General features: G+C 38.2%; 3 protein-coding genes and 1 long non-coding RNA gene across 10 annotated transcripts; 2 read left to right on the forward strand and 2 right to left on the reverse strand.

Moving 5' to 3' along the window:
- Window positions 1-25,309: 25,309 nt before the first annotated feature.
- LOC112197547 (UPF0481 protein At3g47200) lies at window positions 25,310-27,465 on the reverse strand. Its single transcript, XM_024338273.2, has 2 exons — window positions 27,203-27,465; window positions 25,310-27,047 (listed from the first exon to the last, which is right to left on the reverse strand). The coding sequence occupies exon 2, from the start codon at window positions 27,002-27,004 to the stop codon at window positions 25,508-25,510; it is 1,497 nt and encodes a 498-aa protein (XP_024194041.1). The 5' UTR covers window positions 27,005-27,047; window positions 27,203-27,465; the 3' UTR covers window positions 25,310-25,507.
- Window positions 27,466-48,376: 20,911 nt separating this feature from the next.
- Window positions 48,377-50,863, forward strand: LOC112196074. 5 transcript variants are annotated; one of them, XR_005809027.1, is made up of 6 exons: window positions 48,377-48,864; window positions 48,934-49,028; window positions 49,462-49,598; window positions 49,996-50,043; window positions 50,146-50,184; window positions 50,306-50,863. It is a non-coding gene; the product is annotated as an uncharacterized LOC112196074 (long non-coding RNA). The 5 variants fall into 5 exon arrangements; XR_002934914.2 differs by having other exon boundaries at window positions 48,934-49,008; XR_005809026.1 differs by having other exon boundaries at window positions 48,377-48,812; window positions 48,934-49,008.
- Window positions 50,864-52,467: 1,604 nt separating this feature from the next.
- Window positions 52,468-54,576, reverse strand: LOC112198265. 3 transcript variants are annotated; one of them, XM_040518595.1, is made up of 6 exons: window positions 54,392-54,571; window positions 53,876-54,138; window positions 53,514-53,617; window positions 53,169-53,257; window positions 53,026-53,064; window positions 52,468-52,906 (listed from the first exon to the last, which is right to left on the reverse strand). In XM_040518595.1, exons 1-4 carry the CDS (start codon window positions 54,491-54,493, stop codon window positions 53,232-53,234), a joined length of 495 nt encoding a protein of 164 aa, XP_040374529.1. In that variant the 5' UTR covers window positions 54,494-54,571; the 3' UTR covers window positions 52,468-52,906; window positions 53,026-53,064; window positions 53,169-53,231. The 3 variants fall into 3 exon arrangements, with proteins under 3 accessions (XP_040374529.1, XP_040374530.1, XP_024195122.1); XM_040518596.1 differs by lacking the exon at window positions 53,026-53,064 and having other exon boundaries at window positions 53,498-53,617; window positions 54,392-54,576; XM_024339354.2 differs by lacking the exon at window positions 53,026-53,064 and having other exon boundaries at window positions 52,533-52,906; window positions 54,392-54,551.
- Window positions 54,577-57,324: 2,748 nt separating this feature from the next.
- LOC112198424 (UPF0481 protein At3g47200) lies at window positions 57,325-59,221 on the forward strand. The gene is made up of 2 exons (XM_024339548.2): window positions 57,325-57,352; window positions 57,502-59,221. The coding sequence occupies exon 2, from the start codon at window positions 57,545-57,547 to the stop codon at window positions 59,039-59,041; it is 1,497 nt and encodes a 498-aa protein (XP_024195316.1). The 5' UTR covers window positions 57,325-57,352; window positions 57,502-57,544; the 3' UTR covers window positions 59,042-59,221.
- Window positions 59,222-72,089: the final 12,868 nt, after the last annotated feature.

A 72,089-nucleotide genomic window follows, 5' to 3' on the forward strand; every position in this document is an offset into this window, starting at 1 on the left:
CAGTTAGAGTAAACCTTTTGGTAAGGGTTTTCGCTTGACTTCCCAATGGCTACGTTCACGAAGAGACACTATTGCTGTCCCACTGGGCGTGCCCAAATGTTTTGCTCCAAAACCAGTTATCGTGCAAACTGTCTCTTTTGAGCATGTGCGCAAGCGTGCCAGCACCGTGGGGTGCAGTTGTCGGGGGAGTCCCTTGACTTGACTTCTTCTTCAAGCATTTATGGACGAGGAGAGCACCTACCTCGCCACAAGGTTCTTCTCTAGCCTTCCGAGAAAGGACTTCTTGCCTTACGGATAAGGACTATGGATATGATCTCTTCGCGTCACCGAATCGATACTCAACGTTGTAGGCTGAGCAGAGCAATCACTGGGAAGTTTGGAGAAAGCACGGGTTTTGCTAAAGCGTGACCTTAGCTTCGCTGGGTTGCGAGGGCGTTACCCTTGCTTCGCTGGTAGTATCGGTGGCAATAGTACTGGCAGTCGGCTCGCGAGGAGACTAGGACTGGAAACACGGTCGCCGGGTTGATCTGGTGATGCTGACAGACGGCTCTTAGAGAGACTAGGACTGGCGTGCGGTCACCGGGTTTCAACGAGGTTGAAGGTTTGCTCTGGGGAGGCTTTGTAATCGCTGGGATTGATTGATTCGAGAGAGAGCCCTTTTTCTTGTCCTTGAAACCTAGTATTTATAACTAGGGTTTCGACTGTTCCTTGCCATAGAAGGATTATTGATTGAAGTTTCCTATTCAATCTCTGCTACTTGACTCCAACAAGGTTTCGTTTTCCTTATGGATTACGGAATGGGCGAAGCTGTAACCCAAACCCAAGCAGGCTTATTTTTGGGCCGCAGGTATCGGCCTGCTATGCTAAACCCACTAAAGGATCTTGCCAAAAATACTTTTGGGCTCAAACACTATCAAATTGCAGTTTGTTACTTTAAAGGAGCAGCTAGCTGATCTTTTTACCAAGGGACTTTGCTGTCCACAACGTCAAGGCTTCTGTGCCAGCTTAATGCATGTATCCAAACATGAAGCTGTGGAGGGATGTTAAGACGACATATCATGCTGATCATGCTGCTCCAGCTTACGACTTCTCAAGCCTTAATATGTTATAATTTGTTAGCTAATTAGGGTGTAAGTTTGTTAATTAGCTTACTAATTAGCATGGTTAGTTACTCAGTGCCCTACAGCTGCCAGCCACGTGTTTGGTTTCTGCTGAATATACCTCATTCTCGATGTCTTCCTATGGCTCTCTCAGACTAGCATCATGGATGATCCCAACCTACGTCGCTAAAGCCACTCTCTTGAATAAAGTAATTTGTTCTCTCCGATATCAATTTAGGGCTTTTGAGTTTTATGAAATTTGGGATTTTTAATTCTGTTTCTCATCCACCCACCGCAACTTTGATTTTGCAAAAAAAAATATCTTCTTTCTCGTCTAATTCAAGTAAGATTATCCAAAGGTTTCTTTGATTCTGTTGTTTTCTTACTCTTCAACTTGAAAAACAAGTGGGCTGAATGTTGATTTAGGTGTTCGATTTTGGTTCAATTTTTTTGGCTTTCACTTTGATTTAGGTCTTGGGACATCTGTGTTTACAGGTTGTTGTTGGGTTGCCTAAAATAAGGATCCGGATCCTCTCCTAACCTAACAATCTACCTAAGCTACCTAAGCTTTGAACTACATAATAACACGTATAAAAGTAACATCTAATGGTCCACAATAGTCCACGAAGTGATTGACATCAAAAACCAATACACAGGACCCTGCCCCTCCACCGATACAGTCTCTCTCTCTCTCTCTCTCTCTCTCTCTCTCTCTCTCTCTCTCTCTCTCTCTCTCTCTCTCTCTCTCTCTCTCTCTCTCTCTCTCTCTCTCTCTCTCTCTCTCTCTCTCTCTCTCTCTCTCTCTCTCTCTCTCTCTCTCTCTCCCTCCCTCCCTCCCTTCCTTCCTCCCTCTTCTATTCTTCAATCTCCGGAGCTCTCTATTAGACCAATTCTAACTTTATTTTACTTCCACTCTGTTCCACTTCGGTTCAATTTTTTCTAGTCTTTGTTAAGTTCTTGACTCGACCTTGTGGGTTTTGGTGGTTGATAAATTTTTTTTCTGGGATTGGTTGGGATTCAATTGATGGGATAACACTGGGAATGCTGATCATCAATTGAATTGGTGTTGTTCCAAACATGGCCAAAACCCAGACTGATCATCAATTCCACAGAACATCTTGTTCAAGCTTTCTTCTTTGACCATGCGGTCAATCTTTTGATAGAATTAGAGTTACTCAGGCTTTGGTGATGGGTTTTGATGAAAGATTTGTTGTATTCCCTCCCAAAGGCCTTATAGTAGTAGCAGTAGAGGTAGGAAAGAGGAATCAAGGCTTGTAAATGCAATTGATGGAAAGAGGGATCAAGGCTTGTAAACACAGTCGGCCTTGTAATGATTGGATTTTGATGAGAGGAATCAGAGGGTAGAGAGATCTGATACCATGCTATCAAACCCAGAAGAAACACAATTGATGGTATACCAGTTCACTCACGTAACTCAACACCCTTAACAAATACTCTCAAGTGGGTTTCAATGAATTTTAATGGGAGCTCTTGATTTTTCTGAAAATTTCAATGGATTTTAGAGAAGAGGCAGTGGTGATTGTGTTTGAGATTCCATTTTGAAATTGTGGTAATTGACTTCGTTGAGATGGCATGTAATATTCATACTCAAACATAAACCCATGTCCTCTACTTAAGAGTGCACAGAGGCGATAGAAGTAATACATGAGATTTTGGGTCTGGTGTTTAGGAAAAGAAGAATAGAGAGAAGAAAGAAGAACGAAAGTGAAAGAGAAGTACAGAGAGAAGAAACAAGTTTAGCTAAAGACAAAATCAAACTCAAAAAATATGATAAAAAAATCATGTGTTTGTTGCATACCGTTGGATCTTGTTATCGCCACGTGGCGTTACCTCCTTCAAAGCTTAGGTAGCTTAGGTAGATTGTTAGGTTAGGAGAGGATCCGGATCCCTAAAATAAACCGGCACTCTCTTTCTCACCTTTATCAGGTATAATCTTTAAAGTTTGTAATTTTCTAGGTTATATTTCATTTACATCTGAGTTACTGAAGGAATTTTGTATGAATTTGACCTGGGGTTTTCTATTTGGAATCGATTGCAAACTAATTAAGCTTGAATAGCCGGTTTAGATAGTGTCCGTATGTTATTTCTGATATTGACATCAGATTAATGGATGACACATTATTTGGAAATCTCACTACAATGAGGGAGCTTAAATCATTTACATTTTTTTCTGGAACAGGTTTATGCATTTAGGTCTTCTTTTTTATCTTGTATGTTTCGGTAAGTATTTTCTCATTCATGGGTAGTAACTGAGATATTTACTTCATTTAATTATAGATTGTAGAATCTTTATGGGATTGGCTCTCTAGTGATGGGAACCGGGCTTTATATGTATAAAGGAGGTGTTAGGAAGAAGTAACTTGAACAAGCAGTATTTATCTCTAGTTGCTAAGTTGAGACTAATTTGTTCCAGTACTTGCTTCTGTTTTTGGTGTTTGAACTATAGGAAGGAATTAAAAATTAGTAGTTACATTGTAAAATTAAAACTAAAACTTCTAGATTTATGAACTCCATTTGGCTAAAAACAGTTGTTGCTCTACGTTGAAGTTGATCAATCAGGAGCTGTCAAGTTGATAGCTGGAAATTGGAATCAGTAATTGATCTTTGAAACAAAGGCAAGTACTGAGGTTTCTTTTTACTCATCACCTTAATTTGCTTTATTTACTATGTTACTTGCAATTTATGTTATCTTATTGCCTAATTTACATTTTTGATTTATATATTTATTGTTTTTTAAACTGCTGCAACCCCTCATCTTATATTCCATCTTTCTCCATGAGACTCTGTGGCTCTCCTTATGTAAGTTGATGTTCTATTTTCTCTATTATAAGTTTAACTGGATTCAGCTCTGCTCTTTTTAGCTGGACAGTAGCTCGTTCTGTTTGCTGATTTTGGTGTGTTAAAAATGCATGTTTAAATGTCGTTTAGTATCCTGTGGTAACATATATGTTTCTTTTCGTTATCAGCCTTATCTTCACGACAAATAAAAACAAGTGATAAGAATGTTGCACTCTTGGAGGCTGGGAAAAACTATTCACTCAGTAAAATAACAGTTAATTGAGATCTTTCATCATCTTTGTCTACTTATTTGGTGTACCATATAAAGCTAATATTTCAAATTAGGATTTGTATTACAATACGTTTTTATGTGCCTCCTTGGTATGTTGATATGTATTAGTGTGGATATTTTGCCGGGGATTTTTGGCAGGAAAATTATGAACACCCAGCTTACATCTTGAACAAGCACAAGGATGAGCAGAGAGAGAGTCCAGAGTTTTTTTTGAGAGTCCAGAGTTGTTTTAAGTTTTTTGAAGTATAATTTTGTAATTTGGAAGTATTTTGGTAGCCAGTATTACTGTATTTTTACATGGTATAAAATCATAAAATCATTTATTGAATGAAGTATTGTTTAAAAGGGGCCCCACCAACAAATTATTTTTTTTTTTGGTCAGAGAACCAAATTTGCCACGGACAAGATTAATAAAATAATTGAAAAATAAACAATGCAGACTGTTCATTGTCATAAGAGATAATGAAGATGGCGAGATATTGGGTTGACTGGAAGCAACCTGAAGTGTGACGGATAGATTTGGCAGTGGCCCATTGGGCCAAAACCAATTTGGAGTCGGTACAATTAGAGTCGGACATGTTTTTTGTGGCTAAAGGCCTATAGCCACAGAATCAATCCCAAATAGACTCGGGTACGTTTACTTACTTAGAATGGGAGGGAATGATTATGAGGTAAAAATATTTCTGCGTTTATTAACACATAAAAGAATTTGAATGATTTTGGATAAAAGTATTCATACGTTTACTAACACATGAAGGAATTAGAATTGATATAGGTCTCACATTCTTATCATGAATCAATTCCTGAATACTCAAGAATTTTCCATTTCAAATAAGTAAATGTGTCATCAATAGGCACAAAAAAGTGGTGGTGGCCATAGGCCAAATAACTAATAACATTTGTAAAAATAAGTTGGAAGTCTATTAATTATATGAGGAGGTCTAAATGCCAAAATGCCAAATTTTAAAGATGAGAATAGAATCTCCCTTTCCGTTTTCTTTTGATTGATCAATGAGCAATAAGTTTGAATAAAAGAATGGCAATACAAAGTATACAATACACCCAGTATAGTAAGACCCTATGTTTGGCAACTCACCCTCTCACAGACTGGCAAGTCGGCAAAGTTACTACTGTTTCTACAACTTGTCAGGAGGGTAACTCTTGGGTCTATTTGTTATTGTGAAATGTGTTTTGACCACCCTCGGGCAGTTGTGAAAAATATGCATTTACAATTTTACAGGAGTGTTCTATCAGTACTTGATGCTCGTGTTGTTCATGTTGTCATTGCAATATTGAAATTTACAGATGGACATAAACAAAACTACAAAAGCTTTATATAGATCAATCCATTTTCATATCTTTGGGACGACTAACAAACAAATGAGTACGGACGACGTTCAGCCAAATGAATGGTTGGTCTTTCCCTCACTTTACAAGTTTTTCTTTCAAAGAGAGAAAAAGCAATAGAATTCATTTTCAGTGCATTATCAAAATCAAACAAGAGAAAATTATAGTTCTTATTAAGATGCAAGTAGAGGTACAATGATTTACCCAAAAAGAAAAGAAAAAGTAGAGGTACGTACAATGACACATACATCGAAACAATACCGTCATCCTAATAAAAATGACATATATAAGAGGTACATTCAAATTTCTCAAAAACAACGACAGCTACACACAAAGAAAGTGAGAAACGCATGCAATTGTGAATAACTAGCTAGCTAGTCAACTTCACTTATGCCAGTTAACGCGAATGTTGTTTGCCGAGCTCCACGAGGTGAGAAACAAAGCGATAATAGCTATCCCAAAAGCCAAAGCTCTCCAGGGGTTAGAAAACTTTACAATCTTGAGTAAAGCCAACCATGTATAGTTGTATACCGTTTCAATCTGTAACGATCATTCAATTTTTGCACAGCTCAACATAGTAGAACTTGTTGTGCGGGATATATATCCTTGTAAAGGTTTTGACAACCATCTTCATCACTCATCATCCAGTTACCTATTACTTTTTCCTAGCAAAGTAATTCCATATCTTCCCTTGAAGAGATGAGGTTATCCATAAAGATGGCATAAGATGTTATCTAGCTCGTTTGAATAACCATGGTGGCATTGTTCAATTGCAATGAGGTTCCTGAATAATGTTTCCGATGACATTCCAACATTTAGTTGTGGAATCTCAAGAATCCCATTGCAGAACCACCCACCATTTAAACCAAGCAACTGGGCTAGAACATGTATCCCAAAAGAAATTTCTGGGTAAAAAATCAATCTTTTGAGTAGTTTTTTTAGAAATAGGGAAACAAGACATTAAATGATTAGGCATTCCAGATATAGTGGAATTTATAAGAATGAGTTTGCCGGATCTAGAAAGAAGGGAGGATTTACAGCCAGATAATCGTTTATGAATTTTATTCAATAGTTCCATGGTATTATCTTTATCTGATCAACGAATGATATTTTGTATTCCGAGATATTCACCGAGGGAACATTTGTGAGAAATATGCAAAATATTGGCAATATGCTCTTTTCTATGTCTAGGGACTGAAGCAGAAAAATAAATAGTAGATTTGTGATTATCTTTTGGCCAGAAGCTATTTGAAAATTATGACGAAGATCTCGGATAGTAGAAGGAGCTGTATCCGAAGCTTGAGTAAAGACCAAACAATCGTCTGTAAAATAAAGATTAGAAATTCTAATGCCTCTAGGAGAGGATAACAAACCAATATGAGAAGAGTGTTTTTCTGTTAGATGATTCAAATGTCTAATAAATGGTTCAATACAGATCAAGAATAGATCACCAGATGGAGTCCCAACAGGGCTACCATAGGAATCCATCGGAGTATCTGGGGAAATTGATTCTCTTCTTTTTGTTTGTATTTGGTCTCTACTGAATATCATTTTCTATTGAACAGATGTTACATTTCAATTGTTTTTAACCTTGCCTTAGAGGGTACTATTAAGCAACTAGAGAATGAAAATGGTTGAGTTATACAGAAAGAGGTACTTGTTAGATCATAATTTACATATCTATGCATTTTCTGTTGTAGAGAATTGGATAATTATATTGTATTCATCTCACCATGAGGTTTATATAGGGTTACATCATGTATACAAAAGGCAATACATAATAGCTATATACTAATCAATCGCACATTACAAGTATGTCAATCGCATACATTACGAGTCTGTCAATCGCATACATTAAGCAATACCTATTGCATGAATAGTCATTATCATTTACAACACTCCCCCTTGGATATTCCATGTCAATAGTGTTGCCTCTGCTATGCGCTTCTAAGTTGCCTCATCAAAAAAACCTTGCCAAGTAATAAAAACCCTGTGGGAAAAAAAACCTTGGTCGAAGGAGAAAAAGAGAACAACACGCGTGAATGTGGAGTAGTCAACATCCTTCCACACTCCCTCTTGTGCCTCTCAAACTCAGTGATGACATTTTGATCGTTGCCTCACTAAAAACCTTGCCAGGTAACAAAAATCCTGTGGGACAAAAATAACTCTGGTCGAAAGGCAAAAATAGCACAACACGTCCTTCACTCTTCGAGATCGAATATGTAGACATCATACCTCCCCTTGATGTCAAGGTCTCCCCCTGATTTCTACAATTATGGGAGTTCGGATAACTTTCTTAATCCGATGCTCTTCACATGTTTCTCGAAGGTGGATTTAGGTAACGACTTGGTAAACAAGTCCGCTACATTATCCTCTGAACGGATTTGATTCACTTCAATATTTAGAAGTGTTTGTTGTTGCTGATTGTAAAAGAACTTAGGTGATATATGCTTGGTGTTGTCGCCCTTGATGAAACCTAACTTCATTTGCTCAATACAAGCTGCATTATCTTCATAAATGCATGTAGGTTCATCTGTGATAGACTTCAAACCACAAGTTCCTCGAATGTGTCTAACTACAGACCTTAGCCATATGCATTCTCGCACAGCTTCATGTAGAGCGATAATCTCTGCATGATTTGAGGAAGTAGCAACAAGGGTCTACTTTGTAGACCTCCAAGATATCACAGTGCTTCTGATGGTAAAGACATAACCCGTTTGGGAGAGACCTTTGTGAGGGTCAGAGAGATACCTTGCATCAGCAAAACTCATCAAGACATCGTTTCATTTGATGGAAGGGAGGAGGAGCACGGAAAGAGGCATTTTTCCTTGTGGAGTCCCATCCCACACTTCCGTTATTTCTTTTCTCTCTGTAGGGATAGAACAAGCCCATATCAATAGTACCTCTCAAGTATCGAAAGATTGTCTTTATGCCAATCCAATGGCAGCGTGTTGGCGCAGAACTGTGTCGAGCTAATAAGTTCACTGCGAATGAGATGTCCGGTCTTGTGCATTGAGCTAAGTACAATAATGCGCCTATTGCATTAAGATAGGGCACTTCAGCCTCTAATAAGTCTTCGTCCTCATCCCTTGGAGGAAGCAGATATTTTTCAGGCTCAAGACTACGACCGATCATGGGAGTACTCACAGACTTTGCTTTATCTTCATTAAAGCGCCTTAATAATTTTTGAGTATATGCTGACTGATGAATCATAATCCCATCACTACGGTGCTCGAATTCTAGTCCGAGGTAAAACCGTGTTTTCCCAAGATCTTTCATCTCAAATTTGGATTTCAAGTACTTAGCAGTTTCCTTTAACTCATCTAGAGTTCCAATTAGGTTCATGTCATCGACATAAACTGCTACAATTGCAAATCCGAAACTTGTCCTCTTTATAAACACGCATGGGCATATTTCATTGTTGACATATCCCTTCCCAATCAAGCAGTCACTTAGATGGTTATACCACATCCGTCCGGATTGTTTCAATCTATATAGTGAGCGTCTTAATCTTATTGAAAACGCGCTCCGTGGTTTAGAGCCACTTGACTTGGGTAATTGAAGTCCATCTGGAACCTTCATATATATCTCTGAATCTATATCCCCATAGAGATATGCTGTAACCACATCCATAAGCTGCATGTCAAGTTTTTCAGAAACTACCAAACTGACAAGGTAGCGGAACGTTATAACATCCATTACGGGAGAATATGTCTCCTCGTAGTCGATTCCAGGGCGTTGTGAGAACCTTGCACCACAAGGTGGGCTTTGTATCTAACAACCTCATTTTTCTCATTACGCTTTCTAACAAAGACCCATTTATGGTCAACAGGCTTTATACTTGGGGGTGTCAGCGTTATAGGCCCAAATACCTATCTCTTTGTTAGTGAATCAAATTCAACCTGGATCTCATCTTTCCATTTAGGCCAGTCTGCTCTTCGTTGACATTCCTCAAACGAGCGAGGTTTGGTATCATCGTGTTCTATAATTCCTTGAGCAATAGAATATGCAAACACATCATCAAGGATAATAGAATCTCGATTCAACGTCTCATGTACACTAGTGTAATTCATGGAGATCTCCCTATTCCCTGGAATTGGTTCTAACATTGGAGCGTCCCTTAATGATGTCTCTTAGACATGACCATAATCCGGAATATCTTCATGAGACGGGTTATTTATGTCGATGATTAATGGATCTTTCTGTGCCAAACTCGCTTTCTTTCTCGGGCGAGAATCCATCGAACCTTTGGGCCTTCCACATTTGCTTACTGGGAGCCCGGCCTGAGCCACATTGCCATCACTATTAGTGGTGGAGGTGCCATGCCCAATACCCCTAGAGGTGGCGCCATGTCCATGATTTTTAGGGACATCAATCCTTGCAGGCACATTTGCAGCAAGTATATGTGATCTTATCACTTTAGCGCTATCAGAAAACGCATCAGGCATAGAGTCTACTACCTTCTGAAGATTGAGAATTCTCCGCACTTCAATTTCGAACTGTACGGTTAGGGGATCAAGATGAGACAAAGTGGGGACAGACAACGACAATTCCTGTCGTTCCTATTGAACATTATTGTTCGTATCTCCCCCTAACGACGGGAAGACTGTCTCATCAAAGTGACAATCTACAAATCTAGTGGTAAATAGATAGCCTGTCAAGGGTTCTAAGTAGCAGATAATGGTTGGAGAGTCATATCCAACATAAATGCCTAATCGTCTTTGAGGACCCATTTTGGTACGCTGTGGCGGCGCAATTGACACATAAACTGTACACCCAAATATGCGTAAGTGTGAGACATCAGGCTCATATCCAGTAACCATCTGGGACGCAGAAAAGGGTTGAGTGGCAGTAGGCCTCAGACGAATGAGCACAGCTGCATGTAATATTGCATAGCCCAAAGCAGAAACAGGGAGATTGGTACGCATAACCAATGATCTAGCGACCATTTGAAGTCTTTTAATGGCAGCTTCTGCAAGACCATTTTGGGTGTGAACATGAGGAACAGGGTGTTCAACCTCAATCCCAATGGACATGCAATAGTCATCAAACGTTTTTGATGTAAACTCTCCAACATTGTCAAGACGAATTGACTTAATGGGATGATCAGGGTGGTGAGCCCTTAACTTAATGATTTGTGCTAGGAGTTTAGCAAATGCAGCATTTATTGTGGACAATAGCATGACATGTGACCATCATGTCGATGCATCAACCAACACCATAAAATATCTAAATGGTCCGCAAGTTGGTTGAATAGGTCCACAAATATCACCTTGGATTCTTTGTAAGAGTGGAATATTTTCTTTAGTGTCTTTTGCATAGGATGGTCTCGATCCTAATTTTGCTAAAAATCATGCTTTGCAAAACAGAAGATGAGCTTTAGAAGCAACCAGGTAAGTATCCCGTTGAGCCACAAAGTCACAATTGACTTTAGAAGTAGAAAAAGGAACCAAGGAGGTATTGGTGGCATCAATACCACTTTTAGGCCGCAGGGGGTAGGCGGCGCCGGCCTTACCTTGGATCGAATTTTGGTTCTGACTTCTTTTCGTTTTGAAAAATGGATGTCCGTGTGAAGTCTTTAATATACGGATCATCATATCACGACCTGGGTGTCCCAAACGGTCACGCCAAAGCCTATATATGTCAGAATCGCATAAGTCATCTCTCATGACATGGTTGGATTCAATAATTTGAATAGTGGTGGCATACAACCCACTAGATTGGCACATAAGTTTCTCTGATACTCATTTATGTCCGTAGTCATTAGAGGTGATGCAAAGGAACTCTTGTCCATTCTCACAATGTGTTTCCACAAGAAAATCATTGGCTCTTATATCTTTAAAACTCAATAGGGTCCTTCCAGTAGGAGTATATAAAGCTTTAGTGACATTAATACTTGTGCCATTTGGCATCATAAATTGAGCTGGTCCTCGATCATGAATCAATTGTGATGGTCCAGCCATCGTAGTCACAGAAGATCGACTAGGCGTCATCCATAGAAATAGTTGCCTATGTCGCAATATAGTATGTGTTGTGCCACTATCAACAAGACATTCCAACTCTCCAGGAAACATACTAAAAAATAATAAAGTTCGGAATTAAAACATGTCCATGACATTGAATAATAATACGAAACTTTATTAATAAAGATAGCCAATGATTACATCAAAGGTCCCAAAAAGTCCAAGAATCTCTTTTGGATTAGACCAAACAATAATGTTTCAATACGGTCACAAGTTTATCCTTACGGACGCTCTTAGTCCGAGCATTATGAACACTCTTAGTTCGTTAAGCGTGAAACCCCACAATTTCGCTTTATTAAATAATCGAACCCATGTTCATATATTGAAAATCCTTCAGAAAATAAAGGAATTTAAAATAAAAGAAAGCAGGAACTTTAATCTTTAAAACTTACTTGTTGAAATTCGGAGCAGATTCGCTTCTGAACAGCTCCCACTTCGAATGGTGTATAGATCATAAAATGACTCCAATAGAGCTGAAATTTGGAGGTCAGATAGAAGAGGAAAAGACAAACAACTTTGATGAAAGAAGGATTTTGATCTGAGGTCCCGATCAAGACGTTTCAGGGAGTGAAAGCAGGCTTATCTGCACAGGAACAAACGTGCTGCTGTGCTGCAGGGGCAGCAGGCGTGCGACGATGCTACAAGGGTAGTAGAAGGCACATGGGAGACAAGGGCTAGGAGCTTACGGCAGTTTTTGGTGAAAGAAATTTAGGGTGTTGGGGTTTTTTTTTTCTGGCTAGGGCTTGGGTTAGAGTATCGTGCTGATAACGTGTTGTAGAGAATTGGATAATTGTATTGTATTCATTTCACCATGAGGTTTATATAGGGTTACATGATGTATACAAAAGGTAATAAATAATAGCTATACTAATCAATCGCACATTACAAGTATGTCAATCGCATACATTACGAGTCTGTCAATTGCATACATTAAGCAATACCTATTGCATGAATAGTCATTATCATTTACAACATTTCCTTAAATATTGAATTTAACTTATTTTTGAGTCTATTTTAGGTTTATCTAGAAATATTGCAAGAGAAAAGGAAACATCCATTTTGGATTTTGAAGTGGAGAATTAGAGCTATGAAGAATGACGATCAAATGTGGAGCAAAAAGTAAAATTCTAAATTCTAGCGAACCACCACTTTGGCGGCATAAATGGCGACCAACCACTACTTATTGTGGTGCCATGTATTATCCAGCCATATTCATGGAGGAGCAAGCAAGAAGAGTAACATTACACCCATTTTATTACATCCATTCACCATCATTTTATCCTAACCAAATCTCAATTTTTTGATTCCAAATCAACTTCATCCATTTTCCTTCTTTCACACTATCCCTATTCTCTAAGTGCCCCAAAAGTCCATCCTTAGCATACAAAATCTGCCATGTTTTGTAGGGTTTAATCACCATGTTTTACCCATTATTATATAATCATACATCATCATTTCCTTACTTTTTTCCTTAGTTTTGGGACTTAAACCCACTCTAACACTCCACCTCCTTGCCCCTTTCATTTTCTCCAAAAAAACTTAGCTTCTTCCTTTGCCTTTCTTCACCATTTCACACCTCTCTCTCCATCTATTTAAGTACCTCTTCTCACAAGGAAGAACAACACCACCCATACCACCTCATTACATTTTATTTACCTCTATCTCCACCATAAAAACCTCCATCTCCACCTTCCAAAATCCAAACCCATAATACTCATATTATCCATACTACTCTATCTTCGTCCATCACCACCACCATTTCTTATCCTCTACCTCCATTAACACCACCACTACTGCATCATTTCTGCACTCTCTTTTCTATCATCATTTTCTCCATCTACTCCACTATTCACACAGTACATAATACAAGTTTCACTATCTTTTATTATCAAATCTTTAAGAGCAAGAAGGAGAGAGAATCACCACCAAGACGTGAGCTTGGGGATCATCCGACATACCACTAAGCCAGCTCTATCCTTTTTACTCTAGATTATATTTTGGTGTTTAATTTAATTATGAAGTCAATATATGTAATTATGAGTGAATAGTACTTTGTAGGGGTTAAGGTTTAGGGTTAGGGTTACATTTGAAGGTATTTGTGATTTTCATCTTCATATACTAATTCAAGAAGTGAATGCATTCATTCAAACTTAACTACTTTGAATGTGTTGTGCTTGTCATCTCATGAAAAAATATTTAGGGAGTAGTTAACATTGAGCATTGATAGCATGATAGCATCCTCTGTGTGTATATGAAGGTTGTGAGTTAAAATCACCTAGATCTAGGATTGACTTGTTTGCATGATTATCTAAGGGCTAAATACAGATTACTACCCTATAGTTTGGGTCTAAAATCAATTCAGTCCATGTACTTCTAATTTCATCAAAAACACCCCTGCACTTTCAATTTTGATCTAATAGGTCCAATTTATTAGTTTTCCGACAATTGAGTTATTTAACTTGTTAATGTGGCTCATATATGACCTATGTTTTATGATGTGATGTCCGCAGGCCACCTCTAGTCAATTTACGAGTGAGTCCTCCTATTAAAAATAAATAATTTTTCAACAAATAATCCAACTACCACTTGAACCCATAACAAAATATTAACGAATTGGACCTATTAGATCAAAATTGAAAAAGTGCAGGGGTGTTTTTGATGAAATTAGTAGTCCATGGAATAAATTGATTTTGGACCTAAACCACAGGGTAATAACCAGTATTTAGCCCATTATCTAAACTCAAAACTTTGTGCATCTAGGAATAATGAATTGAGACTTAATCGGTAATAGGATTTGTCCTTAGGTAGTTTATTCTAGACTTATCTGGTTGGAATTAATAACATTAAATGAGCTTAAACCTTTGTAGTCTTATCCGCATGCAAAGAGGATAATTGGAAAATTAGAATAGCATCACTTGTAGTTGAACTTTAATACTCGCAATGGAGGTTAATGGTAGACAATCCAACCCCTAACTTCATCTATTATATTACTAATTTAGTTTAGAGTAGTTTAGTTTACATTTGATCATTTATTTTAATTTGGTTCACCACTCTATCCAACAAATAATTTCACTACCACCACAATGCACATACTCACCATGAGCCTGCTAGATTTCCTTGTGAATTTAAGTTTGTGATTATACATTTGCATATTCTAGCTCTTCTTAGGTTAACATCCTAGCTAGTGAAAGGAATCCAATCATCATGGGTTTGACAACTTTTTTTAAATCCCTATACTATTACTTGTACCCGTTATACTTCAGGATGACAGTTTAGCTAACTATACTCTGCACGTGTTGCTTTGAACTTTAAGTACTTGAATATTGAGACACAGTATTCATTATCTATTGCTCACCTCGTTGTAATCCTCCTTGAAGGATTCTATCTTGTTGAAATCCTCCTCCAAAGGTTTTTACCTTGTTGAGATCTTCCTCAATGGATACTGATCTGTTCTCGAGGGGATTTACCTAATCAAGATCTTCCACGGTTCCATTATCCCTAATCTCAACGAGATATATTCAGCTTGACGAGATATTCATTTCTTGACAACATATACTCTCCACGATAAGATATCCTCTCCTCGACCATATACCTTCTTATTGCATTTTTAAAAACTGTTCTCACAATTTTCACCCACACTTCTGTTACTTGATTAGGTGTCACCAATGCCCACAAGTTAATTGTTGGCATGAAAACTATAGACAACCCCATGCTGCCACATTTCTCTGCAAACAGAAAGAAAAAGTTACTCACAATAGTGAAATTGAAAAATGTAGGTACAAATTTTGACCAACTTGGTGTATTGGCATTCCCATACAAAACGGTGAAGTATTTTCCAAGCTGATCCAAGAGAATCTCATGTAAATGCATCCATGCATACATGGTAGATTAGTGGTTGGTCTAGGAAAGTATATTTGGGGTTAAATATTCTTTATTTAAAGATATTTTTCTGTTTGCCAAATTGTGTAATTGATTTCCTAACTATTTTAGGAATTGATGTCTTTAATTGTTTATCTTTAACACAAAAGATTGTTTCCTTGTAGAGGTGTTATTAGGGTAGAAATTTGTTTGTTTGTGTGTTGGGACAGCACCTATTCATATATATTGAAAAAGAGAGAAGGTCATAGGTTTAGAAAAGCAAGAATCAGTTTGGAGGTCTTGTATGCTTGAGATTGATTTTGTCACAAGAGTCAAAGGCACTTGTTCCATGCTTAAGTGTCTTGGTCGTGTTTTTCATATGCATAAATTCTCTTGAGATGAGTAGAGAAGCTGTGAAGAAAGGAGAGCGATATTTGGTGATCGTTCAAGTGAAGAAGGAGTTCGAGACGGAAGACAAACTTTGGATTAGTTTTTGTCTAATCATTGTAGCCGAGCTAGTGCTATTCAAGTTTGTAAAGAACATATCCTTCATCATAAGTTAATTCTTATTTTGGGTTCTCAAGAGTAAGAGCTCCGCAGTGTTTTTAATCTCATGTTTGAGGTTTTCACTGCGTAACCAAAAATCTGGTTTTCTGTTTGTTATTTTTGGTTTCTGCCCAGTATGGATTGATACGTGCCTTGCAATCCCCATTTTCCAGAAAACACATTTTGTCCTTGTATTTTCAAAAAACTTGTGAAATCTCTATGCAATTGTATTTGAGAGAGAGAGAGAGGCATGGAAAGAGATGGCCACCAACTGAAGACTTTTTTATTGTTTTTGTTTAGCTTAATTGGGAAGAAATCTTTTGTCCCCATTTTTGCTGTCTGCTTCCATGTCTCCAACTAAATTGTTGACATGTGTCTTCCACATCATCCAGCTTAACAATTGCTTAACGAAGTTAAAGAAAATAATAACAAAAAAAAAAAAACCAAATTCAATCCTTGTAAAAGAAAAAGGAAAATAAGGCAAATCCACCTCCAGATCTGCAACTGCAAATCAATTGAGTTGAAGGCTTCTATTCTTTAAATGATAGGATTTGGAAAGGAATGCCGCTCGTCGATGAGCTGAAGCAGAGGAAATCATCTATCTCTCCTAGAAAAGAAAAAACAACAAATATTTTTTCTTTCTTTCTTTTCACAATCCCTTCTGCTATGCATCTACTCATCACAAATCCTCCTTTGAACAAAAGTTCATATCCGGATATAAATTGAATAATACATATTAAGATCCATAAATCCCATTACCCATATCAGAATAAAGCAAGTTTATCCAATTAAGAATCAAGATTCAAATGCTTTTATATAAACAGAACCAAAAGGAGAAAATTTGACTAAAGGAAAAACCAGAATGCAAAAAGAGGCCTTCTTATGGGTATTACAAGCTACGATGTTTGGCATATCAGCTGAGTAGCTATCCACTTACCGCCGCAACCTGCCATGGCCTCTTCATCAAGTTTCTCAATGGAGAGAGTGAAACTCAAAAAATATGTTCTTTTTGTTTTGTTTTTTAACAAAAAGATAAAATACATGATAAATGTTAATGGGGTTAATGCATGTTAACATAATTGACAGGTGTCAAATTTTGATTGAAGGACAGGGAAGGAGACAGGGTTTTGGGGACAGAAGATCTCCTTCCAGCTTAATTGTATCAAAGGTAAAATAGGATTGTGTTTAAGGAAAACTGAAATTGAGAGAGAATTGAGTCGTACTTACATTGATAATAGGAGTCTCTGTATATAGAGGATTACAAGACATAGAATCAGAGTTGTACAAGGGAAGATAATCGTACAATTAATCGGATATCTATGAATATCTCTGAGAATATCTCTAACTCATAACCCTATTACAACTAGGTCAAGTAACCTAGAGTTTGGACCAGACACATATTCTGGATTTACTTGAACACTCCCCCTTGTGTCGCTTAAACGTGGCGCTCCTCTCGTTGCCTCATTAAAAACCTTGCCGAGTAACAAAAACCCTGTGGGACAAAAATAACCTCGGTCAAAGGGGAAAAAGAGCACAACACACCCTTCACGTTTCGAGACCATACATGTAAACATCTCCCCCTGATGTCTGCATCTCCCTCTAATGACTACGTTCATGGGAGTTCGGATAACTTCCGTAAACGATGCTACCAACATGTTTCTCGAAAGTGAAATTTAGGCAATGACTTAGTGAGCAAGTCTGCCACACTGTCCTTAGATTGAACTTAGTTCACTTTGATCTTGAGTCTGCTGTTGCTGATTATCCTTGGTGTTGTCTCTTTTGATGTAGCCTTACTTCATTTGTTTAAAACAAACAGCATTATCCTCGATGCTTGTAGGCTCATCTGTGGTAGACTTCAAACCACAATTGTTCGAACATGCATAATTATGGATCCAATCGATTTACATTCAGAAACCTTTTTGTGAAGAGTAATAATCTCTGCATGATTCGAAGAGGTAACGATTAAGGTCTGTTTTGTAGACCTCCAAGATATCGCGGTCTTTACCCATGGTGAACACTTAACCAGTTTAGGAAGACTTTTGTGTGGGTCAGAGAGATACCCAACATTAGCAAAACCTTGGATAGAGGACGCAGGCCAGTGTTGGTGGCTTTCCTGGTGTATGATACCCATCATCTCTCTGTAGGGATAGAACAAGCCCTTATCGATCATACATCTCAAGTACCGAAAGATATCTTTTTCACCAATCCAATGGCGTCGTGTTGGTGCAGAGCTATACCTTAGCTAACAAGTTCATTGCAAATGAGATGTCCGGTCTTGTGCATTTAGCTAAGTACAATAATGCGCCTATTGTACTTAAGGCACTCTTGCCCCTAGCACATCTTCATCATCATCCTTTGGACGAAGAGGATCCTTTTTGGGATCAAGACTATGGACGATCATGGGGGTGCTTGAAGGTTTGACATTGTCAAAATGACTAAGCATCTATCAACACGATGCTCAAGTTCCAAACTGAGATATAATCGTGTTCTCCCAAAATCCTTCATCTCAAAATCGGATTTCAAGTGTTCAGCGGTTTCCCTTAACTCTTTAAGACCTTCCAATGAAGATCATGTCCAACATGAACCGTGATGGAATCTTAAACTTGTTATAGAAACGCGTGGGCATATCCCTTCCTAATCAAGTAGTCACTTTAGTGAGCGTTTCAACCTCTTTGTAAAACGCAATCTGCAGTCTAAGGCCACTTGACTTGGGTAAATGAAATTCACCATGAACCTTCATGTATATTCTGTATATGGATCCCCATATAGATACGTAGTGACCACATTCATAAGCTGCATGTTCAGTTATTCGAAAACTACCAAACTGACAGGGTAGTGGAGTGGAATGACATCCATTACGAGAGAATATGTCTCGTCGTAGTCGATTTCAGGGCGTTTTGTGAGAAGCCTTGTGCCATAAGGCGAGATTGCCATCTCTTTTTCTCATCATGCTTTCTAACAAAGACCCATTAGTCAATAGGTTTTATGTTAGGAGGTGTTGGCATCACTGGCTCAAAAACCTTCCTCTTCGTTAGAGAATCTAACTTAACATGGATCGCATCTTTCCATTTAGGCTAAATTTCTCTGCGTTAGCATTCATTCATCAATGAAGCGTGGTTCGACATCATCAGACTCAACAAACTCATGCGCGACTGCATCATCAATTATGAATTTATTCCGAAAAAACCTGCTAGTGGAGGAAGACCTCCTAAGGATAAGAGACATAGGGCTAAAGAGAGAGCCAAAAAAGGATCCTTTGTGTATAATCCTGCATAATCTCGAATGTTATCAGTTCCGGTACGTAGACCAAATGATACAATGCAAGCAAAAGTTCCTAGATTCATGGAGATATAGAACAGCATATAAGTTATCATGCTTGCATATCCACCATTTGAGTCTCCAACAATTATTCCAATAATTACATATCCAATTTGACCTATGGACGAATACGCAAGCGTACGTTTCATGCTTGTTTGAGTAATAGCAATGAGATTCCCCAATATCATGCTAAGAATAGCTAGGATTTCCAGAAGAAGATGCCATTCGTTTGATGAGAAATAAAAAGGAATATCGACAATTCGACTATCCCACGTCTCATGTACACTAGTGTTATTTTCAAAGAGCTCTATATTATCAGGAATAGGTTCTGACTTTGAGGTGTCCCCCAACGATAACCATAACCCGGAAGATTCTCATGAGACGGATTTTGAGTCTTAATGATCAAAGGATAGGAATGTGCCAAAGTATCCTTCGAATCCACAGACCTCCCACGCATCCTAGCTGGGGCCAAGGCCTATAATGCCAGAGTACCACTTTCTTTTGCGTTGGCGCCATGCCTACCTCCATGTAGGGTGGCACTACGTCCTATTGTAGGCATGTTTGCAGTAGATTAGTATGATCTCGTCACTTTATTGGGGATCGAGATGAGACATAGTGGGGACAGGCCATGACAATTCCTGTCGTTCCGGCTGAACATCCGTGTTCTTATCTCCCTCTAACGACGGGAAGACTATCTCATCAAAGTGACAACCTTCAAATCTAGCAGTAAGGAGATCGCCTTGCAAGGGCATTAAGTAGTGGACGATTGTTGGAGTCTCAAATCCAACGTAGTTTCGCATTCGTCTATAAGGTGCTGTGGCGGCGCAATTGACACATAAATGGCACACTCAAAGATGCGTAAGTATGATACTTGTACCAGTCACTAGCTCAATACAGAGGTAGATTGAGTGGCAATGGGTCGTAAATGAATTAGCATAGCTGCATGCGATATTGCATCACCCCAAGCGGGTATTAGGAGATTGGTGTCCATTATTTCACGAGACCATTGGGTGTGTTCATGGGAATATGATGTCTAACATCAATCCCAATGCAATAGCTATCGAAAGTCTTCGATGTAAACTCTCTAGCATTGTCAATTCCAATTGACTAAATAGGATGATTTGGGGAGTGAGCCCATTGTTATATGGTATGTGCTAGGAGTGTAGTATAAGCAGCATTTACAAGTGGACAATGGCACAACATGTGATCAGAGTGTTTGCTTTTCAACCAACATCATGAGATATTTAAACGTCCGCAAGTTGGTTAAACTAGTTCACAAAATCCCTACGGATTCTATGTAAGAATAGAATGAGTATTTTGCATAGGACGGTCTCAGTCCTAACTTTCCTAAGGAACAGGCTTTGTAAAATGAACGAGAGGCTTTAGAAGCAACTAATAAGGATTTTGGTTGGGCCTGAGCGTCTGAAGCACTATTTGAAGCAAAGTTAGTGATTGCAGCATCACCCAGGGTGCCATCATCATGATGGACGCCATCCATGGCGTCATGGATTGGGACTGTGCTAGCCCTAGGCTGGTGGTGGATGGCAGCGGTCACACTTAGTCTAGAAATCAACTTTTAATTCATGCTTCATTTCATTCTAGAGAAAGGATGTCTATGTGAAGTCTTTAGTAGATGGATCATCATATCATGACTAGGATGACCTATCTTGTCGTGACAAAGCCAATATGTGTCTAAATCCAAAAGATCTTCTCTCATAATTTTATTGGATTTAATAGCTCGAATAGTGATATAAAGTCCACTAGAGAGACACATAAACTTCTCTAAGATGCGCCTTTGTTCATAATCGTTAGAGGCATTGCAAAGGAACTCATTTCCGTTCTCTTCATGCATTTTCGCATGGAATCCGTTGGCTATTCATAGGTGCAATTTGCCCTAGAAGCGTAGAGAGTTTATGTGACAGTAATCAAGGTGCCATTTGACAAGGGGAACTTGGGCAATTCAATGTCCTTGAATTAATATTGATGGCCCAGCCATCGTAGTCACAAAGTAATATGCTCATAATCAAAATGAAGTTATAATGAAAAGAACTCGAAATTTTATTCATAAGCCAACGGAGTACATCATTGTCTCTTAACCATTAGGAGAATCTAATCCAAATGCTAGCTACTGCAAAATAATGGTAATCGTTTGACTTCTTTGGGTAACTCCAAAATAAATATGACCAGGTGAGTAGAGAGATGTCGGTGGAGCAAAGCTCGCTTAAGTACCACTTATCTCAAAACTTTCCTAGACATCATACTCACTTTGGATGAACCTATGTAAAGAAAAACTAAACCAATGGCATTTACTACAAAGTATATGGAAATTTCCAATTATATCTCTTGGAAAAATAAAGACTTAAACAGAATTGACAATCTATTAATTCCAGCAAGATTTGTAGTCTTCAACCCTCCACTCTAGATCATCTTTTTGATCTTCTTGTTCCACATAGTGAGCTTCTCTTGCTTCACAATATGCTTTGTAGGCGGTGACAATTTTTTCACGAGCTCTACAAATGTGTGCCCAATGACCGGACACTCCACATCGGGAACATACATCTCTTTGCTCAGACTCCATTGATTGAGGCGCTTTGAAAGTGTCATAAGGATGGCTCTTAGTGTTGGTGGCGCCACCAACATAGCCAGAGGCGTTGCCTCCCTCTTTCTTTCCACATTGACCTCTTCAGTTCCGTGTTCGCCTATTTTGGAGGTTACCTTCCTTAGTAGAGCGATTATATAGACCAGAACGTCTAGAAGTATCCCTCAAAATAGGGTTTCGCTCTTGGAACCCTCTTTTAGGGGCACAACTATAATTGGATTCAGGAATATGCTTTGTTTCCACTGATCTTGAATTATAGTTCTTCACAAGGATGTTACCATGCTTTCAGTGACATTCATAGCTCTAATGAACTCATGAAACCTTGTGATCCATCCTGCAGTAACATTGATTCGATAGTTATTAGCAACCATCAATGCAGAGACGAGGAAGGTAGAGAGAGTCTTCTCAATCAACATCGCATCTGTGATCTCTTTACCACAGAATTCCATTAAGGATTTAATGCGAAGTGCTTTCGAGTTGTAGTCAAGAACTGACTTGAAATCACAGAAGCGGAGGCTATGCCATCTCACTTCTAGGTCAGGAAGCAGGGAGCCACGGATGTTGCTAAATCTTTCTTCGAGTGAGACCCACAGCCTTCTGGGCTCTTCTTTATTCATACACTCATACTGGAGCGAATCATCCATATGACGAGTCATTAGGATGATGACTTTTGCCTTATTTGCCTCTAAGGCTGCTCTATTTACTTCCAAAGCTTGAGCTTGCTCAACAGTTAGCACGTCCTGGCTAGGCTTGAGAATCGTATCCAGGATTCCATCGGCCTTGAAATGCTGGCGGACATCATGAACCCACCTATAATATCCAGAGCCAGTTGGTCCCAATGGAGCAAAGTCCAATTTGTTCAGGTTACTCATCTTGAAAGAGAATAAGAAAAAGGGTTAGTTTTAGAGAGGAAAAAGCTACCACGAAAACATATAAAATTTCTCAACGTAGTCGCTTCCAAGAAATTAGGAATTTCTGAGCATAATCGCTTCCAAGAAATTTAATTCCAAGAGGTATTGGATTAGATCGAAACAATGACGTAAGTGGTCGATCATAAATTATCTACAAACTCTAAGTTTAGAGATCTCAACAGGCTCCAAGCTTGGAATGAGCACGAACCCCCACAGTTCGGCTTAATTAGGTCTCCCTATGATGAAGAAAGGGGGGGGTAGAAGAAGGGAGTTTGCAAGTCCTCGAGAAAAAGAAGAGAAAAATAATAAAATCTTCAAAAATGGGAACCTTTGGTAAAACATACCTCTTAGGATTGCAGAGAGTATTTGATCCTCGTTGTAGGATTGTAGACGAGCTTCAGTCCTAGGCGAACAGACTTGTAGGATTGTAGACGAGCTTCAGTCCTAGGCAAACAGACTTGTAGGATTGTAGACAAACTTCAGTCCTAGTGTAGGCAAACCGATTTGTAGGATTGCAACGTGGTTTCGATCCTTGTTATAGGATTGCAGACTGCTATCAATCCTAGTTGCTGAAACTGACATACGAAAGGCGCGCAGGGCTGCTGCTGGCAGGTTGCTCGCTGGGCAGGCGCGGTGTGCTGCTTGCTGGCTTGCGATGTTGGGTTGCAGAGATGTGCTATTGACCCTAAGCTAGGATTGCAACTAGTTTGCAATCCTGGTCGAAGCCGGTGCTAGGTGGATGCGGTGTTGCAGGGGCATGCGAGTAGCGGCAGAGGCTTGCAGCAGGAGTAGGTGCACGGGCGCGTAGGAGAGGTGCACAGCGAATGGCAGCAAACGGGAAGAAGGATTTTTTGGGTTTTTGGCTTCTAGAAACTAGGGTTAAAGATCGTGTTGATAACGTGTTTAAGGAAACTTAAAATTGGGAGAGAATTGAGTCATACTTTCATTGATAATAAGGGCCTCTTTATATAGAGGATTACAAGACATAGAATCAGAGTTGTACAAGGGAAGATAATCGTACAATTAATCGGATATCTATGAATATCTCCGAAAATATCTCTAACTCATAACTCTATTACAACTAGGTCAAGTAACCTAGAGTTTGAGCCAGAAACATATTCTGTATTTACTTGAACAAATTGTGAATTGTTCAAAAATTGAAGGAGATCTAACTACCAATTTTAGAGATATTAATAGATAAAAAAAAAAAAAAAGAGACTTTTATTAGTTTTAGTTTTATTAGATGACGGGCATCATAGAAAAATTAAGGAGGCGTAATTAATATATTTGTTGTTTGTAAAATTAAATTAGAGATCTATTATATAGATAGGTCCAAATGTCAATTTTAAAAGTATAAATAAAAACTTCCTTTTAGTTCTCTTTAAATGGATCAGTGAGTTATGAGTATGGATGAAAGAATGGCAATACAAAGTATGCAATACACACAGTATAGTAAAATCTTGAGTTTGGCAAGTCACCACTCTCTCCCTCTTTGGCAATTTTATTTTTTTGGCAGGTCGGCAATATTTTCTTTGGCAGGTTGGCAAGTCGGCAAAGTTGTTACAGTTTTAACAACTTGGGAGGAGAGTACCTCTTGGGTCTATTTGTTATTGTGAAACGTGTTTGACCACCCTGGGGCAGTTGTAAAAGTAGAAGAAAAATATGCGTGTACATGATTGTTCGATCAGTACTTGATGTCGTGTTGTTCATGTTGTCATTGCAATATTGAAATTGATAGATGGACCTAAACAAAAGCTTTATATAGTGTTAGATATTTAAATATTTGTTTATTAAATATTTAATTTTATTTGAATGGAAATTTGCTGCACTAATATCTTGTAACTGTTCAGAAGCTGCCTACAAGATATCTGTTAAAGGAGTCTTAATGAACCAAGACAGTATTTTATTTGAAACAATGCAACTGATACCATTAAATCAGTAAACACGTTCGTTCACAAATAGAAATCTGACTCTCATAAAACAAACTTCAATTCCTTCATTCTGATAATCCATTCTTGAAATCTTTTGCATCAAAGTTTATTCGAAAATATTCAACCATATAAGACTATAAGAGAGAGTGCTGCACAATTTATGCTCGTTTGTTTTCTAGATAGTAGTGTTTCTTTCAGAAAATATCTAATCGTTGAATTTCTGAGAAGCGCTTGTCAATTACCAATTACCCTTCAACCACCAAGTGAGGCAATTTCGCTTTAAGGAAATAAAACAAAGTTCTAGTCCCGATCATTGTCATCAAAGATTTTGCTTAACTTTCTGTTATTTCCTTATACATGTTTGGTTGATATATGAGATTATAAATACAGTAATTTCTTCTATAATTTTTGTAACATATATATCAATCCATTTTCATATCTTCGGGACGACTAATAGCCAACTAAGTAGGGACGACGTTCAGCCAAAGGAATGTTTGGTCCTTCCCTCACTTCATTAAAGTTTTTCTTTTTATCAAAGAGAGAGAAAGCAATAGCATTCATTTTCAGTGCATTATCAGAATCAAACAAGAGAAAATTATAATTCTAAATAAGCTGCAATAAGTACAGGTACAACGACATATATATCGAAATATACCGTCAACGTAATTAAGATGACATATGTAAGAGGTACATTCAAATATCTCAAAAACAACCACAGCCAGAGACAAAGAAAGTGAGAAATGCAGGCAATTGTGAATAACTAGCTAGCTAGCTAGTAAAACTTCACTTATGCATGTTAACCCGAATGTTGAGTGTCTGGCTGCAGGCGGTGAGAATCAAAATGAAGATACCTATCCCGAAAGCTAAAATTCTCCAGGGATTAGAAAATTTTTCACTCTTGAGTAAAGCCAACCATGTATGCCATCTCGACCTGTAACGATCATTCACTTTTTCGCACAGCTCAACATAGTAGAACTTATTGTGCGGGATGTCCTTGTAAAGGTTGCTGAAGAACTTACAACCATCTTCATCACTCATCCAGTTACCAATTACTTTTTCCTTGCAAAGTAATTCCATATCTTCCTTCGAAGATATGAGGTTATCCATAAAGATGGCATAAGATGTTATCTCGTTTGAATAACCATGGTAGCATTGCTCAATTGCAATAAGGTTCCTGAATAATGTTTCCGATGACATTCCAACGTTTAGCTGTGGAATCTCAAGAATCCCATTCCTGAACCACCCACCCTCTTTGAATTGGATGTCCATTATGCTATCCTTTTCGATGCTTTTGAATTTAATGTTTGCCTTTGAGAGAGCGGTTGCGGTACGAATTTGATGTTGATCTGGGTCTTCATGAACAGCTTTATTGTCTCTCTTGTCTTTGTTCCCAGTGTGCACTTGATGTTCTTGAGGGTTGGATGTACCTTCTTTACCAGCTGCTTTATGCCCTGTCTCTTTTATGTTAGTTAATGGAATAACTATGGAAGCTCTTACCAGATCAAGTATGTGCAGAACATCAGCATCACAATGACACTCGTTTTCATGGAGATGCGTTTTATAGGTTGAGCAACTATGTTTCAGTGATGGTAGTATGCTAAGCGCTTTCAGGATTATAATAGAGAGGGAAGCTTCACCAGAGTACACATCACGGGAAGCTTCACCAGGGTATATATCAAGGGTAAGGCCATACAAACTGTGGATTACAAACCAAGGTAGTTGATTCTCTAGGAGCAAAATGTCATGGCATAGGAAATGAAACATACAATCCATGTTGAACACAGGGTCATCAAAGGCCCTATGTTTCGGATCATCACACTTCCGAAACAGTTGAATTAGGAAGCAACCGTCAACTATCATCATCTCGATGAAGTCTTTGGAAGAAATATGATCAAGTGGTTCTGCATAAAAATTGCGGGCTCGTTCCTCAAAGCCACCTTCATTTTTCTGATCTGAGAGCTCAGTAACTTTTGTGGTCAACTCTTCCAAAGTAATCTTCATACCTGTGAGAATTTCATTCAAATAGCTCTTCTTCACTCGTTCCGTCAGTTGGAAATCTTCCTCGCCTTTGCCTTCGTTGCCTCCCTTGCCTCCTTTACCTTCCTCCTTGCCTTGCTTTTCTCGATAATGATGAAAAGGTCCCATTGAAACAACCTCAGGTGTATATGCTTCTGGGTTTCGTCTCCGGAGCACGTTAGGAACCCTGAAGATGCTTTTCTTGCATTTCTTGCCAATATGGATAACTGTATGATCTTTAGCACTCTTATAATTTGCAGACATGAGTGTTATATATGATAAATCCCCAACTAATCAGTTTGAACTCCTGAAAAGGTTGAAACAAGTTGCAATTAATGGAGCATATAATCAAATTACCAAGAAATGAAAATCAAATGAATAAAATACAAACTGCGTGTAATGAGTATAGATACACCATACCTAGCTAGCAATGAGAAAACAAAACATTACTATAAAATGTACCTGGCTGAGGGAGGGTTGAGAGAAAACTTTGCAGTAGATCAAGAGTGGGAAGGGGAATCAATAGAAATTGATCGAGTTTGGTTTAATTTGGATTAGTATGGTTTTTGCAGCAAACCAGTTCCTTTTATAACAGGATGGATGGATCTAAAAATTCTACACTGATGAGCAAAAGTTGTTCCAAGTATTTGTCGTTTAGGTAGGCACTGAATAATTGAAAGTAAAGTTGATCAATACTTGCAATTGGAAGAGGACCGCGAAAATCGTGACTCAAAAGTCCACCTCGTTGGTAACCCAATGAGAATGAGAATAGAGGGAATTTTTCCGCTGTATGAGTATCGTTGTGTTTACCGACACATAAAGGCATCAAAATGAGTGTGGTCCCACTCTCTTGTGAGTTTTTTTTTTTTTTGGTAATGTGAGGGTCTCACTGCCATGACCTCTACTGCAACAAAACTAGACATATCTAAATTGGAGCGAAAAACACCAACCTTTATAGTCCCGAAATAAGCCACCATAACCTGCTTTCCCCAAGTCATTTTCCATGCTCCATCTGTGTTTATCTTGATCCAACCCATTAACGGAGGCTGCCAATTTACTTCAATAATCAATAATGCGAGGAGTCTTCCGTTGCCTACAATGGGCACCAAACCTCTTCAAAATACATAGGTCATGAGTGGTATTATGCATGTGACTAGTGACGATGTAACTAGAAGAACATATGTGATGACCTGAAATCAGCCTACATGCTTTCCCCACATCAATATTTTCACTGTCAAACTTGACTTTGTTCCTTGACTGCCATATAAACCAGAGTGTAAATAAAGCATGCAAGCCACAATTCTTTCAATTGTGGACTTTGACGAGCATCTAACCTACTTTGCATGACATTCAATAATGAACCATGAAGCATGCGCAATTCACATTTGTGCACAACATAAATTGTCAAATATATAGCACCTATAAATGAGCATTGAAATAACAAATGGTCCAATGACTCACTGTTAGTGCGACAAAGTACACAACTAGATAGAGTGCCAGTAGAAAGGCCAAAAAAATCGATAAAATCAGCGAAATATCGCCGAAATTATCATTTTTTTTTAACCTCCGATATTATCATTTTTTTTAACCTCCGATATTATCTCCACATACCATACTTATTTCATCCGAAATATCGAGATATATTGGACATTACAGGAAATATCGCAATTTAATGAAATTTCCACGAGTTGCTCTAATAAAAAAATTCTCAAAAATTGTAAGACAGTGGTTTCGAACCTCTCCCATCTCTGACACAAAGCCAGCACCAAGAGTTGTAAATTGTTAATTCAACTATCAATTTATAAGTTTTTCATTCACTTGACTTCACTCCAATATTTTTCAACTTACCTTTTGAAATTCTAACTCTATAATTATAAAAATTTTCAACATATTCATGTCACTCTTTCTATTTCTACTTCCTCACTCACATTCCTTTACCTCAAGTATCTATCATTTTTTTAATTTTCGAATACAAAATTAGGTGCTCAAGGTTACTAAGTATTTGCTTTTTATAATTTATTTTCATAATTAATAAAAAATATTTAGGATTTATTAAATCAAATTCAATAATTATTGTTTGTCAAATGTATACCTATTCACCCTTAATCACTACAAGTCATTATGAAATGAAGCTTGTACGTTCAATATATTCCCTATCAAATAGAGTAGATAATATAATTGAATAAACATTTCCTAAAGTTTTATTTTAAACTTCCACTTTTTTGTCCAAATTTCTTTCAATTTTCTCGATATTTCTATTTTTTGGACAGTCGATATTTCATCGATCTTCAAAATTTAATTTTAGTCTTTGATATGTATAGCCTTCATTACATCACTGAAATATGTGCGTAGTGGTCTTTAGCAACCCTATATTCATAGATTAATTTTCGGGGGCATTTGGGTGAGTGGTCATTACTCTTTGCACACAGAAATAAAAGTCTGTGTGAGAATTTTATATGGGACCCAGTCATATTTCAGATTCTCATGTGCTTTTTACATCAAATCAAAATCAGCGTGAATGCTGAAATAGTAATATAATATATTTCGATATTTTTTTTGGGTAATATTTTGAATTGGGAAAAACTCACAAACAGTACCTGAACTACGGGCCACTAATAACTTTCATACCTCAACTTCAAAAAATATCATTTTGGTACCTGGACTTTTCACCTCGACTCAAGATTCATACCTGGGAACAGTAAAACCGTTAACGGGGTTAACTTTTCAATGGTATAGTCGTCCTTTCATGTCCTCCCGCTAACCACCACAAAACCATCTCTTTTCTCCTTCACACAACCCTTCTCTATAATCCCTCCTCTCTCCTTCCTACACCCTCCTCCTCTCTCAGCCCTCCGATCATCCCCCTTTCCCCACCACCATCCCTAATAACGTCATCAGCGTCAAGGTATCGATGCTGCCGACAGGGAAGGCCGGTCTGGAGGATCTCTGTTGTCTATTCAAGAGACCAAGGCTGCGCATTTTTCCGGACTCCACCATACCCATCTCATCTGTGGGCCCACACTGGTGGAGTTTCTCATTTCTCAGAAGACCCGGATCTCTAGGTTCGATTTCTTCTTCAACAAAGCAGCTTCCGGGTACTCTGGATTGGAGTTAACGACGCTGCTCAGACCTGCCATAGCTTCCGGCAATGCGAACTTGATCTCGATCTTGATTGACGCCAAATTGCATGGAGACCTCAATCTTTGGCATCTTATCCGACCTACAGACTTTGGGAGCTAGGGCATCTTTGCTTGGAGGAGCTAGTCGACCCTCTCTGATTTCATGATTGGGTTTTGTTAATTATGCAAATTCATGATTGGGATTCTATGATTGCATATGTGTTTGATCCATTTTATGATGAATCTCAGAGCTAGAAGGAAAGGAAGGCAACTCGCCGATGAGCTAGAGGGAAGGAAAATCTTCTATCCCAGAAAGAAAAAATTACAAAAATGAATTGGGGTTGCTTGTCTAGAGGAGGCTATAGATTTTAGGGAGGCTGTCTGGGGGTTTATACTGTTGCTGTGTTGATGTACAGGTTTCATGGGTTGAGTTGCTTGAAAAGTCGAAAGGATAATGGGGCACTTTAGCCAAGAGGAATTTGGGTTTTTTTTATGCCCATGAGGATATTGCATAAGTGTCTGATGCAAGTTGTGAGTACATTGAGGTGTTGGATTTTTCTTCTGCTATGAGTTTCTGGTGTTGCAAATAGTTTGAAAATTGGGGAAGAACTAATACAAATAATGAAATAGAAACATACCCAAGAATCTAAATGAATTTTGGAACAACCATTAAAGCAAACGAATTGATGCTCATTTTCACTGAGGTATGAAGAAGAAGATGAAAAATCTGGAATTGCAAAGAGACAAGAGAGAGGTTTGGAGAAAATGAACAGTGAAAGGACAACTATACCCTTGAAAAGTTAACCCTGTTAATGGTTTTACTATTTCCAGGTATGAATCTTGGGTCGGGGTGAAAAGTCCAGGTACCAAAATGATATTTTTTAAAGTTGAAGTACGAAAGTTATTAGTGGCTCGTAGTTCAGGTACTGTTTGTGAGTTTTTCCCTTTTGAATTTACTGATTATTAGAAATTACAATTAATGGGTTATACTAATAATTAATAACTTTCTATCTTGTTTTAGTTTAATTATAATGGCCACATCACGTCTTCCATCTGTGCAAGAACATTGATCTTTGCAGCAAACATCATCCCAAAAATGCTCCACAAGATTTAACCAAACCTGAGAAAAAGATCATTATACAGAATAATTTAATTCAAAGTAGGTTAAACATGACTGACGAAATAATAATTTTTTGTTAAAATGAAAAACATAAATTTTAATCCAAGCTCCCCCTTTACCTGAGATCAAAAGCCAGCACAAAGATCATAAGCAACTAATACATCGCTCAAAGCCGAGGGTAGAGAAACTGATAGTGCCACATAAGTGATTTAAGAATTGGGAACGATCTGAAATTTGAGATATATAACAGAGATCCCAGACTGAGATCTCATAATCAAATATTGTGTGGTAGTTAATAGAGAGAAAGCAACATGAACAAATATTTCTTATTAAGAAGAAAGAGAAGTATCGCTTTCTTTCTGAATTTGTTTTCAAGAGAAAAAAGTTGAACCCAAGTTTCAGATTTCTAAGAGGAGCCATGGCGATCAACTCACCAATGATTAGATCTCTGAGTTCAAGGAAGCCTTCAGCCTCTTCGACAAGGACGGCAATGTTTGTATCACAATAAGGAGCTTGGAACTAGGACATAATCAATGAAGTGGATGACCATCGATCTTCCTGAATTCTTAAACCTCTGAGGAGGAGTTGAACGAGGCTTTTAGATTTTTTTGACAAGGATAAGAATCTTATCCGCCGGTTGTTGAGAGAAAATTGCACACAGTGAGCGTAAATGTCACCCAACATAATTTCACTCGTATTCATTTAGTGAATAGAGTTTTAATTATTTCGGGTTCGACCCATTCAAGACAGAATGTGTCTCTTAATTACAATCCCTTGTTACAGGGAAACACCCTTTGATTCCATTTATGAAGACACCAATTGTGGATGTGTGTGTGTTTGTTTGTTTTTGCGGCTGCACCCAGATATTTGGATGGGTTGCCTACGTACCCTTGGAGAGGGATCAAGCCACTCGTAGTTCAAGAATTCCAATGAGTGAATGACTCATCGGAGAGTATTGCTTTTGGAATGTGAATAGTATTTGGACTAATTTGGTGTAAGTGAACCAGGGATTCGATGTGTTTTGGATTTGTTTGGAAAGGCTGTGACGTTTTCTGGTGTTTGGCGGAATTTGACTGATGAGGTCAGGGATTCAAATTGGATGAACCAGGGAGTCATGGATTTTATTTGGAAAGGCTGTGACGTTTCTTGGTGTTTGGCAGAATTTGACTGATGAGGTCAGGGATTCGGATTGGATGAACAAGGGAGTCAGAGATTTTGTTTGGACTTGCGGTTGCATCTAGTGGGTCACTAGATTACCTACATACCCTATAAAGGGATCAAACCGTTGTAGTTCTTGGGTTTGTATTTCTGGTGTTGGAAGAATTTGACTGGAGTCAATGATTCAATTTAGGACTGGCTGAATTTTGACTGGTGGAGTCAGGGATTCTGTTTGGACTTGTGGTTGCATCTAGTGGGTGTTGCTAGATTGCCTACGTACCCATTGTGGGATCAAGCCGACCGTAATTCATAAAGAATTTGTATTTCTGAGAATTTTTGGGGTCGACGGATGTACATATATATATATATATATATATATATTTGAATCCGTCGGATGTATTTCTCTGTAGACGTCGAAATTTAATTTGGGCACCCGATGTGTTGAATTCTTGTACTGGGCCGTATGAATAGGCTTTATGTTGTCAACAAACAAACTTCATCGGACCCGAACATCGGAGTAAACTGTTTGGCAATGGGCCTCAACATTTGTGGATGGGCGAATTTAGCAAGCCTATAGGTTGGAGAGCCGTTAATTTAATATTCACACCAGTTTGAGCCCAATTTAGTCTTGCACAAGTGTGAAACTCCCAGCCCAATGAAGGCAGCCCAGTCCATAAACAAAAAGAAAAACTTGAGACTCGACAAGATTGAGAGTTTGGCGTGATCATCAGAGCCTGATTTAGAAGTCGAGTCGGAGATGGACATCAGCTATTGTAGTCCAAGACGAAGAAGAAGCTGTACCGCGGAGGCTTGTATAAATGGATTGGATCCTGTACCCCATTCTTGCATTCTGTCTCTTGCGTCTGCGATTAGGTAACAGCTTCAATCTCCATATTTTCCCTTGTTAGCTCCAATTTATTATTCGCACATTGACTGACCTTAGTCAATCTTACCCAGATCTGCTGCTGCGGTTGATTGGTCGTGTGCAGGAACGAAAGGCAGGTGCAACTCTTCTTCTGGTGATAGACTGGTACGACTCTTCTATGCACCCATAATCAATTGCTTCATTTCTGATTATCAATCGCCAGGGTTTAGTTGAAATTTAAAGCTAGAGCATCTTCTTTCTTTTAATTTTTCTTTTGACTGAGAGACGAGCACGTAGCATCATGTTTCTTGGGCTGTGATTTGTATTCAACACCGATCTGCAGCACACTTGCTTGATTACATATATTTGAAAGCTTTGACAAACTCTCATTCAATTATCAAAATTATTTGTCATTATCTGCAGGTCTTGACCACTTTTCCACAATCAACACTTAGGCTTATTTATTTGTTCACCACCGCTTGACCTTGCTGCCATAGAAATTTGATATACTCTGCTTCTCTTTTGACATGGCATGTCTCTGCATGTTTGAATAATCAAACCTGGGCCTTTGTCTTTTCTTGTTCATCACCACCGTTTGCTATATATAATTATGCAATACATGTTTAAAGCAAATTCATGTTTAAAGCCTTTTGCTTTATTGCTGCATGTTCAAGTTTGTCAATTGTCATCATCTTTCTGACCATAGCAGCTGGTCATAATTAAACTGCCACATATCTTGCTTTGATTGCCACCCTTGTGCACCACCGCTTCAAATGCGCGCAAAAGCCACTCACCCATTTTAGCTTGTCCTTTTGTCAATTAAAATCATTAATTCTAAGAACAAATAGATGAATTTGATTATGACTTTGCCTTTCAACTAACAATTGACACGAAAGCTTCTGCATATGTAGGGTCAATTGAGTCTACACCGCCAAGCTCCAGAGATCAATTTCAGTGTGGTAAGTACTGCAAAAACCAGCAGTCCTGCTAACTCACTTCCTTTATTTCTCTTCCTTTGTCTGCGACTCTGCCTTCTAACTTTCTTCTTTTATTTATTTTTTGTATGCAGGTTACAGAGGCGAAACATTAAGGGTGAGGCTTTGTATTTCTTTGCTTGGCATTTTGGATTGGTGGTTTAAGCTTTGTATTTCTTTTTGGAAGTGGTGGTGGAAAAGTTTTTATACGGTGGAAGGAGAAAAGCAAGGCAGCAAGGGAACTTTTTATGTGATGGTGCTACGTTTGGAGGAAGAGAATGTACTGCATAGGTTGTGATATCGGAACTCGGCCGTTCATGAACGATCCTATGTTCCAATATTTAAAACCCCAGCAGCCATGTGGCATTAAGACGTCAGCCGTTCATGAACGACCATGTTAGTCTTAATTCAAGGGAAGATTGCTCGGCCGTTCTTGAACGACCATGGTTGTTTCAAAAGGGTGTTGGTTGTTCATGAACAGCCCCCTTTTGCTTGAAGAAAACCTATTAATTCCCTGCCGAAGCAAGCAAGAGCAGCATGGTGCAGTGTATACCTGAACTACTCCTTCTAGCTGCTTTGATTTCGCTCTCTGTTTTGGCAGAGTCTTGGCCTCTTGTTTGCTGAATATTTCTCTCTTCTCGCCGTGTGTCTCTCCTTCTATGTTATCTCCGGTGTTGCTGCCTATATATTGTAGTCATTGGATAGGTGTCACCGGATAGATAACTACTTGTATTTTGTATTTGAAATTGAGTAACAAGTCTATCCTTATCACTTGTTATCTTCATGTATATCTGAACTAGCCAATCTGTTAAACAACAGAACCTATCCTTGACGTCTATCCTTATCACTTGGTCAAAGATATGTGACAAAGCTTATCTGCATGTATTTCTTTTTTCTTTGCCACGGCAGCTGTATATATGTAGCAACCAATTTTCAAATTTTTATTATTATTTTTTTTTTTACGTCTCAACACCGGTGAGTGAGGAAGTGTGATATTAGTCGATGCAATATTTTCATACGGACATCAATAAATCAATCTTTTCACACACATGTCGCTTAATATTTTCATACAGATATCAGTAAATTAAATATTTTCACACAGATATCGATCAATGTTCATACAAATAACAGTCACACAGATCGCCCACTATTCACTATTTTTTAGTGTTATTTTCACCCTCTGAGTCACCGGCACAATTTCCAAACTGACCTGGGTCACCAAAATCACTTTTTGAGTCACTTTCGTGACCTGCAAACTGACCCAGTGACCCAGGTCAAACTGTGCCAGTGACCCAGAGGGTGAAAATAAACACTAAAAAGCAATGAATAGTGGGTGACCCAACGGATGAACTTGCTCTTATAGTCTTATACAGATATCTGCAAATATAATTTATTTCCCAATTGATCATTATTGAAATCAAAATTTGTTAATTTATATACAAACTTCTGTATATATAGTTGTTGTCATGGATATCCGTGTAGGTTAAGAAATACTAATTTAACATCTTACGGTGGGTTCTCTTTAATCACACATTACATACAATTATAATAAATATTCTTGTGATCCCAATCTAGCACATTACATAGAGTTGAACATGGAGAAGTTGGGTGATAGGAAGGTTAAACAGAGTTGTCCAGAGAGTATGAAAATAGTACATATCTTTATTCAGTATTGGCTGTCTAGAGTAATCGATAAGGAGAAAATAATTACTTTTCGACGTGAGTATCGAATGATTACTAGCAATCCTTACGAGCAATTAATGGGAAGCATCACATTTTGAAGCACGATCCTTTGTGGATAGTAGACGGAGCGTATCGAGGTTATGAAGAAGTTGGTAATGAATATAGTTCTGAATGACGATTACTTTGATACAGTAAATTTTTGAGGATTTGGGTGTTAGTAATTTGAGGATTTGAACACTTTCTATTTCAGACTAATTAATCGTATTATTTGAAGTACTTCGGTGACTGCAATTGAATATGGATTCGATTCAAGGATTGAATGATTATTAGCAGTCCTAAAAGCAGAAAGATACGGATTTCTAAATGCGAGTTGCAATGTTATAAACTTTGAGCAGCATCTAAAGTAAAGCTTGGATTCCGGGTAAGGTCTCTCAGGGAACCTTTTCTATTTAAAATGTTAAATAGCATTATAATGGAAATCGGTGAATTGTGTGTCATTGCTTGAATTAACTCTCGGATGTTATCACTCTGTATAGTCGATTAGTTACTTGTTAAAATGTTATCGCTTTCTCTAAAAGCATGTGCTGGTTATCAAATTACGAGTTTTGGTATTCAAATTGGCATACATAATGCATAGAGAGGAATTAAGAGTATGTATTTGAAAGTGGTGTATTTGGAAATATGTGAGAGTTCGATGTTGAGATCGAAATGAGATTGAAAAGAAATGAATCTTTTTGTGTAGTTGAGTTTGACGTCATGAGGTGTTCAGGATCTATGTTCAGCCCACAAGTGCACATTGAGGGAAAGTATGCCTTTTCAACCACGAGTGTTGACAAAAAGATCTCATCGGGTTTCCGGTCTAAACATCATGAGCAAACAAGATGACTAACAAAAGGGATATGTGGATTAAGTTCTTATTGGTTGTAATAGGTTGTTAGATCATATGTTTGAAACATCTAGGGCCACCCTCGGGAGGTAAAATGCACGGTATGGGACGTGTAGGCTCTCTTGTTTATAATATATGGACTATCGGGTACTTAAGTGAAGTTCATAATTTGACATACATGCATAATTTATTATTGTTAATAAGGAATTGGTTGATAACTTGTTTGTGTAATGTAGTTAAGAATAACCTAAAGAGGTTTGGCCTTACTAAGTGAAACTCACTTCTATAGATTTTACTTTGTTCAGGGCGTTTGGCACTTTTATCGAGAAGACTAAGTGAGATGTTACTTCTGTTTGTGAGAATTGAAAAGGATTACAGAAGACAAGAGTGAGTTAGATTCGAGAGCAAGATGTAATTTCTCTTTAATTGAGTTTTGTTATTTCAAATGTTACATTTTGACGATTTCTGAAAATGTATTTGGTATTGTTTTTATTTTGGTTATACTTTTCTATCGTTGACACTTCGAATTAGGTGTTAGGTACCAAATCTCACCTCCAACTAGTTCGGGGCGTCACAACTTTATTGTACGAGATTCGAATTTTTAGATATTGATCAGAGAGTGTTAATAATGAGACTATTAGTTATTTATTTTCATGTTGTGAATTTGAGTTTGGTTGTTATCCTTAGAGGATTGGAGAATGTCAAAAGAGGATTGGGAAATGTTAAATCGACGAGAATCTTGAATTACAGGTATTAAGGTTCCTAAATTGCAAAAGTAGGGTTTAGGGGAAATTATAAGTGAATTGGCTTTATTAATTTTTAAAGTATTTATCGATTTTAAATTTTTTTCCTTTTATTATTTATTCGCTGCCAACCTGTACAATACATAGTGAGCCCTTGAGTGAGCAAGATCCCAACAGGCAGCGGGCATAGTTGTGAAGCTTGCCAGTGAGTGGACATTTGATTTTAATTAAATTATGTATGCAGCACTGATTTTCGAGCACGAATTTATTTCGAGATTTAATATATTTGAATCATTATGATTTTATCGTTTATCGAAAAATTGAGTTTTTCAGCATGACATGATTAGGAGGCATTTGTATATGTTGTGTTGTTGCATGCATGCATTACCTGGTCGGCAATACCCTACATGTAATAGTTTGGTCAGCAGTACTCTCCTGAAAATATACTGGTCGGTAGTAGCCTCTAGAATATAAATTTCGGTCGGCAGTACCCTCCATTGCGTCATCTAGTCGGCAGTACCCTCCAAATGACATGAGGTAGTTAGTCACAGTACTCTCTAACTATCTGTGGTTAGTCGGCAGTACCCTCTAACCACCGCCTCCTAGACTTCGGTCGGCAGTACCCTCCGATACATTATCTAGTCGACAATACCCTCCAGATGACATGAGATGACTAGACGGCAGTACCCTCTAGTCATCAAATGTTTTTGTACTTGAGCTATTGACTTTAGAAACAATGAATTTAAATGATTATTTAATTGTACTGCATGTCAAATTTAAAGATAAAAAAATGGGAAAGCATTCACCTTATTTTAATTTCTTAGTTAGTTCCTTTATTTTCGTTCACTCACTCTAACAATTTTTAAATGTTTTTTCCTGGGCTTTTCAGTTCTTCAACTTCTCAGATTTCAAATTTGCCGAGGTCGAGTGTAAATGCTTTGAGTTATAGGATCCACCACTTTTGTTTTGATTGTAGGTTATTACTTAACCTACTCCTGTATTATATCGGCTTAATTTTATAGAAATGCTCTAATAACCAAACCTAAGCTGGGAGAATGTGAAGTACTTGAGAATATGGATGTTGTGGTTGTACTAAGATGAATTACCATCCGGAATATTGGAATGTATAAGTTGTTGTTATAATGTTGGTTTAACTTTTATGTCCAGGTTTGTTAATTGGGTAGTCAACTTTTAAGGGAAATTCGGCCAAATTTATTGTAAAACTTTACCTAAGATGAGCCCCGCAAGCCCGTTTCGGGTTTTAGGGTGAAATCGGGTTCGAGTTCTAAAACTCTCTCTCTCTCTCTCTCTCTCTCTCCCAACTCCCATTTTCCTTCTTCTTCTTCTTTTCCACAACCCTCTGCAACTCCCAACACTACCTCCCACCCTAACTCACAATATCTCTTCTTCTTGCACTTTCAAACCAAATATTGTATATACTGCATCAGTGATGGAGGAAACACACAAATGAGCCGATGCTCCGCAATCCTCTTGAGCTGAGCTTCCTCACCTCCCTCAGACAGTGGAAGTGTCGAAACCAATGCATCAGACTACTTGGCTGCTTTGACAAGATCCACGCTCATCAGCTTGGGCATCGCAAAATTGGTGGCATCATCAGTCGAATTCGGGTTTGGGTTGGGTTCGACGACACACTCTCCGGCCAAGTCCACTCCATCTTTAATGAACTTCGAGTGGTTAGTGTGGTTTAGATTTAATAAACCCAGAAATTTGACCTTAATATGGCTTGATTTAGAAAAGAGAAGGGGGAGCAGAAGAAGAAGAAGAGAGATTGCTCCTTACGAAGATATGGTCAACTTGAAGACATTGCTCCTCCATTCGCATTACTTCAATTCTCGAATAATGGCTTCCATTGTTGCATCGAAAGTTGTCGCTTTGAAGCCCGCCAGAATCAAATTCAAAGCCGGCGGTGATGCCAGGGCTTGCCATTTGAAGTAGTGGTCATTGGTTTCGAGTATGGTTAGATCAGGTTGGAGCATTGGCCTTCGGTACAGATCCAAGAGCTCCTTTACTCCCTCCAGTGGTGTGAAGGCTCATGTGGCCACGCTTGAACAAGCAAGTACAGAAGTCAAGACTCAAGAGCAATCCAAAATGGATGGATGGATGGTTGAAATTTATGTAACTTTTATTTTTTTTATTTTTTTAAAGAAAGAAATAAAAAGGTAAATTGGTCATTTACCTTTTTTTTGTCCCCACATGCTTGTCACTTCAATTTTTTAACAGAGCCGTCACGGAAATTAGATGGAGCCATGTCATCGATTTCAAAATACGACTTCAGGTATCGCATTGAAGAGTTGTGAGTGTGAGTATCAAATTAACTTTGCCACCAAAGTTCAAGAACTGATGGTGAATTTTTCTTTTTCATTTATATTTGGTCTCTACTGAATATCATTTTTTGTTAAACAGGTGTTACATTTTAATTGTTTTTAACCTTGTGTTACTTTGTTATTCAGGCTACCTTAGAGGGTACTATTAACTTATTAAGCAATTACATAATGAAAAGGATTCAATTATACAGAAAGTGGTACTCTATTTTGCTTTGAACTTTAAGTACTTGAATGAGACACGGTATTCATTATATATTGCCCTATTGGCAAGGTTTCAAATTTCTCCAAAACTGCTGAAATTTTTATTGAAATTTCTATAATTTTGAAGTACCGAAACGAAATTCATATGCTATATCATTTCCGTCAGGAGTTTCCTGGAATTTTCCTCGAAATTCTTAATTTCTGAAATATCGACACACATAAATATATTTAAAAATTCACACCGAAATTTTGTCCGAAATTTCTTTGAAATTTGTATTTCACCAACAATGAATTTTTACTTCATACTTTCATAAAGAAAATATGAAATTTTGATTATTTATTTATTTATTTATTTTTATTATTATTATTTTTTTTTGCAAAGAAGTTGAATACAACAAAAAACATTTTTTCTTTTATTTGCTACAAAGTTGAATGCTCTAACCATAACTACAAAGTTGAATGCTCCAACCACAACATGATTCCCTTTTTGCTTCGTCTCAAATGTCGTATGGTTCATACAATGAAATACCATATTGGATAATTCCACAACATCCGATATATGGATTGCATGTGGGAAGAGATCAACACACATACAATACCCATGTGATGAAATACCAAAATCATTTACAAAATTCATGTATTTGGAAGCAGTACTACTAAATGGAAGCAGTTCAACCAACTAGATTGAAACCACATCATAGTAGCTTTTATATTTCTTTTGTTGTATTTGTTCATTTTCATTTACGGATTTTTGGTATTACGTCCCCTAACCCCCCACCCTGCTCCCGTTGTAATTTTCAAATAATTAGTAAAAAAGGGGTGATGATCAAGCCTCCCACTGGGTTCCAGCCATAAAAAAAAATGTAAATCACATTCAAATGATCAATATACAGCACAATTATAATTACACATAGATAAAAACACTAATTTAGCAACCTACTACAGTACAAGTTAATTACTCGTCCATATTAAATATCAAAATTCTATTATAATATATAATTTTAGAGAGGTTCCATTGTAAATAGGTTTATTATAGATTAGTTTAGTCTATGTAAAAGTTTCATTCAAAAATATCATTTTATAAATGCAATTAATGTGATTTCTTTATTTTTAACTGAAATTTCCATCGAAACCGAAACTTTCTCCAAAATTTCCTTAAATTTGAAGTACTGAAACCGAAACCGAAACCGAAATTTGAATCCTTGCCTACTGGTCACCTCATTGAAATTTTTCTTGAAGAATTCTATCTTGTCGAGATCTTCCTTGAAGGATTTTCATCTTGTTGATATCTTCCTCAATGGTTTCGGTCTATGATCAAAAGGATTTACCTTATCAAAATCTTTCTCGATGGGTTTCATTATACTTGGCCTCAACGAGATATCTTCTCCTTAACGACATATCCCGTCCTCGACAAGATATACCCTCCTTGACAAGATATCCCCTCCTCGATGAGATACCTCCTTATTGAGTTTTTAAAAATATTCTCAAATTTTTTACCTCACACTTCTGTTAATGCCCACAAATCAATTCTTGGCATGAAAATTATACACGACACAACCCCATGTTGGCACAGTTCTCTGCAAACAGAGAGAAAAAATTGCTCACAATATTGAAATTGAAAAGCTTGTGAAATCTCCATATATGCACATGTATATGAGAGAGAGAAAGATACAAAAGCATCATGAAAATGGACGACTGCGAAATAGGATCGTAAATTGTTTAAAAATTAAAGGAGATCCAACTACTGATTTTAGAGGTATGAATAGAAAAAGAAAAAGAAAAAAAGACTTTCATTGATTTTATTGGATGATGGGTATTATGGAAAAATTAGAGAGGTGTAGATAGTATATTGATAATTTATAAAAGTAAGTTGGAGGTCTATTATATGAGGAGGTCTAAATGCCAAATTTTGAATATGAGAATAGAATCTCCCTTTCAGTTTTCTTTTGATGGATCAGTGAGCTATGAGTTTGAATAAAAGAATGGCAATACAAAGTATACAATACACCCAGTATAGTAAGACCTTATGTTTGGCAACTCACCCTCTCTCTCTCTCTGGCAAGTCGGCAAAGTTACTACTGTTTCTACAACTCCTCACCTCTTGGGTCTATTTGTATTGCGAAATGTGTTTGACCATCCTCGGGGTGGTTGTAAAAGTAGAGAAGAAAAATATGCATTTACATAAGTGTTCGATCACTACTTGATGCTCGTGTTGTCCATGTCGTCATTGCAATATTGAAATTTACTGATGGACCTAAACAAAAGCTTTATTAAAGTATGGTTGGTCTTTCCCGCACTTCATTAAAGTTTTTTTTTCAAAGAGAAAAAGCAATAGAATTCATTTTCAAAAATTATAATTCTTATGAAGATGCAAGTAGAGGTACAATGATTTACCAAAAAAAAAAAAAAGTAGAGGTACAATGACACATCCATCGAAACAATACCGTCAACGTAATTTAAATGACATATATAAGAGGCACATTCAAATATCTCAAAAACAACGACAGCCACACACAAAGAAACTGAGAAACGCATGCAATTGAGAATAACTAGCTTAGCCAGTAAACTTCACTTATGCCAGTTAACCCGAATGTTGTTTGCCGAGCTCCACGAGGTGAGAAACAAAGCGATAATAGCTATCCCGAAAGCCAAAAGTCTCCAGGGGTTAGAAAACTTTTCAATCTTGAGTAAAGCCAACCATGTATACCGTCTCAGTTGGTAACGATCATTCACCTGCTTGCAAAGAGCATTATATATAGTAGAATTTGTTATGCGAGAATTTGTTGTGCGGGATGTCCTTGTAAAGGTTGCTGAAGAACTTACAACCATCTTCGTCACTCATCAAGTTACCTATTACTTTTTGCTTGCAAAGTAATTCCATATCTTCCTTTGAAGAGATGAGGTTATCCATAAAGATGGCATAAGATTTAACGTCGTTTGAATAACCATGGTAGCATTGCTCGATTGCAATGAGGTTCCTGAATAATGTTTCCGATGACATTCCAACGTTTAGCAGTGGAATCTTAAGAATCCCATTCCTGAAACACCCGCCCGTTTTGAAATGGATGTCCATTATGCTCTCCTTTTCTACGCTTTCGAATTTAATATCTGCCTTTGAGAGAGCGGTTGCCGTACGAATTTGATGTGAATCTGGGTCAATGGTAGCTTCATGAACAACTTTATTGTTTCTCTCGTGTTTGTTCCCAGAGTCAACTTCATGTTTTTCAGGGTTGGACATAGATTCTTTTCCAGCCGCTTTGGTCCCTGATGGAATTACTATGGAATTTCTTACCAGATCAAGTATGTGCAGATAATCAGCATCACAAAAACACTTTTTTCTGCGGAGATGCTTATTATAAGATGAGCAACTTTGCTTCAATGATGGTAGCATGCTGAAGGCTTCAAGGATGAGAGTAGAGAGGAAGGCTTGATTAGGGTATTCTTCAATGATAAGGCTATACAAACTGTGGATAACAATTAACAAACCAAGGTAATTGATTTTCTAGGAGCAAAATGTCATGGCATAGGAAATGAAACATACAGTCCATGTTGAACACTGGGTCATCAAAGGCCCTGAGTTTCGGATCGTTACACTTCAGAAACAGTTGAATTAGGAAGCAACCGTCAACTATCATCATGTTGATGAACTCTTCAGAGGAAATATGATCATCAAGTGGTTCTGCATAAAAAGCACGCGCTCGTTGATCAAATTCGCCTTCATTCTTTTGATCTGAGAGCTTAATGACTTCAGCAGTCAACTCTTTCAAAGTTTTCTTCATACCCATGAGAATTTCTTTCAAATAGCTAGCTTTCACTCGTTCCATGAGTTGGAAATATTTTTCGCCATTGCCTTCTTTGCCTCCTTTACCTTCCTCCTTGCCTCGATAACTATGAAAAGGTCCGATTGATGCAACGTCAGGTGTATATGCTGCTGGATTTTGTCTCCAGAGCACGTTAGGAACTCTGAAGATGCATTTCTTGCATTTCTTGCTTTTCTCGAGGTCATCGATAATATCGATAACTGTATGATCTCTACCACTTCTATGATTTGCGGACATGAGTGCTATTACTGATCAATCCCCAACTAATCAGTTGGATCTCCTGAAAAGGTTGAAACAAGTTGCAATTAATGGAGCATATAATCAAATTATGTAGAAATGAAAACGAAATTAATAAAATACAAATTGCATGTAATGAGTATATATACACCATACCTAGCTAGCAATGAAAAAAGAAAACATTACTATATACTGTACCTAGCCGAGGGAGGGTTGAGAGAGAACTTTGCAGTAGATCAGTGGTGAGAAGGGGAATCTATAGATATTGATTGGGTTTGGTTTGGGTTAGAGTGGTTTTTGCAGCAAACCAGTTCCTTTTATAACAGGATGGATGGATCTACAAATTAATTCTAGACTGATGAGGAAGTTGTTGTAAGTATCTGTTGTTTAGTTAGGCATTGAATAATTGAAGTTAAGTTGATCAATACATGCAGCTGCGAAGGCCTCGAAAACGTGACTAAAAGTCTGCTTCTTTAATAGTCGAATTAATTACTCTTCTGTACTAGAAACTATATTCTAAGCCGATTGTCTGTGTTAAAAATTTTACTGATGTGATCGTAAAAAAATTATTGACCAGCACTAGCACCGTAACTTTCATAATAATTTAGAGATTTTTTTTTAATTATTATTGCAGGTTGTCTGTGTAAAAAATATCCAGTTTCATAAAAAAAATTAATTGGTAGGGCTATCAAGTTCTTTTTTAAGAAGTTGGTAGGGCCATCAATATTAATCATACTACTATCATAGCATGGAAAAGTGGCAAGTGACGTTGGGTTGTGACGCACGAGGGAACAAAAATGTTCACAAAGGCAAATGCCACCTGTTCAGATCAAAAATTTAAGTGGCGGTTCAAAGAACACGTGATAATGTCAAGTGCAATCAGAATCATTGAATATGTGGGACAATTGTTTCGTACCCTAAAATGGCCTACTTAATGATGATGTAAACTTTATCTGTTGCTTAATATATGTAATTAATTCTTCTCAAAAAAAAAAAAAAAAAAAAAATGGCCTACTAGGCTGGTCCATATTGATTAATGTTAGCTTAATCACATTTTAAAATATCACCTGCAAATTCTTCTTCATCAAAAAAATAATAATATCACCTCCTTTCAAAAAAATAAAAAAAATATCACCTAAATTTTTTTCAATCTGATTGGCTGAGCTTCCTCCTTATTTCTAGACTCTTCAATAATAAAAAAAAATAACATTGATGTCCGCATTTTCATTGTTTCTCTCTCTCTGACGGTGATGATCTTTGTCAATTTGTGTTGGAGGATTACATTGGCATCTGCATTTTCATTATTTTCAATTTTGCTTATTTTTGGTTAATTTTGAGGCTTTTTGGTGCGAAATTATTGGACTTGAGTCGAATTTTGGCTATTGGAGCAAGTTTTCCCAATTGGTATGGCAATGGATTTGGCGACAATGGCATGCGGTGACTGCTTCTTCTCCAACTTGATGCTCAGCTTAAGTAAGGTTTTGTTTTCTATTTAGAGAAAATTTCACAAATGGTCACTCAACTATGACTCATTTGACACTTCAGTCACTAAAGTTTCAAATATATCACTTTGGTCACTCAAGTATTACACTGTCAATCACTTAAGTCACTTTGTTAATTTTTTTCATTTTTTTGGGAAAAACTCACAAACAGTACCTGAACTACGGGCCACTAATAACTTTTGTACCTCAACTTCAAAAACTATCACAATGGTACCCAGATTATCTAACACGACCTAACATTCATACATGCTGTCCACTTCGCCGTTAACGGTGTTAACTTTGCAAGGGTAATTATGTCATTCCACTGTTCATCTCTCTTCTCCTTCACACCATGGGTACTGTTCTTTTTTTTTTTTTTTTTTTTTTTTAATTTTTAAAAAAAAAAATTTTCTCTCCTCCTGCAAGTGGAAGGAGAAGAGAGATAAATAGTGGAAGGACAGATTTACCCTTGCAAAGTTAACACCGTTAACGGCGAAGTGGACGGCATGTATGAATGTTAGGTCGTGTTAGATAATCTGGGTACCATTGTGATAGTTTTGAAAACTTGGGTACAGAAATTAGGAGTCGGCCATAGGTTGGGTACTGTTTGTATTTTTTTCCCTTAAAAAAAATTATAAAAAATACTCTTTGGGTGACTTAAGTGATTGATAGTGTAATAGTTGAGTGACCAAAGTGATATATTTGAAACTTTAGTGACCAAAGTGTCGAATGAGTCATAGTTGAGTGACCATTTGTGAAATTCTCCCTTCTATATAAGCATTTTTGCGGGCCTAATTATTATTATTATTATTTTTTTTTGTGAGAAGAATTGAACTCCTTATTGAACCTAGTGTTAATCCAATTCCCAACCTCTCCTCACCACTTCGGCAAGATAGAGTTTTTATCACCCACAATATCTAAATTTTTGAGCACCAGACAGAATTGTACCCAACTTTTAAAAGTTATCAGAAAGGCACCTAGACTTTCAAAAATATATCAACTAAATACCTCCGTCAATGGGCCGTCTAATATAAGGGCATATGAATTATTTGACCCAATTTTGAATGAAGATTACTTATTTAACCTTGAAAGGTCTGAAAATTTTCTCTTGCATTAATCTATCTATTCTTCAATTCCTCTTGAAATTATGCATTTACAACCTAAATTATTATTCTTTCCCATGACAGAATGCAGCAATCAAAACCCATCATGGCACGCAGAAGACTTTTTTTTTTTTTCCTCGTTCCATGGAAGCCTAAAGGCGTAGACAAAAAAAAACAAAAGGGAAAAATTCATGAATAGTATCCGAAGTAAGGCCCACTATTAATTTCAGTACACCAATTTCTAAAACATAAACTTTGGTACATCAAATATGAAGCCCGACCCAATATACATAGACGACGTCAATGACTCCGTCAGTTGGTTTTTCATTTTTTAGCCCCCTCTCTTTCTCCTCTCTTCTCCCTCCCTCACTCCCCCCAGCTGGTCCTCGTCTCATACATTATCCCTAGGATTCATTTATTCATCACCATCCAAACTCTAACTCTCTCCCTCCCTCCCTCTCAAAGAAGATCATATGGCTTTGTGTGTCCACATATATCCATACATCTTTTCTGATTTACATCTTTTTACATAGAGCTTTGGGATGGGGAAAGAAGGAAGAAGATTGAAGAAGATTAATTGATGAGAAGGGAAGGTTTTGCTTTAATAGTAAATCATCAACGTAGCCATGAAATGAGTTTCTGCTACTGGAGCCATGAAGCAACAAAAAATGGTTCAGCAGCAAGATGAGCTCAAAGAAATGCAACAGGGCCCTGTTCCCATCGAACCTTCAAGTAAACCCAATTGAAATTATAGTTGATTTCGAACAATTAAAGGGCTTCCCAATCTAGGTTACTGATCAATTTGGTTATAATGGGGTTTCTTGTTGGGATTCGTATGTTTGATTCAAGATTGAAGAAAGGGGTTTTCTTTTTCTTTCAATTGGGGGTTTTGTTTGTGTTGAATCTTGCGCAAGATTGTATTTTTTATATATGGGTTTTGCATTTGGTTTGGGTGTTGCAGCATCGGCGGTCAGCGTCATGGTATTCCCGGCAAACCTGACATTCACGGCAAAGCTAACATTCGACGGTCATGTTTGAGATCAGTTGTGAAGGTCGAGCAGTGGTCAGCGGTTAAAGGTGTGAGTTGAGTTCTGTTAGGGATTGGAGAAACTGATGATGAAAGGGTGGTGGTGCTGCATTGTGCAAGAGAGAGAGAGAGAGAGAGAGAGAGAGAGAGAGAGAGAGAGAGAGAGAGAGAGAGAGAGAGAGAGAGAGATTGTGCCCAGAGAGAGAGACGAGACAGAACTGGGTGCCTAGAGTAAGAGAAAGACAGAACTAGGTGCCCACAGTAAGAGAAGAGAGAGAAATGGGTGCTCTGAGTAAAAATTTGAAGAGACCAAATTACCCTTCATATTATGACACATGTCACTACAACTAATGGCGTCATTGATGTCGCATATGTTTACTGGGTCGGGTTTGGAATCTGATGTACCAAAGTTTATGTTTTGGAACTTGATGTACTGAAATTAATAGTGGGCCTTACTTCGAGTACTATTCATAGATTTTTCCCAAAACAAAAAGACAAATAGAAACAAAACAAACTAACTAACTAACTATTACAATTAGAATGAAGCATCCTATTCTACCAACACCAGAAGCATCTTCATTAAGAAGACGGCTAACATAAGCTGAATACTGGATTTGAGTCAGAACTTCAACTCCCTTAGCACCAAGGCTAATATTAACGGATGATTAACATGTGGGTGAAAAAAACCGGCTGATTAATTTTTAAGGAAAATGATAGAAAAGGTCATATTAGAATATGAAATGATAAAAAGATCACCTAATTTCCCACTTGATAAAAAGGTCTATAATGAATTGTTAGTAATATTAATTTAGTCCCTATAAATAATAAGGTGATGTTAAAAAATGTCAGTTTTTTATTTTTTTGATTCCCATTCTACCCTTAAAGCCAACTCTCTCTCTCTCTCTCTCTACCTTCAGTATCTTCTTCTCCTCCTCCGCACAGAGACACAGACCTCGAGAGAGTGTGAATGGCAAAGAAAAACGCGTCTTTGGAATCGGTGTACGAGTTCTTGAAGAGGTGACGACTCGCCGGTAATCGGATCCCTCCAGATCGTTCAGCTCAGCTCCTCCGCTTCCTCTCCCTCCGATCTCATCACGTAAGCAACATACCCATCTCTCGCCGGCGATTCGAATTTCAAAACCCTCGCTTATCCACTCTCGCTTGCTGCAACGTCGTTTCGAATCGGCGCGCTTTCGATACGCGTCGTCATCGTCGACTCCACTTCACACCACCATGCCTCGCGCCACCATCGACTTCTGCCTCCATCACCGTGATGACGGACCAATCACATCCCGCCACCTCGAATTCGGTATCTGCGGTGGAGAAGCCGCTGCCAATACCGGCTGTAGCCTATTTGATGAGTACGTAAACAAGACCTTGGACATGATTGAGGGTTTTTGATTCGGGTTTGTGATTGGTGGTTTTTGCAGGTATTTTTGCATTGGTGAGCGAGAAGGACAGTAAGAGGCATAATACCATTGAAGAAACTTAGAAATGGTCCCCAGGTCACCAAATTTGTATTCCTGTATATTTACACTTTCATCAATTTTCAGCTCAAGCTTTATAATCATAGCCAAGAAAGGAATGAATTGTTTAATGAGAAAAAGAGTTTGATGTTTATGTTGACTGGTGGTAATGGATTGAAATGGGTTGTGGGTGCCGTCAATTGGAACTATCTATATAGTGCTAATATACATTGTAACTTAATGGTTGGTTGCGATTCATGGAGCATTTTTGTAGCTTTAGATTTGATATACAATGTCATAGTGTTCAGTTTTTGTTTGTCTTATATGTTTGCAGACTTGGAATTAAGTTTAGTTCTGTTAGTGTAGAACAGTGAGTAAGAGTTTGTTTTTAAGTGAAATTATGTTTACCATAGTGGTTTAGATTATGGAAAATCATAAATGAGGAGAAAAAGAAGTACAATGATCTTGATTTCTACTCTTGCATCTTTGTAGGGATCACTATGAGCTGAGAAGAGTAATGGTGCTAAACATATTCCAATGAGTGAGCTGATGGATGGGTCTGAACCTACGGTTGAGATAAAAATAAAGACATTGGATCGTAAACCTATACTCTCAAAGAGCATAAAGAGGTACGTACTCTTGCAACAGCGGCTAATATGTAGAGAAATAGTTCTTAAAGAGGTATTATTATAGCTTTTGTTTGATTTAAGGAAGGTCTAGAGTAACCACATTCTTGAAAAGATTTAATGATTAATATAAAGAATCCCTTTATGTTTTAGCGATGTAACATGAAGGGTAAAGCTTCTCTTCTCATTGATTATGCAAAGGTTTAGAAAACAATTTGTGAAGATAGCACAATATAAGGGTATGAGTTGATCTTGGTGTTGTTTGATGTTAGAAAGGGTTTAGTGAAACATGAATTACTGTGAAGATAATACGTGGATGAGCCTCCTCAAAACCTCTTTGTAGTGCTAGATATGCAAAAGCTCAATTATTGGCCTTTCTGATTTCTACTATTGTCCGCAGAAGTAATTTCTTGCACGGAGAGCACTTCTCATGGGCGGTGTCATGAAGGTGCATATTGTGATCTAAATTAAATCATGCTTTGTTCTATCTTCACATTCTATTGATAATATTATGATTATTCTCTAACTTTTCACATATAATGGGATGCAGGGACTTGTTCATGTGACAGATTGTGGTATTTTTCTCAAGGTTAGTGTTAATGTTATTTTGAACCTTATGTCTGACGTATCCTTTTCTGGTCCTCCCCATCTCGCCTGCATGTGAAGTAAAATGATTGTTTATGAATTATAATATGCCTATGAATGAACAGGGAAACACTATTGAGCAATGGAGCAAATGTGTGTATTAAAGCCAATGAACCAGTCCTCGGTAGTATACTTTCTCATTACAAGTTTATGCTGCTTGCTAAGATCTGTCATGTTTGATTTCATTATCTGATGGTGTTCGATATGGTGATTGGTGGTTGTTTGGCTTTCAATGAGACAAGGATAACGGCTCCACCAACAACGCGGTTATGGATTGGATTCATGGCTCGAGTTACTGAACTGATTTTAGCAACTTTCTATTTAAATAGTCAACTTTCTGACTTCCTTGGGGGAGATTGCTCATGTCCAAATGAAGGCGGGTGCTTAGGTCTGCAAGGGACCCTGGAATGATCCAGAAATTATGAAAGTATGATTTTAGTGGAGTAAATGTTACTGTCACAAATATTGATACTTGAGATATCAATACTTTGAACTAATAGGTGGATGTATTACGGGCTTTTATTGCCAAAAAATTTGCATCATTACTCATATCACTTGTATTTTACAGCTTGTACATATGGGATTATTTCTGTTGATGGCATATTCACCCTTATTTCTGTTGAGATTATTATTCATTTTTGTTGTGGATGGGGGAAGATTAACCATGCGAAACTTGTTAGTTGTTATGTGATTTGGCTTCCATGATATAAAGGCGTAAAGTTTACTCCATGATATATAAAGTTGTTGACCAATATTGTAGCTGTAATGTACATATTAATGTACAGACAAGTGAACATGTATATGATAATTTTTTAGTGACATTCTATGACTTGGCCAGTGACATGCAATATGACATGGCCAATGATAATGACTTGATCAATTCAGAAGATGCCTAAAACTTGAATTGCTGTAAAGAGTCTATAAAAATAATGTTTCATTAAGAAAAACTAAACACAACAGTAACACGATAAAAAGATATAAAAACTAATTGATCTAATAAGCTTGAGTTTACAATTGGCCAGTGACAAAGCCTGTGACATAAATAGTAACTTGACCAGGAATTGACAGTAACTTGATCAGAAATTGACAGTGACATAGTAAGTGACATGCAACTTGCTTAGTGACATGGTCAGTGACTTTGTAGGTGACTTGAGGTTAACAGTAACTTAACCAATGACATAGCCAGTGACATGTGGCCAGTAACTCGGTTAGGAATTGACAGCGATGTCACAGGCCAGCTAGTGATCTGGTCAGTGAAGTTCAGTCACATACATTGTAAGTGACATGATCAGTTACATAATCAGTTACTTGGTTAGTGACATGGTCAGTTACTTAGTTAGTGACATGTGATTAACAGTGACTTGGCTATCAACTTATGACTTGGCTACTAACAGTTACTTGGTTAGTGACATAGTCAGTTACTTAATTAGTGACATGTGATTAACAGTGACTTGGCTATTAACATGTGACTTGGCTACTGACACTTACTTGGTTAGTGACATGGTCAGTTACTTACTTGGTTAGTGACATGGTCAGTTACTTAGTTAGTGACATGTGATTAACAGTGACTTGGCTATCAACTTGTGACTTGTGACTTGGTTAGTGACATGATCAATTACTTACTTGGTTAGTGACATGTGATTAACAGTGACTTGGCTATCAACTTGTGACTTGACTACTGACAGTTACTTGGTTAGTGACATGGTCAGTTACTTAATTAGTGACATGTGATTAACAGTGACTTGGCTATTAACATTTGACTTGGCTACTGATAGTTACTTGGTTAGTGACATGGTCAGTTATTTAGTTAGTGACATGTGATTAACAGTGACTTGGCTATCCACTTGGCTACTGACAGTTACTTGGTTAGTGACATGGTCAGTTACTTGGTTAGTGACTTGATCAGAGATTGATAGTGACTTGGCCAAGGATTGACAGTGACATAGTCAATAACTTTGCCAGTAACTTGTAATTAACAGTGACTTTACTAGTGATTGACAGTGACATAATAAGTGACTTTTCGTATGACTTGATGAGGTTAACAGTAACTAGGCGCTTAAGCTGGCCAATGACTTCACTAGCCAGTGACTTGGTCAGTGACGTGTATAACAGTGACATGCAATGTGACTTGGTTAATAATTCGTTAGTGACGTGTATGACAGTGACATGCAATGTGTATAACAACAGTATTTATCAATCAAGATGAAAATCACCCACCAAAAAGTGGCTCAAAATATCCAATTCTTTCCATTCATTTGCGATACCTGAAAACTAGAAGCAACTCCTAACATATGATAGCAATAGTAATAGGGGAGGGATTTTCACCAATTTGATTATGAAGCAAAAAATGACACCCTCAAAGCACAGAAACTCGAGCTTCAACTGAAAATCTAATCCAAAAAAGGTTCTGATGCTAAAATACAAATTTACCCACTAAAGCAACAAGCACAAATTTATTTGTCTACAACTAAACATTCATCAAATTGAAACTGAAACAAGTATTACATACTGAACGAAGCTAAACCCAGCAAGAGTGTGATTATCAGGAGTAATGAAGATTGGAGATAAGAGCAGAGCTGTAGCCATTACAGGTGGAGACAAGCTCTTTAAAAGCTTCCATGTTCTTGCTTTTAGGGAATTGGGTTGTGCTGTTGCTTCACTGCACACTTTAAACAATATGGTAGCAACATGAAATTAGGCATTCGTGCATTAGATGTAAGTGTCATATACTTTAGTTTTACTTCCCATGCCCAACAAACAAGATAATCAATCTACTTTACCTTACCTGCCACAAATTCATCAAAATGTGAAGAGTGATGTAGGGCTGGGAAAAGTACATAACCACATCACTACTCGAGGATTTGTTTATGAAACATGCAACTACGTACAAACCAAACTATAATAAAAGCAAACAAGAGATAAATTTACCATGATGCTCCCATATCTACTGGACAACCAAATGAGTAATCAGTATGAAACCGGCCACCAAGTCTATCTCTTGATTCGAGGAACGTCACCTGAAAAATGATAACGAGAATAATTTAAGAAGCCGGTAAATACAATTTTTCCATTAGTCAAGTTCATCAAGAGCATGTGAGACACTTACGGAGTTAGTACTACCACTTTAGTCATGGCCCTGATACTTTATGGACCATTTTACTATAACTAGACCTAAAGTCCGTCCTTTCTCACATATGATGAAACAAATCCAACTACAGTAATGTAGATAGCAATTCATGCTAAACCAACAAACATACCAAGAAGATGTCTGACCTGATTGGTACCTATAAGGCACATATGGAAGCCAGTTAGTCCACCAACAATGCATGCCCTGACTCATGGTAGGCAACAGTGCGGCGTTCAAGCTTGCTAATAACCTGCAAGTTCAAAAAACAAGCACAGATAAAGAGAAAATACTAGAAACTTCAGGGATCACACCAATAAGGCCTCAGGAATAGACTATCTATACTAGTGAGGCTAGGAATCAAGAAACTTTCTTCCCCTTCCACTTACAAGAGAGGATGTGGACTCCAATGATCATTAAGCATGCAAAATGAGTCAACTGAAGATTAATACTCAAATTATTTTCTTCTAAAACATATGTCCCTTCATGCAACACATATTATTATAGCAACCTGCTTCTGGTTTTGGTGAAAAGCTTCAAGATGTGAAGAGAGAAGAGCAGTCGATCGCCAAAAAGAACACAGCCATGGTAAAACACCAAAGTCAATCGGAAGCTGGCGGCGGTGGTTGGTGAATTTGGCTGGAGGAGGGCTCTGATTGGAGGCGGTAATTGTCGTCGGGTCCGAGCTCGAACGAAATCGGAATTCTCGAAGAGGACGCTGGAGTGGAGGAGGCCAAAACACACCATCAATTGCAGCCAAAATGAACTAATTGCCTATAACAAAGAAACACATCATTGTCATCATCAAAAAGAAAATCACACAGAGCAAGGAAGCAGAAAGCTTAACATATTTGAAAAGGCAGAAGAAAAAATCTATGAAAGTGAACGAGCTTTGCATCGAAAACAAAACTTAAAAACAGAGGATTCTTAATCGACGAAGATGAAATGAGAAAGGAATTCAGAAATTAGAAGGATTTCGATTAACAGATCTGAACGAGTGAGTGAAAAAAAGGAGAAAAATGCGTACTTGTGGAGGGAGGACCAACTGGAGGTGGCGGCGGAAACAAGATCGAAGGGGACGAAATTGCAAACTGCAATTGTCGAATGTGAAATTGGAGAGGCCTAGCATCTTGAAGTGAGTGCTTTCAGTGGCAATTTTTGTAATTATTTGTATTTTCAGTGTTAGGTTGTTAATAGGTGACCTTAATTATCATGGAGATATTTGTGCATCCTGAATTATAATAAAGTATTTCAGAATGACCTCTTTTATCATTAACCCATGAATGAAAGAATAATAGAGTTATATTAATAAAGATTAATCTCACAATAATATACTAAAAACAATATATTTTGAGTTTTTTTTTTTTTTTTCTTATAGTGGAATATAAAAAATTATTAGAAATCTAATCTTAAAAAACTAAGATTAAGAAAAACGTTGCAGAACTTAATTTATTTTAATTTTCTAAATAGTTAAATAAAATTAATCTTTGTTTGTTCAAATTAAGATTTTAAAATCGTGCTTTATAGTAAGTAAGCATGAGTACGGCCCGGCACAATATGGGCTCGGGCTATGGGTCGGGCCGAGCTTAATGTTTAAGTAAATGGAGTGACACGAGCCCGACACGATAATAAATGGGCTGGCCCAGACACGATTAAGCTGGCCCGGCCCTGCCCGTTTGCCATCTCTAATATGAAAATAGTTGGCATTGGCCTCTGCGATAATTTTTGTTCTCTTGTGCATCACAGCCCAACGTCACATGGAAGCAATCAATCATTTTGCTATGCTATGATTAATTATGGGGAGTGAAATTTGCACCCCCAAAATTGCAAACCACACCCCCCTTCCATTTTTTAAATAATATTTCATATCCCTCTTTTCATACTTCCTAAAACGCCCTCAGTCAGATTTTCTTTTTTCTTTTTGGTCTTTTCTTCTCTCTCTCCTTCCCGATCTTCACCAAGGTCCTCTCTCTCTCTCTCTCTCTCTCTCTCTCTCTCTCTCTCTCTCTCACAGCAATCACCGCCGTGCCTCACCTCCACCACCATCGCACTCACGGGCCTCCGACGACTCGAACTTAGCTTCTACGTCGACCGGCGAGGCAGGCAAGCCGCTCACGCCCCGACACCGGTAATACCAAGATCTGATTTGGGCACCCAAATCTGGGGTACACAGAGCTCTCTCTCTTTCCTTCCCTCCTCCAGCGTCTTCTCCGACGCAATATGGTCACACCTACAACTCCTCTCTTCTTGATTAATCACACATACAAGTCACAGTTCAATTTCTCTAAACCGAGATGAAGAGATGAGAGAGAGAATTTCTCTATGCTTGGTTGACTAGACGGCCCAGACCCATTCTTCAATCCCGCTTCGAACCAAGGCCGAAACTCACTCCAGTTTCAAGGAGTGAACGACTGGAACGCTGTCCTCACCGGCGTCACTGTTCCACCACAATCAGAGCTCCACTAGCAGAACACTAACTGATTTTTGGGCAGCACCCAAACACTCTCTACACCCAAAACTAATCACGTGCAATTCCTTCCCTCTGGTCGATCACATTTACAGGAATCAAACCGGCCTCCAGTTTCGTCTCGGAAAATTTTGGAGACCCGGAGACTTCGACCTGCTTCTAAGGTGTATTAGCTCTACCGGAGCGGATTCACGCGTCCACGCGCCACCACTACAGACATTCAATTGAAGTCCCAGACTTGAAACTCTCCAATTCCGGGAAGTGCAGAATCTCGGACTTGGGTCCCAAAGGTCAAAGCCACAGCCGAACCCAGTGATCTCACTCTTGGTCTCGGTGTCTTACTGATAACCTCGCTCTCTCTACTGATAACCTGTGGAGGTGGATTTAGAGAGCAGTGTGTGCGTGAGAGAGAGAGTGAGGACCTCGGTGAAAATCGGGAAGGAGAGAGAAGAAAAGACCAAAAAGAAAAAAGAAAATCTGACTGAGGGCGTTTTAGGAAGTGTAAAAAGAGAGACATTAAATATTATTAAAAAAATAAAAGAGGTGTGTGGTTTGCAATTTTGGGGGTGCAAATTTCACCCCCCTTAATTATTTGTGGCCCAACCAACTTCTCAGAAAAGTAAAATTGATGACCCCCACCAATTTTTATATATATATTTTTTATGAAACTTAAAATCTCTAATTATTATGATATCTATGGTCACGGTGCCAGGACCAGCAGGTATTAATTTTTTCACCATGGAATCAGTAAAGTTATAACACAAACAAAAGTAATATAGTTTCTAACTTCTTGTACTGTAGAGGTACACTCAGTTTAAAACTCAAATTTTGCTTGAATCACTATATCTAAATTCTTCCTTTGGTCTTTTGGTCTTCAAACATAATTCTTAAGAATTGTAAGAGACTCATTATTAATTTTGAGTTTCTCGATCATAATTGTTTTATTATTATTTGTAAAATAACTTACAAGATATCCGCACGACAATTATATTAATTAAAAAATGACTGATTTTAATAATAATAAAAGTAAAAAGCTTAAAACTACAAGACCACTAAAATAAGAAATTTTAATACAACTAATTTGATTAAAACGAACAAGTCACACCAGTCTGAAACTTTGAACTGGATTACAGAGGATAGCATTAATTTGACGGCGATCTCAATGTACTGTCATTCATGTGCTAGTCCTATATTTGGTGTAGCTACCAGTCATGGAAGATTAATTAACTCGACTCTGAGTCACGATTTTCGAGTTCTTCGCAATTGCAAGTATAGATCAACTTTAATTATTCAGTGCCTACCTAAACGACAAATACTTGCAACAAATTTCCCCATATCAGTCTAGAATTTCCAGATCCATCCATCTGTTTTTAAAGGAACTGGTTTTGCTGCAAAAACCACACTAACCCAAACCAAAACTCAATCAATTTCTATAGATTCCCCTTGTCACCATTGATCTACTGCAAAATTCTCTTCCCCACCCCCCCCCCCCCCCCCCCCCCCCCCCCCCGCGGCGGCTAGGTACAGTATATAGTAATGTTTTCTTTTTTCATGCTAGCTAGATAGATATGGTGTATATATACTCATTACATGCGGTTTGTATTTTATTCATTTAGTATGCATTTCTACGTTATTGGAATATATGCTCCATTAATTGCAACTTGTTTCAGGAGATCCAACTGATTCGGTGGGGATTGATCATATATAGCACTCATGTATGCAAATCGTAAAAGTGGTAGAGATCATACAGTTATTGATGTTATCGATGACCGCAAGAAATGCAAGAATTGCATCTTCAGAGTTCCTAACGTGCTCCGGAGACAAAACCCAGAAGCATATACACCTGACGTTGTTTCTATTGGACCCTTCCATCATTATCGACAAAAGCGAGGAAACGAGGACGGTAATGGAGGCAAAGAAGGCAAATGTGAGGAAGATTTCCAACTCATGGAACGAGTGAAAAACAGCTATTTGAATGAAATTCTCGCACATATGAAGAATATTACTTTGGAAGAGTTGACTGCAAAAGTTATTGAGCTCTCAGATCAAAAGAATGAAGGTGCCTTTGAGGAACGAGCCCGCAATTTTTATGCAGAACGACTTGATCATATTTCTTCCAAAGACTTCATTGAGATGATGATAGTTGACGGTTGCTTCCTAGTTCAACTGTTTCGGAAGTCTAACGATCCGAAACTCAGGGCCTTTGATGACCCGGTGTTCAATATGGACTGTATGTTTCATTTCCTATGCCACGACATTTTGCTCCTAGAGAATCAACTACCTTGGTTTGTTATCCACATTTTGTATGGCCATATTATCCACAGTTCGCATGGCCATACCGTAGATATAAACCCCGGTGAAGCTTCCCTCTCTATTCTCATCCTGAAGGCGCTCAGCATACTGCCCTCACTGAAGCATAGTTGCGCAACCTATAAAACGCATCTCAAGAAAAACAAGTGTCATTGTGATGCTCATGTTCTGCACATACTTGATCTGGTAAGAGCTTCCATAATTATTCCATTAACGACCATAGAAGAGAGAGCGCATAAAGCAACTGATAAAGAAGGTACATCCAGCCCTGAAGAACATCAAGTGCACACTGGGAACAAAGACAAGAGAGACAATAAAGCTGTCCATGAAGACCCAGATCAACATCAAATTCGTACCGCAACCGCACTGTCAAAGGCAGACATTAAATTCGAAAAAGTCGAAAGGGAGAGCATAATGGACATTCGATTCAACAAGGGTGGGTGGTTCAGGAATGGGATTCTTGAGATTCCACAGCTAAACGTTGGAATGTCATCGGAAACATTATTCAGGAACCTCATTGCAATTGAGCAATGCTACCATGGTTATTCAAATGAGATAACGTCTTATGCCATCTTTATGGATAACCTCATCTCTTCAAATGAGGATATGGAATTACTTTGCAAGGAAAAAGTAATTGGTAACTGGATGAGTGATGAAGATGGTTGTAAGTTCTTCAGCAATCTTTACAAGGACATCCCGCACGAGAAGTTCTACTATGTAGAGCTGTGCGAAAAAGTGAATGATTGTTACAGATCGAAATGGTTTACATGGTTGGCTTTACTCAAGAGTGAAAAATTTTCTAACCCTTGGAGAATTTTGGCTTTCGGGATAGGTATTATCGTTTTGACTCTCACCTCGTGGAACGCGGCAAACAACATTCGGATTCACTGGCATAAGTGAAGTTTAGTAGCTAGCAAATTATTCACAATTGCATGTGTTTGTCACTTTCTTTGTGTGTGGCTGTCGTTGTTTTTGAGATATTTTATTGTACCTCTTACATATTTCGATGCATATGTCGTTGTACCTCTACTTGTTGGATCTTAATTAGAATTATAATTTTCTCTTGTTTGATTCTGATAATGCACTGAAAATGAATTCTATTGCTTTTTTTCTCTTTGATAAAAAGAAAAACTTTAATAAAGTGAGGGAAAGTCCAACCAATCCTTTTGGCTGAACGTCGTCCCTACTTCTTTGGCATTTAGTCGTCCCGAAGACATGAAGATGGATTGATTTATATAAAGCTTTTGTTTGCGTCCATCTGTCAATTTCAATATTGCAATGACAACATGAACAATACGAGCACCAAGTACTGATCGAACACTCATGAAAACGCATATTTTTCTTCTACGTTCACAACTGCCCTGTGGTCAAACACATTTCGCAATAACAAATAGACCCAAGAGATACCCTCCTCGCAAGTTGTAAAACTGTAGTAACTTTGCCGACTTGCCAAAGAGGGATAGAGTAGTGAGTTGCCAGACATAAGGTCTTACTATCTATTGCCAGAAATGATGGAGCCAAACCACTTGATATACATGAGGACTAAGAATTAATGAATATGATTCCGAAAATTAAAGAATCGAACATCAGTTACAGCTGCTAGCAGGACCTATGCTTCCTTATGCCATCTCTTCTTCCTAGCTAGCTTGTTTCTTTGTCTAAGCTGTCAAAGATAACGGTTGTACATGTCACTACTTAAAGCAGAGAACTTATGAACGTAAAACTTCAAAGAATAAGAGTAATGCACATACCAGTAAACTGCTCCATTTTAATTGTGCAAAACTCCTAAAACCATCTCCTCCCTGCATCAACCTACCAAATTTTAAAAATAATTCAGAAAATCAATGCATGATCGCAAAGCTAAACTCTGGACCACCATTTATTTTTTTCAACCCAAAACCCCATTTGTTCATGTTCGATCAGTAAACTTCACTATGTTAGAAACATAGAAGCTGACTTTATCATTAAGTAAATTGCCAAGTGCCTCGATCATGGTGTCATATCAAGAATGGTAAAATTGGTTGAGTTTTTTTTAGTCCAAAAATATTTTTGGCAAGATCCTTTAAAGGGATTTAGCTTGGTGGGCCGATACATGCGGCTCAAAATTAAGTCTACTTGAGTTTGGGTTCTAGCGTCACCCATTTCGAAGTTCATAAGGAAACCGAGCCCTTATTGGAATCAAGTAGCAGAGATTGAATAGGAAACTTCAATCAATAATCCTTCTATGTCAAGGAACAGTCGACAACCCTAAGGTATAAATACCAGGTTTCAAGGACAAAAACGAACAAAAAATCTTCAATTGTTGAAGGATGTCAACATCATGTGTGCCTATTCAAAGTAGGGTTTAGTCGTAGAGTTGTAATAGAAGAAGGTTCTAGATTTTCTAGTTATGTTTGGATTCTATTACCTTTCATGTACTCTATAAATCCCTATATAAAGGGCTCCTATTATCAATAATAAACACACAATTCTCTCTGCAATTCCATTTTTACTACAACACGTTATCAGCACGAGCCATAACCCTAGCCTAAAAGAAAAAAAAGAAAAAGAAAACCCTAAAAACCCTCATCACCAAAAACTGCCGCAGCTTTCAACCCTAGCCGCAAGCCCTAGCACGAGCTAGCCTCCCCACTGCCCCCTACTGCCCCGCTTGCGCGCTTGCCACCTGCCGCAAGCCTCCTTGCTGCCCCTGTAGCCAACACACCCAACGCCCAGCCTAGCGCTCGCCTGCCCCCAGCCTGCCCTTGCGCTCACACTTGCGTGCTGCTGCCTTACAGCGTCCCTTCTGCCCCTGCGCTCCTACCGCACACCCAGCGCGCCCGTGCGCCTGCCAGCCCTCCAAGCAACGCGCCCGCGCGCCTGTAGCCCCTGCTACTCCGCAACTCACTGCAGCCCTGCGTTCCAGCCCTCTCTGCCACGACCAAGATTGTAAACCGGTTGCAATCCTAGCTTAGGATCGAATAGCCACTGCAATCCTAGCTTAGGATCGAACAGCCACTACAATCCTAGCTTAGGATTGAAGTGCTACCACTGCTGCAAGCCTCGCTTCATCATCTCCTCAGTTAGCTTCTCTCCATCATGCCTGCATCAACACGCGCATGACTCAAACCTCGAATCAACAAGTTTGTGAGATTAAAATTCCTGCTTTCTTGTCTTTTAAATTCCTTTATTTGCTGCAGGATTTGAAATAAACGAACATGGTTTCAATTATTTAACAAGCGAAATTGTGGAGATTCACGCTAAACGAACTAAGAACGTTCGTAATCAATGAACTAAGAGTGTTCATAATAAACGAACTAAGAGCGTTCGTAATCAATGAACTAAGAGTGTTCGTAATATTCAGACTAAGAGCGTCCGCAAGCAACAAATTGTGACCATTTTAAAACATCATTGTTTGGTCTAATCCAAATATTCTTGGAAATTGATTTCTTGGTAGCATAGCTCGGAAATCTTATTATTTAGTTTTCATGGAAGTTTAGCTCCGAAACTAATATATCTTCTCTTCTTATTTTCAAGATGTTGAATGAACCAAGACTCGACTTTCCCATGCTTTATTCAACAGGCTCGGATTACCATAGCTGGGTAATCGATGTTGATAACCACCTCACTTCAAAGGGAATATTACCCATAATCCAGGCACCTAACCTGGATCTTGTGTTCGTACGAACACCTACAAAGCATGCTCAAGCAGTTATCTTGATGCGACATCATATGGACAAAGCACTCAGATTGGAGTATATGTTGATCAAGGATGCAAGAGAGCTATGGGTAGCCCTAGAAGAGCGCTTTGGCAATGTCCAAGATTCCCTCCTCCCTGACTTGAAGGTTCAATGGAACAATCTGCGCTTCGCCGACTTCAAGTCTATTGCTGAATATAATTCAGAAGCTCTTCACCTACAATCCATGTTGAGATTTTATGGACAACTTGTCACAGAGCAAGAGCTAATTGAGAAAACTCTCTCCACCTTCCCCGTCTCAGCAATTGTGGTCTCAAAGAAATATCGTACTAAAATTAATGCTGGACGGATCACCAGGTTTCATCAGCTTATCAATTTTATGTCTGTAGCTGAGAAACATGATAACATACTCATGAGGAATTATAATTCAAGGCTCATAGGAACTAAGAGCGTTCATGAGGTGAATTATAATGCACCCAAAGGAGGCCACAAGGAGCGAAACCCTAAGAAAAAAGGGACATGAGGGACGTATGGGTCCATATAACCTCCCTGACAAGGAAGGAAACAGCAAGTTTGGTGCGGATACACGTGGTGGCAATGCCACACGTGAGAGAGGTTGTCGTGGTATCCCTGGCCGTGGTGGTGGCGCCAACCCTCCTAGGGAACGTCCACAACGTGCACTTCAATTGAAGGGAGTCATCCACAATGACGTGTGTCATCGATGTGGATCAAGTGAGCATTGGTTCAAGTAATGCAAGGCAAGCGCCCAACTAGCTGCACACTACAAGGAGTACAGAGACCTGAGGGAGCAAGAAGTATACCTTGCAGAAGAAGAAGAATATGATGGAGACGTCAATCTCACCATAGAGGACTTCAAAGCTGAAGATGAAGTGCACAAGGATGCCGTATACACTACTAGAATTTACCCAATGAGTGACAAACCACTTTTGTCACCTATTCTGACATTTTCGTCACCTATAGGTATGGGTGACGAAAAAAGTTCGTCACCAGTTTCGTCACCTATAGTGCGTGACTGATTCCTTTAGGTCACGAAATGCTAATTTCGTCACTAAAATGGGTATGGGTGACGAAATAAATTAGTCACCCAATCTCTAACATTTCGTCACCCATTCTTTTTCAAATCATGTTGTTTTTTTATTTTTGGGCCCAATTTTTTTTTCTACCGCCAAATTTGACTATTGGTGACGAAAATAGTTCGTCACTATTTTTGAATCATTTTTAAATTCTGAATTTTGGTGCCAAAATTATTTTTACCCACCAAATGCAATACAATTTGTGCCAAATTAATTTCGTGTCTAATTATAAAATATTAATTTACTTCTTTCTCCAAATATAGTATATATGAAAATTAATTTTAAATTAATAAATATATGTTATCAACACTTTACAACAAGAAGTAATAGGTAAATAAGTAGCATAAATATATGTTAACATGCTTATTAGCCAGTACTTTACAAATATAATAACTTGAAAAGTTACATGTCAGGTGCCGGATGCATATGAAATTTCAAGGCATCATATTTACATCCAAATTGTATCCTGCCAAAAGCTATAAGGACATTATTTATCTCTACTTCTTCATTGACCAAACACCACCATTGCTGCCCCGATGCTGATGCATGAGACTTTCTCAACATAGGTCACAATTTAACCCTTCTACATTTGCCAATAACAAAGCAATTCAAAGCCCAAATAATGGTAATGAGAAAAGTATAGTATGTAAATACTCTATAAGAACTGCACAAAAATAGTTTGTCATTTGTAAAGAAGCTCCTCATCCTATTTCTATATTATTTTTATATGTCAGCAAGACAGAACAAACTAAGGGACAAGTTTTCAAAGCAAATGAAACAAATCAATTTGACAAACATATTTGATAATAGAGTTCCAAAGAACCAACTAAAACAATCATACATTCAACACAAACTTTAGCAAAGCAACGTGGTTCCACAATCCTCACAGTACATCACACTGTCTGGTATTCCTTCCAATAGTTTTTAGATCACAATCCTGGCTAACATGCAAAAGTGGATACTACAAAGCTGAGAGATTGATATAAAGTCAAAAGTAAATGTTACACCAAAAAATAGTAGAACCAAATCTACTGCAATACGGAATTAGATGATGGAGCCAAAATCCCATAAGATAATATGCTAAGAATGCATTGACTTACAATTACTAAGCTTTCCCAAAATGGACGTCTGCGTCGAAAGCACCCAATAGTTAGCCTCTTCTAAGTGAACAACTGCATTATAAAGAAATTGTCTAAGCAATTTCAACACTAATACTTTAAAATTCCAAGATTTATGAGGTCAATTTCTAATTACTTGAGCTCTATTTTTCACACCATAAATTCTGATCAAAATACTAGTTTGGAAATTTGAAGAATCAGGCAAACATGGGGAAGCAAAGTAAATTAGAGGTAGAAGAACTCACCGGCAACAAAGACGACGTTAATGGCAACCTGGATTATTGCTTGTAACCTGATACGTTAGAGTTGACCACAGAGAGAGTTAGCCCAAGATTATTTCAAATGAAGAAAAGCTTGAAAGATGAAAAAGAGAGAGGAGATAATTGGCACAGTCTAGCCTTATTACTCACTGAACTGAAAAGAAAAATGTAAAGCTTTTATATAATCCTCACAGAGCTTTCTTAACACTATGAGCTATTGTTTCTCTTTCTTCTTTCCCTAACATTTGAGCTATCTAATTAAGAGAACTGAAGTATAGAGAACATTTATTCACATATTGATAAAATCCGCGCGCGCGCACACACACACACACACACACACATATATATATGTGCATATCCCTAGCACTAAGATCTTCAGAAACAGTAACTTACAAAATCATACAGAAACAACAAATAATCAAAAGCCACCAATGACCTAAAACATACAAAATACAAATTGCAAAAACTCACAAGCAAACACACACTTTTGGGGTTTGGTAAACGCTTACAGTTTTGATCTGATTGCTCTAAACACATTAGAACCGTCTTTCTCAATCAAACCAAGAAACCAAGAAACCCATCAATGCAATCTTTACACAGGATTGTCACATTAGGTTCACTCTCCAACCATTGCAGTTTTGCATATCAATTAAGGGTAGATTCAAATCCAAGCATTTTAGACAAAATGAAACAAGTTGGCACTCTATTTGCATAATTAAAAAAATGAAACAAGGCAAATTATATACCTGGCCATCTGCAATTATCAACAGAAACTTAACAAAACTATTGAATTTGCCCAAAATCCTTTCTAATTTCAGAAAAAGCCATACACATACTTTAGCAGAAAAGGCCCAACATTTTACGACTAATGAGAAGATTCAGAGAAATAAATTGTCCCAAAGAGGAAGGAGGACTCTAGTTTTTCGTCAAGGAGCAATCTATCTTACGAAATAAAACCCATAAATTCTATATGTGAGAGAGACGGAGAAAGAGGTTTTGATTCAAATTTTATATATTCCCCAAATTATCAAGGCCTAGGCATCTTCAGCTTACCTAACAAGCTCTCTAAGGAACACCTCCTTGTGGCTGTATAGACTATGAACTATCAAATCCATTAGCCAACTGACTCGCAATTAGTTTCAAAGTCCTCAGTTTTCAATTCAAAACTCATAAACTAAAATCTCAAAAGCAAAAAAATGAAAATGAAAACTATAAACAGTCTCGACTATGAACAAAGCCCTATAATTTAAACCCAATGCATCCATTTAGATTGCCCATATAACAATAACACCACAAATCATCTAAAAGTCTAGAACTTTCAGAACCCAATTGAGTCAGAACCCAAAAAGAACCAAACTTTAGTACAAACAGAGAGAAACCCACCTCGGCTTGGTACTGGAATTCCTCACCGGGCGTATCGGCGACCTCTTTCTCGGCAATAGATTGAATGTCGCGACGAGTATGCAATTGTGAGGGAGACAGAGACAGACGGATTGCTAGCAATGGAGAAATCATCTCCGGAGATAAAGCCCATAAGTTATAAGAGATGAATCTTTAGAAAGTGAACAGCTATAAGGATTTGAAATCAGATCTCGCAGGAGACTTACCACAGATCCAAAAAATGTGAGACCACAAATCAACCACGGTGGAGATTTGGCAGTGAGTGGGAGACTGAGAGAGAGAGATCGCGGCGAAACTGCAGTAATGAGGTCTCGAGAAATTGGAACGATGATGGAGACTGTGAGTTGAAAGTAATGCAGATGGAGAGTAAAAGGTTCATGACTATTGAGCGCAGACCCTAAAATTTTATGCAAAAAGCTTTTGGATCTTTTTTTTTTCCCTTACAAAAAAAAAAAAAGATTAGTGCCAAAAAATTTCGACACTAACTATGGGCCCTCCGTCACAATAAATGGGGAACATTGTTGGTCCAAAGTACAGAAGTATGGGTGACGGAATTAAAAATTTTGTGACCCATTCCTACAATAGGTTACAATTTTAAGGTTTGTCACCTATAGTTTTGTGACTAAAAGGGTAAATTCTTGTAGTGATACTTTGATTAGAATAGTCCTTTTTATTTTTCCAAGAATTATGTAATGGCAATATTAATATGCGTTAGTCAATAAATGACAATTGTATTAACTCTTTCTCATGTGGCGCATCTAATGAAGTATGATGTCTAGGAAAGTAATTGGGATTAGTGGTACTTAAGAGAGCCTCGCTCCACCAACATCTCTCTCTACTTTCCTGGTCATATTTGATTGGAGTTACCAAACGGAATGAGTAACTACAATTTGTCTAAGTTTGATTTTTTTATTATTTTGGATTAGACTTTAGGAACTTTGATGTAATCATTGGCTATTTTTATTAATAAAGTATCGTATTTTTATCAATGTCATGGACATGTTTTGATTCTGAACTTTATTATTTTTCAGTATGTTTCCTGGAGAGTTGGCATACTATATTGTGACATTGGCACCACACATACTATATTGTGACATTGGCAACTATTTCTATGGATGACGCCTAGTCGATCTTTAGTGACTACGATGGTTGGACCATCACAATTGATCCATGGTCGAGGACCAGCTCAATTTAAGTTGCCAAATAGCACAAGTTTTAATGTCACCGAAGCTCTATATGCTCCTAGGGCTGGAAGAACCCTATTGAGTTTTAAAGATATAAGAGCCAATGGTTTTCATGTGGAAACACATTGTGAGAATGGACAAGAGTTCCTTTGCATCACCTCTAATGATTACAGACATAAACGAGTATTAGAGAAACTTATGTGTCGCTCTAGTGGGTTGTATGCAATCACTATTCGAGTCATTGAATCAATCCATGTCATGAGAGATGACTTATGGGATTCTGACACATATAGGCTTTGGCACGACCGTCTGGGACTCCCAAATCGTTATATGATGATTTGTATACTAAAGACTTCACACGGACATCAATTTTTCCAAACAAAAAGAAGTTAGAACCGAAATCCAATCTAAGGTAGGGCACAACCAAATTCTTCCTTGGTTGCTTCTAAAGCCCATCATTCATTTTGCAAAGTCTGCTCTTTAGCAAAGTTAGGATCTAAACCATCCTATGCAAAAGACACTAAAGAAAACATCCCATTCTTACAAAGAATCCAATGTGATATTTGTGGACCTATCCAACCAACTTGTGGGCCATTTAGATATTTTATGGTGTTGGTTGATGCATGACACGCTAGTCACATGTCATGCTTTTGTCCACAAGAAATACTGCATTTGCTAAACTCCTAGCACAAACATTAAGTTAAGGGCTCACCACCCTGATCATCTCATTAAGTTAATTTGTCTTGACAATGTTGGAGAGTTTACATCAAAAACTTTTGATGACTATTGCATTTCCATTGGGATTAAGGTTGAACACCATGTTCATCATGTTCACACCCAAAATGGTCTCGCAGAAGCTGCCATTAAAAGACTTCAAATGGTTGCTAGAGCATTGGTTATGCGTACCAATCTCCCTGTTTCTGCTTGGGGCTATGCAATATTGCATGCAGCTGTGCTTATTGGCCTGAGGCCTACTGCCACTCAACCTTTTTCTGCGTCCCAGCTAGTTACTGGATATGAGCTTGACGTTTCACACTTACGCATATTTGGGTGTGCAGTTTATGTGCCAATTGCGCCGCCACAGCGCACCAAAATGGGACCTCAAAGACGATTAGGCATTTATGTTGGATATGACTTGACAGGACCCGCGCCGGATTCCACCCTAGAATCCGAAGTGGCCCTGCGGGACCCACTTTTAAAGAAGGTTTACCAAAATTTCGGCATAACCTCCCTTAAAAATGGACAACCCAAAAACCTGTGGAAAACAAATTTCACTTCTAAAAAAATTTCCAACCACAAACTCCTGGAGCCACCCTGCTCCCATCATTCAACCAACTCAAGCCCAAAAATAATAACAGTGTATCAAGTATTTCAAGTCTAAGAAACTCCAAGATTTAAGATACTACAATTCACAAAGTTAGGTCGTAGACCTCAAATATAAATTCCATATAAGTCTGGGTCACAAATCCCATAGTAATCAGAGCAATCTAGGAACGTAAATTAACATAGAGTACAGTAGGCTAAACAGGTAACCTACAAAATATGATGACGGAAGCGGATGAGGTCACTATGGCTCACTCCTGAACGCCGAGTAGCAACACTGAAAACTGGGCATTTGAAACCGAAGGGCCCAGGGGAAAGTACATAAAATACGTTAGCGTGAGTAGACAAAAATAAATAATTTTAAACCAAATGGATTTTATACTTTCCCACATTTATTTCCTTTTTTAGACAAAAAATTCCCAATGCATGCAAGGATTAACGAAAATAAAACAAGAGGAGTTCCACTCATGAAAACCGACTAGCCCCGCTAGTCACATACGATTTAAAAGAAAAAGTTGGAACTCTGATACTCAAGGAAAATAAGACCAGCCCCGCTGGTTAAACGAAAATCGAGCTAGCCCCGCTAGCTTAAGTAGTAAAGTGAGTAGGGGAAAGCGATAGCCATACGAGTGAGCCTCCCAGGCTCGGGTGATAGCCTCCCAGGCTAAAATACTCCCATTACTCCCGTAATATACCCTTACGCCACTAAGTGTAGCGATAGGAAACCAGGCTACAGAATTACTGTCACATAGACAGTAACCTGCCCCACAAAGGCGGAGGGCTACGGTGATCCCATCACCACGCCACAAAGGCGGAAAATCAATGCTAGCAATGATAAGTCACCCAAAGTATGGCAAAAGAAACCCGAAAACCAAGTAAATCCATAAGTACATAAAGCTTCCCCATCTCTCGTAAAAGAGTTTCCCATGACGTGTCCCACACGCCAAGATAATCTCAAGTTCAAAATAAATAGGAGATAAATAAATATAAAGATTTACTCCATCGAAATCTCATTTCGAAAATCTCATAAAAGTCTCAAATCGACGAATATAAATATAATATAAATAGTATAAATCCGGAAATCACATCGAAAACAATTCGTCGAAAATCAACATCAATTATAAATTCGAATCCGAGCATAACAACTTAATAACCGAAACTCACAACCGGTATAAATCATAATTATTTCATGAGAATCATTATTGAAAGCAAATCCACGAGATAAATCGCAATCAAATTCATATGCTCGGAAAATAATATGTTAATTAAATAGAACATGCTTTAATAAATAAATGCATGCATCACTTATTTGAAAACAAAAGTCCACTCACAGTATATGATCAATCCTGACGTCGCTCGGTATTTTCCTCTCGTCCTGTACGAATAGCACTCGTAAAAATATATTTACAGGACGGAAATTAACTTTACGATAATTAGAATTTGAAATTCATAACGTCCCCCTTCAAAATCCAACTCCTTAATTCACAACGAATCCATCCACAATATTCCAACAATATTCATTCATCTATATATAAATTTTAAAGTGAATTCGAAAGAATTTCAGCGATCGAATTCACGTAAATCGATAATTATCCATTTATACTCAATTCGTAATTCCTCCAATTTCCACCAAACTTCATGTATAAAATTCTACAATCGTTAAGGGATTTATGGAGCCAAAATAGTAATTAAAACTCAGCTCTACGCGCCACCACGCGCCACCCACAGTGGCCGCGCGTGGGGCCCACTCGCCACCGGCAACCACCACCAATGGCCACCAAATTTTGGCAGCACCACCTACTCAACAGACCCAATCTCTTTCTCAACTACAACAAGTTCCAATTTTACCTGAAAGAGCTCCAATTAAGCCGGTGACAATTTTCCAGAAAAATTCAAGAACCCTAGGATCGGGTTTGATCGATTCGACCTCCACACTGCAAATTGGAATGCAAGGCCTTAGGGGAAATGATCTCCAGCAAAAACCCGACCTTCGACGCCGGTTTGGTGACCGGAGATGGCCGGAATCGTCGGAAATCGGCAAAACTCGCAAGTCGCTACAGTAATCTTCCCAGCAAGAAATCGAGCTCCTCCGGCCAAATCTCCCCAAAATACCACCACAGATGCGTCAAGGGGGAGGAGACGAGCTTGGGGATGGCCGGATTTCATCGTGGGTCGGCCGGAGAGGGAAGAAATCGAAGGGAGAAAAATCGGGCCGAAAGGGGAAGAAGTCGGGGGAGAAGAGAGGGAGAGTTACCGTGGGTTTCCGAAAATGGAAACCTACAGTGGTAACTTTCTATATATATATTTTTGTTACCATGAATAGTAACTTCCACATTTTAAGCTATAACTTTCACATACGAACTCCAATTTTTACGTACCACATATGCACGCGCTCGGTTTAACGTCCTCTACAACTTTCATGAAGGAAATTTTCTCAAATTGTTAACCCATAAAAAAGTCAACTTCTAGCCACCCCCCTAAAAGATAAAACTATAACCGCGAATGGTAAAACATACAGTGATTCGTGTAACTCAATAAAAGGGGTAAATCGGATGTGGGGTGTAACAATTCACCCCCCCTTAAAAAAATTTCACCCTCGAAATTTACATACCTGTCAGAACAGATGGGGGTACTGCCGTCTCATTAGATCTTCCGGTTCCCAAGTAGCTTCCTCCACCAAATGATTACTCCACAGTACCTTAACTAAAGGTATTGTCTTGTTTCTAAGGACCTGCTCCCTTTTGTCGAGTATCTAGATCGGTTTCTCCTCATAAGTCAGGTCCTCCCTCAAACGAATAGGCTGTTCTTCTAAGACATGAGAAGGATCAGCAATATACTTGCGGAGCAGGGACACGTGGAAGACATCCTGAATCTTTGATAACCTCGGAGGTAGTATTAATTTGTAAGCAACTGGGCCAACTCGCTCTTTAATCATAAAAGGTCCAATATATCGAGGACTGAGCTTCCCCCGCTTTCCAAATCTTACAACGCCCTTCCAAGGGGACAATTTCAAGAATACCCAATCACCTTTTTGAAACTCCAAGTCTTTCCTGCGGTTATCGGCATAACTCTTTTGTCTACTTTAAGCTGCCCTGAGTTTCTCCTTGATCAATTTAACTTTTTCAGTGGTAATCCGTACAATCTCTGGGCCTATGAGTTTTCTTTCTCCCACTTCATTCCAACACAAGGGAGTACGGCACTGTCTTCCATAGAGAGCTTCGTAAGGAGCCATGTCAATACTGGAATGATAACTATTATTGTAAGCGAACTCAATCAATGCCAGATGGCTATCCCAACTTCCTTTGAATTGCATAACACAGGATCTCAACATGTCTTCCAAAGTTTGGATAGTTCTCTTTGATTGCCCATCAGTCTGTGGATGAAATGCCGTGCTAAAACTTAATCCAGTACCTAAAGCCTCATGCAGACTCTTCCAAAATTTTGAAGTGAAACGAGGATCTCAATAAGAGACAATAGAAACGGGTGGTCCATGAAGTTTTACGATTTCATTAACATAAAGTTCCGCCAGCTTGTCCGTCCCGTAAGTTTTATTGATAGGTAAGAAATGAGCAGACTTAGTGAGTCGATCCACAATCACCCAAATACTATCATGATCATTACGAGTTCGCGGAAGACCCGAAACAAAATCCATGGTGATGTGCTCCCACTTCCACTCCGGAATAGGCAACGGCTGTAGCAATCCTGAAGGTTTCTATCTTTCTGCTTTTACCTGTTGGCACACCAAGCACCTACTCACATATGCTGCAATTTCTCTCTTCATATTTCTCCACCAATAGTATGGTTTTAAAGTTCGGTACATTTTTGTCCCGCCGGGATGCATAGCGTAAGCAGAACTATGAGCCTCATCCAAAATTTCTCGTTTAATATCAT

Source organism: Rosa chinensis, chromosome 4 (assembly GCF_002994745.2).
Source record: "Rosa chinensis cultivar Old Blush chromosome 4, RchiOBHm-V2, whole genome shotgun sequence".
NCBI classification, from domain to species: domain Eukaryota; kingdom Viridiplantae; phylum Streptophyta; class Magnoliopsida; order Rosales; family Rosaceae; genus Rosa; species Rosa chinensis.

Coding starts and splice junctions, on each gene's coding strand:
- LOC112197547 (XM_024338273.2), bottom strand. CDS start 27,004: ATGTCTGCAAATTATAAGAGTGCTAAAGATCATACAGTTATCCATATT.
- LOC112198265 (XM_040518595.1), bottom strand. CDS start 54,493: ATGCTAGGCCTCTCCAATTTCACATTCGACAATTGCAGTTTGCAATTT. Junction 54,139..54,391: donor AGTTGGTCCTCCCTCCACAA/GTACGCATTTTT, acceptor TCTTTGTTATAG/GCAATTAGTTCATTTTGGCT. Junction 53,618..53,875: donor TTCACCAAAACCAGAAGCAG/GTTGCTATAATA, acceptor TTGAACTTGCAG/GTTATTAGCAAGCTTGAACG.
- LOC112198424 (XM_024339548.2), top strand. CDS start 57,545: ATGTATGCAAATCGTAAAAGTGGTAGAGATCATACAGTTATTGATGTT.